We start from the raw sequence: 72,089 nt of genomic DNA on the forward strand, positions 1-72,089 counted from the left end.
TAATTAGTTCAACCACTAATTCTTTTAATATATTTTTATAAAAACCCTGGAGATTTATATATTTTGGGGCCTTAGTTTATAAAATAAAGTTTTGGGTGAAAATCTCACGTTAAAATAATGAAAAACGGAGTTAAAACGAAGTCGTAGTCGAAAAACCGGTAAAAAAGGGCCGTCTGCGAGACCTCTCGGATGGGGGCCGAGACTTCGGACCCTCGCGTGCGAGGCTGCTGTCTGATGGCTTCGGATTCGGTCTCCTGAGAGGCTTCAGCTTCGGTCCTGATGAGAGGCTTCGGATCCGAGGCCTCGGATGAGAGGCTTCGGTCCTGAAGTTTCCGTTTTGGGTCCTTAAGGCTATTTTACCCGTTTTTACCCCGTTTCAAGTGGTTTTTGACCCGGTTAAGGGTCGGGATGACCCAATGATTCCAAAAAGTTATGGGAACTTTTGAGAGAGATTTGGGAGAGATTTCAAATAGAAAGAGATAGAGTGAAAACGATTTAGAGAGGTTTCGTTTGTGATTAATTTGAGTGTCCGGCTTCATAACGCAAGGTTCGTAAACCCCGTTAAACCGTGTTTTAGTGTCGTACACACTCCCAATGAGTGTGCAATAATGTTTTATCGTTTTGGTTCGTTGTTTAGCACTGTTAAGGCTAAGGAAAATCAAACACATGAACTTTCCAAATGATGATTTCTCATTAAAATAGCGAATTGTATAGTGATTACATAACGTAAACCCTAACATACAAGGGTTATTGGAGTTGACCGGTTTGACTTGTTGACTTTGTTTGACTTTGACTTGACCGAAATTTGACGGTTGTCACAGATGAACCATGTGAATTCCTACTCAACTGCGAATCTTGGAATTTCCTCAAATAATGCTTTTTCATCCTATATCTCTTCATCAATTCAAGGTTTTGTTGTTCAACAGGCTCAGAATCAAACATTTATCACTCCATCAGTTACACCATATGTTGGTCCAGCATCTGTTTCTCATCAACAAAGTCAATATTTCGTTGTTCCTCAAGTTGTTTCCTCCTCAAGTGCACCAATTATGGCTCCAGCTCCCCATTCCAAAGAAACTGATGAGAACTTAGCTCTTGCTACTGGACTCGTAAATTGCTACAATGCTTTTGTAGCTAGAGAGCTCCCACCTCAACTCTCATTTGCTGACCTGGATCAAATTCATCCAGAGGATGTGGAGGAAATGGACATTACTTGGCAAATTGCTATGGATGTGTTCAGGGCTAAGCAATTTGCTAAGAAAACAGGAAAGAATAACTGGGGAATGAATGCGGATAAGAAAGTAGGGTTTAACAAGGGAAAGTTGCGCTGCTACAACTGCCACGAGCCAGGTCATTTTGCTCGTGAGTGTCCCAAACCAGATAGAAGAGTAAACAGTGATCGAACAATGGTTCCAGTGGGAAATGGTCACGGAAATGCTACTATCAACAATGCGACTGCTAATTTAGCAGTGGTTGCTCAGTCCTTTGACTGGGAGGACCAAATTCAGTCACTGAATATTTCAGGACCTGAAAATGCTCACTTGGCTTTGGAGGGTTCTGAGATGGCTAGGGTTGTTGTTGCTGACGGGGTTCGGACCCCATGGTCAATGAGCCTTTGTGCCAATCGCTTGGCACTATCAAAGGTAGTGGGGTTGGAAGCTAGGACGTTCCCCTGAAATGGAGGTACCAGCCCCCAGATATACCTCTCCACCTTCTTTGCTTCAGAAGGGACCATTCCCGGATATAGCGCTACCAGATCGCTGAATCTGGCAGTGTAGGAGACTATGTCGGAGCCCTTCATGGTTAGGCTCCAGAGCTCCTGTTCTAACTTCTGAACTTCACCCCTCGGGCAGTATTCCTCGATCATAAGCTCCTTAAGAGCTTCCCAGCCGATGACATTTTCCACTATAAGAGATAGTGACTTGACATGGCTGTTCCACCACGTCAGAGCTCGGTCCGCGAAGGTGCAAGCGACAAATTTTACCTTGCTCCCTTCTGGACAGGAGCAGATCTCAAAGATCGACTCCGTCTTCTCGAACCATTGCGAGAGGGCAATGATTCCGCCAGTTCCATTGAAGGCCCTGGGTTTGCAGCTGGTGAAGTTTTTGTACACTTTTAGAATATGTAAAATGATAGTAAAAATACAAACTTTAAACTCATATGGTCAACAAATCTTTTTCTTTGATTTAATTTTTTGTTAAAAGTAAAAGTAAAACTGTAAAAGCTCTTAAAGATGTTCAAAAATTCGAACATATCTGTTATCAAAGAGCAAAAACACATTTAAACATCATTCCTATAACAAATTTTGTTACAATTCATTATTTGATTTTGCTTGTTAACAATCCAAAGAAACCCCCTTAGAGGTAGTAATTTGATTTATTTGTTCTAAAAAATGAAGATCTAGTTTATGGATATTATATAGTTATATCGCTCTATTTGACATTTATCACCTCGTCGTCCATAGGACCATAGCATTTTCTTTGAAGTTAGACTACTAAAATTGTTCCAAGTTTCAACACTATTCAATCCATTTTAAGTTTTTAACTAATATTATATCATTTCTTTTGTAAAAAAATTGTGTAAAATACTAAAATTCCATTTCTATAGGTGGCCAACAAGAGTTCCACTTGTTCAAAAAAATGCAACGCTCTTTTATTTTAACTAAAAATATAACTTTTTATGCTATTAAATTTGTCAACTAAATAACTAAATAACATTTGAAAATATCAAACCATGGGTAGTTATTTCAAGAAAGGAAGCACACCGTACACATCTTCGCCATGGAAGAACTTATTTCTTTCTTTTCAAAGAAAATTTCTTTCCAAAATTCAGATAATATTGAAAATTTCAAACCACGTTGCTATAACAAAGATGGAATAACTTTATTTGGTGTTTTGACTTGTTTAAATAAAGACTTCCTTTTTGTATTTATGTTTCTCAACTTTTATATGACCATCACATTATATACTTTGATACATCAAGTGGATAATACATTTTAGAGTTATTATACATTTTAGAGTTATTACCAGAGGCGGACGCAGAATTTCAATGTAAGGTTTGCACGGGAAAGTCAATGTTTGCACAATTAAAAATAATAATAATAATAATAATAATAATAATAATAATAATAATAATAACTCAAAATTTTTTGCACTGTGACCGTAAAAGTCAGGGATTACACAAACCACTGTGTGCCCTATACTAGAACCGCCCCTAGTTATTACTTGGAAACTAACATTTTTTTAATGTCTTAAATTTGCAATAATCGATTTTATATTTTAAAAGGGTAACCAACTCATATTTTTTGTATGATTATCTGTTATATCATGTTGAATAGGTCACCATTTCTTCAAATTTTATATTTTGGCACATATTTTAAATTTTATTACAAAATTTTCCGTATTTAAAATTTTGTTACGAGTTCGTCCAAAATTTAGTGTTTTTTTTTTTTTTTTTTTTTTTTTACAAAATTGTATTTCTAATGTATATAAGGCAATGCAAAATTGGAAGAAGAAAAAAGTTAAGAAAATATTGTAAAAGACTTTTTAAAAAAAGTTAAAATGAAAACTTCTTATAAACCATTATAAAAAAAATCTTGAAAAGTTACAGAAAAATAAAATTTTAATTAACTAATTTATCATATATTTGTGAAATCCTTTGTAATACCCTCGTCTAATTGTTATTTATAAACAATGTAATGTTTGTTAAAAGAAAAGGTACTTTAAAATAACATTAAATAAAATCATTATTTTACAATACACGAAATTGGAATAAGTAGCATTAAATCTAGAGTTTATATTTTGTTTTTATCTCGTCAAACAACATTTGATGATACATTTTGAAGATTTAGAACATATGACTTATAAATTTTATATTTGATATCGAAATTAATGTGAAACAAATTATGAAATTAGTCAGTAAAAAAAAAATAATAAAGCTTTAAAAGTTAAGCGTAAAAAGGAACATTGGTTAATAAAAAAAGAGTTAAATGTATAAAAGCACAACTTAAAAAAATCATTTAACATACTTAAAATATAAAAACCGTTGATATATTTGTACCATAAAAATGCCAACTTCAATGATAAATAACACTTTATACATTTGATTTTATACAATAGACATCTAAAAAACCTACATAGGAGATGACCAATCATGTATACACAATAAAAACATGCAAGGGCAATTCATGTTTACACAATGTAAAGACAAATCATGTTAACACACTAATCACTTGTAAATACAAATCATGTTTACACATTATTCATCATATATAACCACATGATATGTAAATCGCTTGTAAAAACAAATCATGTTTACACATTATTCATCATATACAACCACATGACATGTATATATATATATATATATATATATATATATATATATATATATATATATATATATATATATATATATATTGTAAGTTGTTATTTCCTTCTATGCTTCCATTAACGAAAATACTAACAAAAGTTGTAAAAGTTAAAAATCATATTGGGAGCATGTGTTTCTCCTATCTATTGTTTGTTACGACAATAACAATGTTCAACCCAAGAAAAGTCAAGCCTTCATCCACACCCCCTAACGATATCAGGATTATATGTTTCTCACTAATCACTAGAACCTTTGGCATATACTTTTGTCAATAAGTATTAAATTGTGAATATGAAAGAAAGGAAGCTTAATTCTTATAATTACATAAGTAGCCAATAGGCCATGATTACAATAATACAAATATAACATTTACAGAAATTACAACAAATAACATTATTTTCTTAGCATAAACCATCGAATGCGGAGGATACAAACGTAATTTCCCTTTCTCCGGTTTTAATACAGTGAATCTTTCGATAATATGCACAAAGGGCTGAACCAGCAACTTTCCATGCAAACCCACATTTTGCAACATCTTTTCTTCTTATTGCATATTCATAACTCACATGGTAGATTGCAACAGCTTCTTCATAAATATCATCAATGTTCCTAGTGCATTCTTTGAAATCCAAAGCACCATATAACAGCTGAATCATAATAATAATAATTAGTTGCTAAGTCTATGTAGAAAATTTTAATAAATAAATCGATATACACATACCTGTTTATACTTTTGTAATACGCTATTTGCTGCATCGTTTTTGGATAAATCGTTGTATTTCAATGCATTTGACATCTCTTGTCTATAACTTTCGTATCTTTCCTTCCAAATTTTCAAACATGAATCCGATACATTGATGTCAAAATAAGGTAACTTCCAGATCTCTGCATAAAATCCATGAAAAAAAGGGTATTATAAATATGAAAAATAAAACGATGCATTAGAAAAAAAAAAAGACTTACCTTGTACAGGTAGCTTTTCATTTTTACAACTCTGAAATTGATCATAAATTAATCCAAGGATAGAAGTAGAACGATATTCTGGTTTTCGACCCATATGATGCGGATATTGTGTTGCTTTTAACTCACGAGGAATCACAACCTGTTTCAACAACAAATTTATATATTATTTAAAAAAAGAAATTATTGATATATTTTCCAAAATGATAGAAAGAGAAAATAATGACCTTTTTGCCACTTTTGGATGCATCTAAAGCATCATAATATAAATCAATTAATTTCAACATCTTTTTCTCGATAAGGCGCTTCTCATCAGCATCATCTTCTTCTAACATCAGATACCGATCCATAAATGACATCCAACTATCAGCTGCAGTTCCAGCAGCCTCACTGGATTTTAAAAAAAAACAAAAACAAAAGTGTTAAAAAATATTCAAAATTTTATTATAGAGAAGTAAGTAAGAGAATTTACTTGTGTGTTTTTGTAGAAAAAAGCAGTTTAAAGAGTTGATGCTCTAATTCTTGATGTGAGAAATCACTTGGTTTTTTAAGTGATCCACTTGGTGTTGAGTAACAACGTGTCCATGGCTCACTTGATTGAAAGTAATGCAATAGCTGACAAGGGGGTAAAATGGGAACTTTCAACTTTATATAATCTTTAATCAACAATTATATAGTATGAAAAATGAAAATAATATTGTATAGAGCAAGAACCTGAGGGTTTCTTGAGACCCAATACATATCACCATCGAAATCTCCATTTGCAATTTCATTTGCCACTGATCTTCTTCCTTTTGTGGAAAAAAATATTGCAAATTTACCATTTCCTATAAAATCTTCCAATTCCTTTACATATCTGGCATTCAGAACATGAATGTCTCCAAAATGGAGACCTGGATTTCTATAGACTAAAACCTTCCCTGATATTTGACCATTTTCACTGCATATGTATATATAGAATTAGATATTTAAAGTCAAAGTAGAAAAAACAAAAACTAATTGAAAAAATGAAGAGTAAGAAGGTGATGCTTACAGAATAATGCAAACTTCATCAGGATTCAAGATTCCAGTAGGATCAGTTGTTCCCATGAGATAAAAGCTTTCAGTAATTGGGATTTTGCCTTCACCTAATCCTTTTCTCTCTTCTTTTGCAAGTTGAGATAATCGATACTGAAAGTAAGGTTCAATGAGAGGAATGCGGGCCCCAAACATTTCAATGGAGATTCCGGAATCATCTATATGTTGATAAATATTCGCCACTGAAACAGTAGTAATCAAAAAGTTAATTAATTGATTGATTGATTAAAAACACGTTTTGAATACCTCGAAATGCTGCACGTTGATCAAAGCAGACTTTTTGAGCATCTTTTAGTGTGCAATCTAGTAAACTCAAAAAGTATTCTTTTGGGACACCTCCAATTGTTAGAAGTGCAATCAAATGCTTTGAAAGTTTAGCTGCTTTTGGTTTATGGCTGCAAAAAGAAAACTATATAAATCCTTTCACTCATTTACAAATTAAGAACATCTGAACAAGTAATAATAAAGGGCTAAATGCAATGTACTTTCATTTATTTGTGTATTACAATTTACAAGATCTTACTTTAAAAAATATTATCGGCATAATACTTTGAAAAGTTTACCTAATTACAGCAGTGAAATTGTTTTTTATTTCAATGACAATGCTATAATTGGGTGTATTTTTAAAGTATAAAGTTGTAAATTGTAATAGGATGAGATGAAAATAGGATGCTATTATAAACAGATAAATGAAAGTATTTTGTTATTTATTGCATTGAACCTTGTACTAAAATATGATTAAAAAAAAACCCATTATCTGATAATGAGATAAAAGAAAAGAATTCATATAGAATGTACCTTACAGCAACTACTTCAAGAGAATTAAATGATTCTATATCTGACAATCTTGGATCTTTCTTCACCTTAATCATTGATGGTCTTACCTGAATTGTTCTTGGTTTAAGCTAAAAGAAACATATTCAAATAAAAAAAATGTTAATACCCAGATAAAAATACATTAATTGCTTATAAGATATAACAAGATCCTTTAGTAAGAAATATCACAAATTTTACCTTCTTATTGACAAGAAGAGTGCCTTTTACAGCAGAACCCTCATTAAACAAGCGACATTGGATCAACAAAGGCTGGAGAAATTATTAGGATAACAAATATTATTACATTTTATCAAATACTTTTAAAAAAATTCAGATAGATTATAATTTATAAAGCATGAATACTAGTTACCGGATCTTTAATTAGCACCTCTCTTCCTCCAAGACCCGATGATCCAATCTCAGGTTTGACCGAGTCAAACTTCTGCCAACTTGAAAAACAGTATCAGAACAAAGAACAAAAAGAAAAATATCCACAAACAAAAGTGAAAAGTCAATTATAACCTCATAACTTGTATCTTTCATATACTTTGCATCGTAAAAATCACATGGGATTAAAACAGCTAGATCTTCAGATATGAATCCAGTTCCATCTGTTTGTATTAGTGGTTCATCATCTTCATCATATACAATATCACCATTTTCATCCTGCAATTGTAAATAAAATTTTCCTTGCAATGTGTGAGGGAAATGGACCAAAAAGTACATTTCCAAGAGTGTTGAAGATAGTTGACTACTTGAAAGAAAGGGCAATCAAGTTATACAGTGCAAGGAATGTCATCGATTTCTTCTACTGATACTGAAGAAAGGTCAACTTGGAGCTTTATTGTTGTTGATAGAATAAGGGACATCCTGCATTACACATAACAAAGATATTGAGCATCTGTATATGATACTGTATAAGGAAGAGTTGATTTGTGATTGTGAATTAGACATCATTGATATGCTGACCTGGCAATGTACTTGGCCATGTTGGAGACCATATGTACATGCATGAAGAGACATCGGACATCATGGGTTGTTTTGCAGTTCTTCATGAAAGTGTCTGTATCATCCAAAGGAGTAAAAGATTCTCTTTTAACAAAATAACATTTGATACTCCCTGATGACCCACTTTTCTTGTCATCTTTTCCATTCTTCTGCCTTTCTCTGCCTCCATCTTTAAAGACTGAAAAATATCCCAATGAAGCCTAAGAATAAGATATCTCATATTCTCATATGTATATATATAATGGATATTTAGTAAAAGCATATAGTGAAATGATTTAAATTTACCAAAAAAATGATAACGTCTCACACCAACAAGAATCCCTGCTTCAACAATCTTTTCATAATTTCTAACAGCTATCATGTCGCCTTTTTCGGGCTCTGCAAATTTGACAATCAGTACATTTTCATCTCCTATTGCTCTTTGTAGGTGAGTCTTTTTAGTATCAAGATATGGACCCTAAAACATTAGAATGAAATAGAATAAGATATTGAACAAACAAGAAAGTAATGTAAGTTTGGATATTAGTTTGTGTGCAAACAAGGCAGTTTAATGATGTAAAAGGTAAATAATGAATCAGAGAGAGAGGAAAAGTAGAAACCTTGAACTTGTAACCTCCATCAGAACTTACATAACAAGTATATAGATATGTCTTTCCACAATCCCAATCAAGATACTGCAAATAGATAAATAAAGGAATATGCAAATATGTAATTATAATCTTCTCGAATCATTAGTCTATAACTGTAATACTTATTTCCAATAAGAGAAAACAGGAAAAGGGTTTAGTACCATTGATCTATCAGAGTGTTGACAGTATTGGCAGCCGAATTTGCTCCACATCCAATCCTCAAAATCAAACATTGACATGGTTTTCATTGAATCTATTTTGACTGCATCTTCAAGAGATACAGCATCCTCCAGCTTATGGCTGCATGCAAAAGTGGCAAAACAATTAAAAACAGATACAATAGCAGAAAACAGATCCATTGAAGCAAAAGAACACAGGGTAACCAACCTTCCAATATAACTATGTACCATGAATAATTTCCTGAATTCAAGCCCTGAAAGAATCATTGCCTGGTCGCTTATATAATAGCTTGAAGAATCAGTATGACAGGCATTTGCAGGGCCAGAATAGAGCTGGTTTATATTGTTAGGATTTGTGCCCTTTGAACTCGAAGTAGGAGAGGTAGTAACTTGATCTACAATTGGCCAATAGGTAGGAATTGCATCTTTCAAACTAGAACAAGAAAAGGGAGAAGTGCGTCCTTGAGCAGGACCTCCATGGCTGCCATTTGTAGGAGTACGATACTGGGTAACTACAGGACTAGCACTCTTACAAGAGCAAGGTGATTCGAGAAACTGCGTTGAAGATGGAGATTCGTAGTATGCACTTCCTGCATCAGAAAAAGGAAAATGAAATCTATCACTTCTGTATACGAACCCCTTTTGGGGATACAGTAAAGAAATTACTAATTCTGAAATAAGAAATCCTTAGAGAGTGAGTAAGCGGCGTACTTCGAGGAGTGGAAGAGACGGAAGAGGAAGGAGAAGACGGATATCGAGACGACAGACGAATGCTCTCAGCATCACCATGAGAAGAAGAAGAAGTAGAAGCGACTGATCTGTATTTGTTCACCATGAAAACAATGTATCCACTCAGATTATAAATCGGCGTTGTAGTCGAACGGACTCTTTTCAAAACATCGATTGCAGACTCTTCGGTGATCTTCGAAAGAGTCTTCCGAGCAGCAACATCCGGCATCGGTAGAAGCTTCTGGGCACATATCTCTTCAATCAACCGATTCAGGGGAAACGGAAGCGGAACTTCTTCTACACCGTCCATCATTACTTTCAAGATTAGTGTGATCAGGGTCGCCGGTAAGCGATACTTGCCGGGAAGCCGAGGAGGATGAAGGTTTACAGAGCTGCGTGTCAAACTTCCCGCTGTGAGTTCGCAATACGAGAATGGTTTCAAATAATTGCGTTTCATTTAAATTAAAATAAATTATAATTATATATTTAATCAAAATAGATAATATTTATATTTTTCTGTTATAATAATAAATTGTTCATACTTTTTTATATATTTAGCTTGCTGAAAAACTAATTAAAGTTTGAAAAATTAATTGGTAACTAAAAAACTAGCTGACTAATAAAAAAGAATGATGTTTGGTAGAAACAAACTGCTAAATGTAAAATGATTTATAATAGCAAGAAGAAAAATATGTTTATTATAATTAATAAATGTTATTTTTAGAAGATTTTAAAAAAAGCTCTATAAGTCACTTGAGTAGCTCCTGCTCGTTTCTAAAAAATAAACTAGCTTATAGGTTTTTCAAAAAATAGTTATAAGTTTATTTTTAAAAAACTCGAAAAATAAACTAGTTGTAACACGATGGAACATAAACTAAAATTGGGTGTTTCCACCGCTTTTAAAATCTGTGAGACGATTCTTAACGTGACAACTGGGGGTATATAAATATGAGTTTTTTCAAATAAAAACCTCCTTACAAAAAGTTAGGAGCTTTTAAAAAAGTTATTGTAAGAGTTCTTTAAACTCAATTTTTTCTAAAAAACGTGTTAATTAACAAATTTTTACTTAAAAAAAATAATTTTTTACAATTGCTTTTTTAATAAAAAGGAGAAACAATTATACCTAATTCGAAAATGCAATTTTGTTCATTCATGTATTTCGTTAAAAGTTGGTTCTTTCCTAATATCTTTTTAAGGAAATGTGGTAATTGGGTGAATATCTTTATTTTAATTTATAATTTAATTTAAACTTTAAATTTTAATATTAATTCATATATTAGTTTTTTTACTTAAATAATTATTTATTTAACATCAAGTGTCTGCACATTGTGTACATGTGAGACATTTACAGAGATGATGAGTGATTTTGTGTCTTTTACTTTTACACTTCATCTTCACCATCAAGTTTCTGTGTGTGTGTGTTTTCACTAAAATGACTGTCTTCACCAGTATTTATTCCGTAGAGACGCTTAAATTATTATTTTAAATTTGAATTATTTAAATTAAATATTATAAAATATCAAACGAATAAATTCGATGAATAATGATTCAGTTATTCATAATATATTTACCAAAAGTCCAACAATATCAAACAAATAGTAAGAATATATCTTTTGTACTATTTATCCATTAGCTTTCGCCTTGCATGTACCTTTTCTGAAACTATTTGATATCTAATCAAATCAACTTTTTGATTTGAAAACTTTATTATTTGTAAAGTTGAAACATTTCAAAATTTCTCCATATTTTATTATAAAAGAAATTGAATCACTTGGTTTAAACTTTAAAACTGAATTTGTAAGAGACGGTTATAAAAATAACCATTTTTTCTAATTATTTCTCATTAAATAGTTAAAAATTAGTTTTTAGTCAAAAATAGCCGATGAAACAATAGATAATTAAGGAAAACTAACAGTTTCATCAAGAAACATACGGTTTGGTCATAAAGAAGTTAAATGAACTACGATTTAAGGGCATTAAGCTACTGTTTCAGAGTCCGCCAACTATTTGAGGGTTCATTAGCTCATAATATATAAAGTTGAAATTTTCTATTTGGGTCATTTTCCATTCAATGAAGCTAGAGAAAACTCTCTCAATGAAGACTCCGAACAATCATGTATTTTCTCGTATTCTTTTGTTTTTTTTTCTTATTCTTGTTTGATATGAAATATATTAGATTTGGCTTTTTTTTTTTGAAAAAACAAAAACTAAATAGCGGAAACCGTAGGTTTCGTAAGTCGCCTACGGTGTACAACTTGTTAATGCACAAATTGTGCATTATCAGGTTGTACTCCATAGGTGACTTACAAAACCTACAATTTCCGTTAATTTTTTTCCATTGTTTTTCAAACTTGTATAGTGATATAGTTCTACGTAAATGTATGTATTTTGGGTTGATTTTGTAGTTTGATTGAAAAAAGAATTAAAAGCTAAGAACAAAAGAGTAGTTACTCATAGGATACACTAGTTTTTCAAAAGAAACAATAGTTTTTATCACATACGGTTTGAGAAACCGTAGTTTAGGGATGAGCTTTAGAACCGGACCGGTTCAGAACCGGAACCGGATTTGCTATATTATAGGAACCGGGAGTCGGATCGTCGGTGTCATGCCGGTTCCGGTTCCGGTCCCGGTTTTTTGGTTATTTTTCAAACTAGAAACGGTTGATATGTTATAGATGATATGTTGTCTTTCGAGGCATGTATATGATCTGATATTTAACGAAAATATGACTTTATACATTCTAAAATGATGTACAAACACTAAATTACATGTCGGAGAAAAATCAAGTAATTTCATCTTCATATGAGTGCGTTATGCGTATTTTAAAAAGTGAAACATTAAAAAAAATGTTGAAACGGAAAAATCACATCATTGATATGATGTCTTCAGGGGCCTATAGTTCATTCAATATCTAACAAAATATATGTATTTCTACAGTCTAAAATGAAGTACAAACACCAAATTACATGCTAAAAAAATCAAGTAATTTTGACTTCATATGAATGAGTTATGTGTATTTTAAAAAACGGGACAGATTCCAAAAAAAAAAACAAAACATTGAAACGGAAAAATCACAACATTGATATGTTGTTTTCCGGCGCCTATAGTTGATTCAATATCTAACAAAAATATGTATTTCTACAGTCTAAAATGAAATACAAACACCAAATTACATGCTAGAAAAAAAATCAGGTAATTCTGATTTCATATTAGTGAGTTATGCGTATTTTAAAAAGTCGGACAGATTCCAAAAAAAAAAACAAAATGCTGAAACGGAAAAATCAAAGCATTGATATGCTGTCTTCCGGGGCCTATAGTTGATTCAATATCTAACCAAAATATGTATTTTTTATAGTCTAAAATGAAGTACAAACACCAAATTGGATGTTGAAAAAAAATAAGTAACTCTGACTTCATATGAGTGAGTTATGTGAACTTCAATAAGCTAGACAAAATTTGGTCCGATTTTGGTTTTTTAGAACCGAATCGGTGTTAGAACTGGAACCGATTTTTATAAAAGTGGAGAACCAGTAACCGGACCTTATTACTAAATCCGGTCCGGTTCCGATTCGGTACCAGTCTGGTTCCGGTTTCGGTTCCGGCGGTTCTAATGTTCATCCCTACCGTAGGTGATTTTTCATCTACGATTTCATATGTGCAAATAATTTTTTTATATACTAAACCCTCAAACCATAGACCATGTATGAAACAATAGACGATTCAAAAACCTACGATTTCCTTGGCTATGTGAATTTCAATAAGCTAGACAAATTTTGGTTCGATTCCGGTTTTTTAGAACCGAACTGGTGTTAGAACTGTAACCGATTTTTATAAAAGTGGAGAACCAGTAACCGGACCTTATTACTAAATCCGGTCTGGTTCCGGTTCGGTACCGGTCCGGTTCTGATTTGGTACCGGTTCCGGTTCCGGTTCCGGTTCCGACGGTTTTAATGTTCATCCCTACCGTAGGTGATTTTTCATCTACGAATTCATATATGCAAATGATTTTTTTATATACTAAACCCTTAAACCATAGACCATGTATGAAACAATAGGCGATTCTAAGAACCTGCGATTTCCTTGGCTATGTAAAATTTTGGCTATTAAATAAGAAGTAATTAAGGAATTTGGCTAGATTTGTCATTGTCTCGATTTGTAATTTCATATATTTTGTCATTTTTTACACATTTAACCAATGAACTATAAAAAAGAAAAAAATATATATGACAAACAGTTAAACTAAAAGTTTTTCCGGTTTCCAACGACTTCTCGGACAACCAATAAACTTATAAACAAAAATTGACCGACAAACTATTTCAAATGTTTCAGAAATAACAATTTACACACTTTATTACATCAAGATGTAAAAAAACTTTGTAAAAAAATTTCGCAAGATGTCAAAAATTCACAAAAAGGGAAAAAAAAGAAAAAAAATTACGAAAAATGTAAATTCATAAAAAATAGTTGTAAAAAATAATTTTTGAAAATATAATAAGTACGATAAGGAATACATAAGATTATCAAAACCCTAAGGTCATCCATAAGATCATCCGTAATACCCACTACTAATCACTATAATGGTGTGTGTCACCTCATCATCACATCCTACCACTAAAACAATGAGATATCTACCACTAACACACCACTCCATATCATTTTTTTAAATAAATTTAATTCAAAAATACAATAAACACATATTTTTTTAAAACTAGGTTTATTAAATTAAAAAAAAACATTACATTAATTAAAAAAAAAGTGACAATTTAAAATAAAATATAAGAAAACATAAAAAATTCAAACACAAACAACTACCCTTAATCCTATTTTTTTTAACATGTTATTCCATTTTGGGAAATTCTTCAACTTTTGTCAAGCTTTGAGATGTGTATAATGTTTGTGGTTTGTGTTTTCATATTGATCCATGGTCACATTAATCGGATCGATATCGTCTTCCTATACATTGTTTATAACAAAGTTGTAAATTCCATCGAATTCACAACATGTTACCCTCATATCGCGCCACTTCGAACATATTTCGTCGAGATTTCGACTTGTAAAACCCATTAAACCATAGAAAATGCTTCGAACTTTTCACCAAAAATCTCTAGAGATTTGACTATCTTTGTCTTTCGAAACCGACACCCATGTTTGTGTTAACTTCTCTTCTTCCTCTTCCAACTAATTCATCATTTTGGGAGCTTTGTTTTTTTAAAGATCAAACAACACAAATGTGTGAATGTGTAACGACGTAAATTTTAAAACAATTTTTCATTTTTCAACATAATAAAAACTCATATAATATTCTCAAAATCTCATGTATCAAATGTCATCATAATAAAACATATCCCAGAATCTCAAAACATAATCCTCTGCCAGTGTGTACAAATCATGTCGGCGCCTTCCCGCGATCCTCGCTGGTACCTGAAACACATATCACATAACACGGTAAGCATAAATGCTTAGTGGGTTCCCCAAAATACCACATACAACACATAAGCCACTCGAGGCTATAACTCGGTAAGAACCCTCCGGTTAATGTGTCTCAGCGGGACCCTCCAGTCCCGTAGCTCGTTGGACCCTCCAGTCCGGTCTAGCTCGTTGGACCCTCTGGTTCGGTCTAAATCGTTGGACTCTCTGGTCCGGTCTAAATCGTAGGACCCTCCGGTCCGGTCTATATAACACATAACATACATATATCACAATACACATAAACTCAAACATACACATAACACAAAAGACCCTTCGGTCTGCACATAGTTACCACTCTAGGTAATGTATAATGAGAAGACTCACCTCGGGTAATATCGGAAAGTCTTGAACTCGAATCACTGATCTAGCCTCCGCCTAATCACATAAAGTAATTATCTCTAATTAATACGGCTCTCAAAGGCTAGACTAGTCCCTCCATATATTCTCTCAGAAGGGGAAAAGACCATTTTACCCCTCCAATGGTCCAATGTCCAAATGTTGACCAAACCCTAAAAGTCAACTCCAGTCAACGGTCCAAGTTTGACCAGACTCGTCGAGTGCACTCGGGTGACTCGGCGAGTCCATGCGTGTCCTCTGAATCCTCCTAAGGCCTCACTCGACTCGTCGAGTTAACCTTTCTCTCGACGGGTTACTACTGATCACGAATCGTGGTGCAACACGATCCGACTCGTCGAGTCCTCTCATGGACTCGACGAGTTTCTTCCATGAGAATGCTCAAACGACTTTCTGAGGTCAGATCTGTTTCTCTAACCTATAGAGATGACCTTCTAACACCCAAAAGTCACGTAAAGGTCTGAACTTTACGTTCATGCATCGCACATATAGCTCTATTTGATGAAATAGCTCTAAAAATGGAGTCATAGGCTCAATACTCTCATGTAACATCATAAAGCTTGGTTGTTGGGACACTCTGGACCTCTCAAGGTCCAGATCTAAAGTCTATTCCTCAATGGGATTTCACAAGCTCCATATTCCCACAAAAGAAAGGGTAAAGAAACCCTAGATTTAATGGATTCATACCTCAAACAGAAGCCTTTGATGAAATGGAAGAAGTTCTGAGCCCCCTCTAAGCAGCCTAGCTTGAATCTTCCTTCCTTGCAAGAATGCACTATGGTGGTGAAATTAGTCCTCTCTCTCTCTCTCTCTCTCTCTCTCTCTCTCTAAGCTCTCTGGCTCGCTAGGGTTTCTCAAGGGGTATGAGTGGCCGCAAATGAAGGCCATAAGGACCCTTAAATAGGGCACAGGCCCAAAGATTTAGGGTTTCTGTCCACAGCGCGGACTCGTCGAGTCGAGTCGTCGAGTTCATTCATTAATCCTAGTCAGCAGTCGCGATCCTACTCGACGAGTTTAGGCGTCAACTCGTCGACTCCCTCTTCTTGACTCAAAAATGAATACTCAATTTATGATACCTGGAAATCCGGATGTTACAGAATGTGAATAAAATGAGAGAAGAATTGTATGAAATATAAGAAGGTGTGTGGTGATATTTATAAGTAAATATTAGGCAAAAAAATATTCAAACTAGCCGTTAACATGGTCAAGGGAAGAGAACGAGTTTCATTGGCCATTGTAAGTCGTTTTGGGCTTCACAAATCACCACGACCACGACCCACGACGACACACCAGGATGGTGTGCTCGGTCGTAGTTCGTGACCACCTACACCACTAACCATTATAGTAGTGGGTGTCATCACCACATCCTACCACTAAAACCATGAGATACCCATCACTAACAGACCATTCTACATCATTTTTTAATTAAATTTAATTCAAAAATACAACAAAAACAATTTTTTTAGACTAGTTTTCATTCAATAAAAAAGACGTTACATTAATAAAAAAAAAAGCGACAATTTAAAATAAAACAGAATAAAACATAAAAAATCCAAACACAAACAACTACCCTTAAACCTATTTTTTTAAAACAATGTTTTGCCCTTTGAGGAATTTTTCAACTTTAGCCAAACTTTGAGATGTGTAAAAGGTTTATGGGTTGTGTTTTCATATCGATCCATGACCACATTAACCGAATTGATATCGTCTTCGTGTACATTGTTTATAACAAAATTGTAAATTTCATCGAACTCTTCGAATTTCCCCCCCAAAATCTCTAGACATTTGACTATCTTCTTCTTCCAAAACCAACACTCATGTTTGTACTAACTTCTATTTTTCTTCTTCTTCTGACCAATTCATCCTTTTGGGAGCCAAAGTTTTTGAATTTTAGAACAACAAAAATGTGTGAATGTGAATAAAATGAGAGAAGAATTGTATGAAATATAAGGAAGTTTGTATTGGTATTTATATAGATAAAATAATAATAATAATAATAATAATAATAATAATAATAATAATAAAACCACAAATAGCCGTTAGAATGGTTAAGGCATGAGTCAAAGAACATTGTGGTTTGATTGACCGTTGTAGTTCATGGTTGGCACCACAATACACATGACCATGCTCCACCACGAAGGTGCGGACTGGTGTTCACAAACCACGATCGTGACCTCATAGACCACGACCCAATTCGTGGTATGGATTACAGATGCTCTAACTGTAGCTGCTGCTTCTTCTTGCCAAGGAGATTGTTTGGGAACGTATGGGACACGATGACCATGAGGGTTACAACAATGTATAAATTAGGTTTATAGACTAAAGAATAACGATGACCTTTTTACATGTGGATTTGTATCCACAATAAATGTAAACAGATGAAAATGGCAACTAGATAGCCATCGTCAGCTTCGAAACCAACTTACCCCCTCACTCTTGGAAGAATGGCTTCGTTAACAGTTTTTTATAGGTTATTTGTTTGGGCTATACAATGAAATGGCATTGGTCAAAAGGAATATAGGTTTGGGCTTAGCCCTTAATGAAATAAGATGTAGAATAAAATCATATACCAAATATAGGATTAGAATCAAAATTCATTTCCAAATCCCTGAAACCGAAATCTACCCCAATGTGTTGTAACTGTTGTCTAAAATATCATTTTTATTATCTATCAGTATCAATCAAAGAAATATTTATGTAACAATCTTACAAATAGCTTCTTTTATAATCAAGAAATGGAAATGTTTGTAACTATGATATTCATCATCCATTTCCCTTTAGAATTATGATCAAGAAAAGAGATATCATCATTTCAAACGGAGTTTACTTTACAGACGAAAGAAGAAAGAACTGAACACTCACTTTCACTTAAACCACAATTTTAAACTTAAGCGAGGGCAGAGGCAGGGGATAATATGATAAGATATCCAGTTACTGCCCTTGTCTTGTAAAACTAAAATTATGTTGAGATATGCTTTATGGTAACAACGTATGATTGCCAAGTCCCATTGATTCAGCAAATTCTCTTGAAGACAAGGTGTCGGCTTGCTCCTGTTATTTATTGATTTAAGAATATATTTAATAAAATAAAAAGTCATGTCAATTGTTAATTGTTGATTTAAGAAAAGAAATTACCTGAAGCCGATGCAAGAGATACATCATAAACAGGTGCACAAATACCTGCATACAATTACAATTTAATAATATTCACAAGAAAAAAAAAATGTTGGAATTTAGATGAAGAATAGTGTTACCATGTAAAAGAGTAGTATAAGTCTAGCAACAGGATATCGCCAAAGAAACCTCATTGCCCGAACAGCACCTGTATCTAAAATCTTTGCAGCCTTCTGCACCTGCATTTGTATTCATGACCAATAAATATATCATTCATCATTCATATCATATAAACCCACCAGCCACCAATAAGAGAATGCCACATTACCTACCTGTATGCTTGCTCCAACTAAATGTCGATGATGAAAGGGCAGAGGCCTGAAATCAAATTACATAACTCAATTAAATGTGCCTTTATATTATTAAACTAACAAAAATAGCATAGCAGAGCTTACTCTAGGGCTTTCATGTCAGTGTCTTCATCCCAACTTGATGATGCACGACGAGGGAATCTGCTCTTTTCTACTTCCACCTGCTCACTCACTCACTCACACAATAATCAGTAAATAAACCCTAAACACAGCAAGTGAAGTAAGTAGCTAATAATAATAATAATAATAATATAATGAACCTGAGCTTCTTGAATACGTTTCATCTCCTTCTCTAATTGGAATTCTGCTGCAGCTTTTTCACTTGTCATTGCTTCCAATTGTGTTTGCTTGTAATACTGTCATATCACAATTCACAATTCAACTCCACTCATAAGTCACTAATTAATTAATTAATTAATTATTACAGGTGGTGTTGACGTACCAATAAATCTGTAAGTTCCCTGTATCGTTTCTCCAGCTCCATATGCTCCTACTCGATACCAAAAAAATAAATTAATTAATATTTTGTTTTCTTTTATTACATACAGCATTCTACTTTATAAAAGCTACCTTATAGTTATCCCATTGCTATAAAAGATTTCCATTTTTATACTACAGCATTCTACTTTTATATTATTTCTTATTGTGCGTGAGTTGGAGAATCTACCTATTCTATTATAGCAATAGGGTACCAGATATATTTTTCCTTAAGAAATACTGTATTTTTTAGTACAATCTGTAAAAATGCTACAACAAATTATTATTAGGAATAAGAATAACCTCATAAGCGAAAAGTAAAAGGTAATACCTGGCGTGAATAATGCTCAGCATCCCTCTTCATGGCAGCCATTTCCACTCTCATTTTTTGAACTTCAGCCTGCAATGCCATAATCATTGGTTCTTCATTTTTGAAAGATGGGCATGAGTGACATAATAGAATAGATTGTACTGTATTTAAATTTTGTATCCCATCCAAAAAGACATATATGCCCTCCTCATGGAAGAGAGCTTGTAACCCAAGAAATGGAGAAAGAAAGAAACCATTAAAACTTGCCTCCATAGAAGACAGCTTTCTCTCAGCATCTCTCTGCCCTTGACGTGCACGCTCTACTTCTTCTTGCCAAGCTTGCATCTAAAAAGAAAAAGTTAAATATAAATATAAATATATATATATATATATATATATTTTATTTATTTAATTTTATCCTTCCTAATCCTACCTGAATCAGTTGATTGGCATCTTCTGGAGACTTCTTGTTGCCTCGACGAGCACGAGCTTCAGTATCTTGCAGTTCTTGAGTTAAACTAGAACACTCAACCTGATGATGCCAACTGTTCTTAGAACTTAATAAATAAATATATATACATATTTTTTAGAAAATAAACTCAGCTTAAAGCTTTTATGTATTGTAGTTTTACCTCAAGTAGTGCCACCTTCTGCTCAAGCTCCACTGCTTTTGCAGTCCTCTCATCAGCTGCTCTCTAATACACACACACATCACAATTACAAAATTATTACCCATTAATCATCATTTTTATAAATCAATTTGTATATTCCACGTTTTAAAGGGTTTGCAAATATAAGGTATGATACAGAAGAAAAATACATCTTGAGAATACCTGGATCTTGGCTAAGGCTGTGGATGCATCAAGAGCTCGGTGTTCCAGTTCTACTTCCCTTTCCATTGCAGCCTATTAAATATTAATTAATTATACAAATCATCATCACTTTATTTAAAAAATTAAAGAAAAATAAAAGAAAAGTGGAATAAGACCAGACCATCTTGGTAGCATTGTGTGCAGCATGCTCTTCTTCTGCTCTTCGTTCTGCAGATGCAAGCTCTTCCTTTAAAGCCTGCATGCATAATCACATTTCCAATAATGCCCCCAATGTCAAAAAAACAGGACACTTACTTCCATCATTTTATATTTTCCTTACTTGCATCATTCTTGTTTCCGTTAGTTCCCTACTCCTCATTATAGACTCCATTTTTACCTAGTAAAAAGTAAAACATGTATATTATTAAAAGAACTATTACTATTTTTTCATCAACTAATTACACCTCTCAATTTCATGTGTCGAATGGGTTAATAAGAATCAATCAGAAAAGTACACAAGATTAGATCATCATATTTATACCAACTCCAGAAACAAAACCATAATAGGTAGCATAGCAAGAGTAAGATGTCGTAAAACTTGCATTAAATCCATAAGAGTGTATAATATATAAACCTGCAATGATGCCAAATTTCCTTCAGATAAAGCAGCTTGTTTTTTAACCATCTCCATGGAATTCACAAGTGCTTCAATCTCAGCATTCTTTGTAGCCAAGGCCTCCAACATGCTTGACTCCACTCTGTTCACCTCCTCTTTTGATAAAGACAACTCTTTTTGCAATTCTTTTATGCGTGTCTCGTATGATTTACTTAGATCTCTCTGTTAAAGTCAAAATAAGCTGTAAACAAGCATTTCTTTAATATATACAAATATTGCATCTAAATTCTAAACCATAACAAATGCATTCAGAATGTACCTCTGCTACTAGAAGCTCCTCTAATTGTGCATTTTCTGATTTGTATTCTTGAAGCCGTGATGAAAGCCCAGCACAAACCTAAAGAAATAAATAACTTTTATTTATATCATCTTCTATAAACACTAATGTTCTAGAAAAATTCAAAACATCAATTAAATTAATTTTTTATTTTCCAATTATAACTATAAGTATATTTCTATTTTAAGATTTCATGGTGTATAATTTTATTTTTTGGTAAACAAATTTTTCAAAGGATGAATCCTATATAAACCATGAAGCATTAATTACCATAATTATAAAAATGAAACTAAACTTTTGTAGACTTACCCGAGCCAATCTAGCCTCTTTTGACTGACCAGTGGTTTTTGAACTTTCAAGCAGCCCTTGTGCCTATTAAATACAAAAGAAATAATTCCACAAAACCTCTTTTGAGCATATTAATAAAACATAAATCAAACAAACAATCCAAAAACATGATGCCACTTAACTATAAATTTACCTCCTCAAGCTGATCTTGTACTTTCTTTGTGGAACCAGACTGATCTTGTACTTTCTTTGGGGAAGCAGGCTCATCTTGTATTTTCTTTGGGAAATCAAGCTGATCTTGTACTTTTCTTGGGCTAGTTACAGTTTTATGTTCTTGAGTCTTCTTTTCATCTATCTGAGGTTCAATTTTGAGGTTGTGATCTTTTAAAGATTGAGATCCCTCTTTGTTGATCACAATTTCACTTCCTTGATCTTTCGGCAAGACATCTTGACCATCATCAGAGGGATGATTTTTTACAGATTCATTCTCTTCCAAAGTTACTGATGCTGATGAGATTTCCTCACTAGATTTGGAAGAAGACCCATTGGCAATATCACCATTAACAATTGATGAAACAACTTCTCCATTTGATGTGTCTTCATTGTACAAAGACACGGGAACATCTGATTTGGGAACATCATTTTTAACTTTGTGTTGTTCATTGTCTTCGGTTGTTGAAGAAGAATGAACATGAATAATCTCATCATTATCAGTTGATAAATCTATATCAGATGAAGCTTTAGATAAGGATGCACGCGAGCTGGTTTTCTTTATGGAAGTATCAACTATAGATGTTTCATCTGAAGGTTTTTCCTTTTTAGGCTGCAAATTGTGTATGTAGTTTTGGATTATTTGAGGGTAAGAATACTCACATTGATTTTATAAATACCAAAATAAACCTTTATATTACCTTTGCTTTTGACTTTTTATTCTTTGCACGAGATCCTTGTCCATTGGAAGCTAAAGGTGCTGAATGTGAAAATCATGAACAAGAAAGAAATTAGTCAAATAGATAACTGTTGTATAATACTGAAACCATAGATGCATAACATCCGTTGTATAATATCAACTCTTAATAACAAATATATCCAGATTTGGTGCTAATATAAGAAAAATGGATTTGCAAACATTATGTTTAAAAGTCAAAGCATAATGCAGATTGAAGCTTACTAACCTGGTGACTGTGAAGAATTTGGTAACTCATCTCCAACTACAAGTTTTGCCCTTCGATCTACAACTTCAAATAAATCTGTGAAACACATACCATAAGCTTTGTGAGTCTTCAAGAAATATCAAGTTCATGGATTCATGTATGTGACAAGTAGTCATGTATGTTGTCTACCATACTGCCCTACTATAATGTAATTATATGTGTATGTGTCCTCAAATAATAAAAAACAAACACCGGTAAAATGTACATTTATATGTTGCTGACCAAAAAGCTAATGTCAAAAACAATACGCAATAGATTTGAATCATTTGATAACAGCAGCATACAACATATGTCATGCATTGAATGCATAAAAGTTGAATTGCCTGATAGAAGAGTTCAGAAGATAAAGAAAGTCAAAGGAATCAATAGAAAAACAGATCCTAGTAATAAAGACATGTCAAAGCTTTCATTTAACATTGTAGTGGACTTCAAGACTCGGTTGACATCATACTAGTGCAAAATGATAAACAAGTGCCATGTGAATTTTACAGGAGACAAAAACCGAATTTACTAAAGGTGTTATGATTGGCCCTTCATCATGTCATGAAGGACAAGTCACATTAGACAGGAAAATAATCTCATACTGTAAAAGGAGAGATGAGATCTTCCCCAGTTCCCCTGATCCTATTATAGAGCATTAAAACAGAATATATATATATAAAATTACTTAGTTTTCTTTAAAGCTTTTTTCTAATAAATTGCATCAATAGTTTTCTTTAGCATTTGCTTTGCCAGGTGTCAAGTTTGTGTGGCAAATTAACCCCATTAATTGTTATTTTCATTATCACGACCCAATAGGAAATTACATGAAATCGCTTGGACAATAGAAGTAGCAAAAAATTAAGCATATATGATGCTTATGCTTTAGACTACATAAGCATCTTATTTTGTACAATATGTAGTTAACCTTACAGCACATACCACGTTAATGCAAGAAAACCTTTCGAAGCCACATGCACATTGATGATTTTATAGAAGATGTGCTACCTCACAACTCTACTTATCATGCCAAATAAAGCTTCAGGTGCACTTCACATACTAACTTCAAGGATTCAGATCCCATATATTCAACTTAAGTACCTAACGCCTATTTCCCTAACCACATAGGTTAAGCTTTCAAATCACAATGAACAATCGCATAATAATCTCATATAGCATCAATACCTCCATTATCAGTTAGAAACCAACATTCCCTAACTTACATCTAGATTGAGTACAACGGGAAAAAAACGAATTTCCCGTATTTCGAACCTAATACAATCTCGTTTTTTTTTCTTTCAATTTAAGCTTCAATTACTTGAGGAATTGAACTAGGGCAAGGAAAAAGTGAATCATACCTTCAGCAGCTTTGAGCCAATGAGCCATCGCAATGATCAATGCAAAATAACTAATGCCATCAGAATGAACTCAAATTGAATGATTGATTCCCACAAGTTATAAATTGTTAGGCGAAATACGATCTCAAATGCGTTTCTACACCAAATATTTGTTTTCGATTTGATGCGAACAGTTGAAGAACAGCGACGTCACAGCGAGAGAAATTGATCAAGGCAGTCGTCAAAAGGGTTGTCTGTTGAAAGTTATTCGATGAGTTTGGGGTTATTTAGTATGTTGTGAGGTCCATGATACTATGAAAGGGCATCACAATCATAGCCGTCCAAAAACAACATAAATCACATGTAATACATATTTTAGGCCGTTTCTTTTAGGATATATGGCCGTTAGTCATTGATACGTAGCAAACAAAATAGTTCGAATGCTTGGAATTATTTTACCTCAATCATATATTAATATTATATTATATTGTTAATAATTGATGGATAACTCTCTCCTCTATATGGTCTCCTAGTGTTTATCTCTACATAAGATAGATTTTCTCTCAAGCGAGAGATCCAATTTATCTCTTGTACACGATCTTCATATGTCACTATTGAGACACATTTTCAAATGATCCAAAAGGTCGTCTCTTTTCATAAATGTTAATAGATCTTAAGTCGGGAACGAACCCATCTTGCTTTAAATGTTAATAGATCTTAAGTCAGGAACGAACCCATCTTGCTTTATACGTCTTAAAGTTGTTTAATAGTTGTTGATTGAGTCAAAGCCCAACTTCCTACCAAACTCTGTAAGAAGCATATTAGGACTACATGAATGAATCAAAATTTTCTAATTGTGGTATCAAATAGTCTGAATCTGACCGAGTAAGGCCCCGTTTGATACGCATCTTTCCAGGTCTAAACAGATCTTTCTGGCTGAATGGACCGGAAAGACTGTTTGATTTGCACAAAAAAAGGTCTTTCCCGGTAAGATATGTATTTCCCAGAAAGCCCCAAAATCATATCTTTCTGGCTGAATGGGCTGGAAAGACAATTATGCACCAAACTCCGCCTCTTTCTTTCTTTCTTGGATTATTAATTTTTTTTAAATAACTTTTTTTAAAATTATTTTTTATTGAATTGTTACTTTTTTTTCATCATTCAGCACAGTCAATCAGATGTATAATCAAACAACATGGTTTCTTTTCCAGTCAGAAAACTTTCCCAGACAGCACTTTACCAGACAACACTTTCCCAGACAGAAACTATCAAATGGGACCTAAGACCAACCTCTTACCCAACCCAGTAAGATGCATATCAATCAACCCCTTAGATCAAAACTTATCACCAGTGGACAATAGTTTATGACAATATCATTTGACATCATCTAGGAACACTTGCTATTTTCGACTCATACATCACTTGCATTCTCATCGATCAACTTTTATTTCTTCTTGAATTAAATGAAAAATATCTTTACGGGTTTAGGGTTTAGGGTTTATGGGTTTGTAGTTTTCAAAAACTATTTCTATTTCGAAGTTCCTTTTATAAGAATACTTGCATCTCTAAAGAATAGTTTATAGTACCTTATGTAAATTTTGAAACTCTAATGTACAAAAGAATTATAAAAACATTGTTTAAGAAGAAATAGCACCGACACTAATACATAGTTAAACATCAATTTAAATATAAAGTAAATTTTAGTTCTTATGTTCTGAATAAGTATGTGTAAATATGTTCCAAGTATATATAGATAAAAATGTTCAATTATAATTTTTTTTTTCCATATTATTACGATATTTTGATGTAATACTAGATAACTCTTTTGTAATAAATGAAACTGCTAGATATCTAAACATCTAAAGATATAATAATATAAATCAACTTATAAATAAGAGATAAACATAATTGATTAATAAGTTTGTATTAATTATTTTCTAATTTCTATTATCATATGTATTCGTCGTATATTATGTTTTATCATATATAGGACACTAAATTCGAACATACAAAACTTCAGGGGCTTTTGTGAAACATATCCAAAGTTGAGGCAGGAGCTACGGGGTTTTTCCGTTTTTGCATAAACCCTATAAATTCCTTTTTCAAGACATTTCTACGTGAACGTGGAAGCCCTGTCTCCGATCAAATGAGTACTCACTGTTCTTAATTGCAGAAAGCTGCAGTTAACTCGTTGTTTTTATTTCTTTTTAAGTGATTCTGAAATGCAGCTCTTTTTTTTGAATTTGTAGGAGCTTGTGCATTCGTTTCAGAGATATGCAGGAAGAAACAAGTGAATTTGAGTATATTGAGGTGCTATGGAGAATCTCGCCATCTTCATTCCAGCTATCGTTTCGTTCAATTGCCGTTTAACGCGAGTCAGGTAATTCATTGATTGTAACCGTGTTTGTATGAAATTTGAGTTTTGTATGCCGATCGAATCACAAGATTTCCATTGTTGCTTGTTACAGGTGGTAACAAGCCAAACATCTGTGTTCCACAATTCTCTTATTGCTTCTTCTATTCAACAGTGTAAATTTTTCTCATTTGCATCTTCTCAAACTAATGAAAATGAGACTGCTCAACCTGCGGATAAGCCAGAAGCTACTATGGAGACAAATAACGCTTCTCAAACAGAACATCCTGACAAGAAAGTGGATTCGGGTGCCACTGATATATCCCAATCTGTCAAAAAAAGGAGAAGAGGTACTAAAAGAACTAAATTTTCTGATTCAGATTCAGATTCTGAAAACAACTTATCCAGGGACGAATTAGTAACTCTTCTAGCAAAAAAGAAAGAACTTCTTAAGAAAAAGCGCAGGGAAATGGAGATTATGCAAGAGAAATTCCTGATGAGTTATGCTGAAAATAATAATATTATTGAAAGGACAAAACGGGAAGCAGAAAATTCAAAAAAGTTCGCCATACAGGTGTTTATCGATCTTCCTGTGTGTTTCTTCTAAAAATAATTCTAGTTTTTTTAGTGTTGTTTAATTTGATTACAATTTACATGTTGCAGTCATTTGCAAAGAGCTTGCTGGATGTTGCAGATAATCTTGGTAGGGCCTCAATGATTGTGAAAGACAAATTTACAAAGTTGGACACAAGTGAAGACCCTACTGGAGCTCTATCACTTTTAAAAACATTGCTGGAAGGTGTTGAAATGACAGAAAAACAGCTAGCAGAGGTAACTATTTCCTTAAACTAAAATGGTAACCACTATGATTAATTTACATATAAACATATCAGTTTAGCCACATAACTATTTTTCTAATCACTACGAACAATAGTTAAGTGGTTAAATTGATAAAATGGTGTATAAGTTGTGTTTTTTCTGTATTTAACAGGTATTCAAGAAGTTTGGAGTAGAAAAATATGATCCTGTGAATGAAGAATTTGATCCAAATAGACATAATGCAGTTTTTCAAGTGCAGGATCCTTCCAAGCCTCCAAATACTGTTGCGGTTGTAATGAAGGTATTCTGGCTTAACTTTAATTAAAAATTGTTATGTTTGACTTAATATGTAGTTTATATTAATGCTTGACAATTAATTAAATAATTAGAATGTGCTAACAAAATGTGGAAATCTTGCAAAGTGATTATTAAATGTTAAGTAATAATTAGGTAATTTTGGCATACATATTTGTCAAAGGGCAAAATACAGAAAAGCACAATGTATTATGCTATTTTACATTTGTCATCTAGCTTATCTGTTAATTTTTACCTAACGTTAGTACTTTATCAGCTATCAACTAGCTTTTCAGCTAGTCTGTCACACACAAACACAACCTAAGTCAAACAATTATAATGGTTTAATAGAAAAAGATATCCTAAATATCAGATAACAATATTGCCATATCCACATTCACACGCATTCTATATGGATACATATCAAAATATAGGGACTTTTTTGTAAATTTTGCAGGCGGGATACATGTTGCATGAACGAATCATACGGCCAGCTGAAGTTGGTGTAACGGGTGGCATGGGTATGGACAAGAAAGAGAGAGAAACTAGGGATTGAGATTTGATAACACAAACCTCCTTTTACCAAACATTGTATATAATTGTGTTTATTTTTTAGGTTAAGTGATAAGAAGATGCATTTATCCATTAAGAGCACTTTTTTATATAGGCTACATTTTCTCTCTTTTTAAACCTATTTCAATTGAAAGATCATTTTCTATTTAGCATATGGCATTATATATTAAAATATGTATTTTAAATTCAACATGTGGCAATTTTCTTTCTTTGATGAAATTGTATGAGATACTAACATTGATTTGATAAATTTTGGTATTATATTAAAAGTTTCGAAAGTTTTAGTTTTTATTTGTTGTTAGTTTGTATGTTTTCTTTTTTAATTATAGTACGTATACGGTACGTAATATTGTTACTTTTTTCATTGAGAATTATTTATGATATCTTAAATACATTTATTTTTAAAAAATCACATAAAAAACCTATAACCACCCACTTTCGGTTTGCTTCAAATACTTTTGTTTTTCCATTTGCTATAACATTTAGAACTACGTTTGTTTAAAAAATAAGTATGTAAGTTATATGAAAGTGTGAAAAAATTGAAAATTTGAAAGAAAAAAAAAAACTTTAGAAAATGTTGTAAAATATTGTAAAAAAGTTTTTAAAATCTTAAAAATGTTGTAAAATTGTAAATTTGTGAAAACAATAAATTTAAAAGGAATCCGTAAAATAAAAAAAATAGGAGAATATATGTCACAAAGTTTAAAGTTTGGATCAAATTAAAAAAAAGATGGTAGGAGTGGGTGTGAGTGTGTGACTAGGTATGGGTATAGGGTATGTGTATATGTTTGAAGGGGTGGGGGGTAGATATAGAAGGGTTGGGGTGGGTGTGGGGTTGGGTGTGGAGGGTAGATATGTGTGAGTGTTCAAATATGTTCAATATTGTATTAATTAAAATAATAAAAATTAGAAAATAAAACCAATAAAAGAATACATATCAAAGCATGTTTTCTAATTTTTTAAAACAACAAATAAAAACTCAATCAGCTTTAACTAAATATGTATGCAAATTTTCTATTGAAACCTGAGAATATATGCTCACTTTATTTTTCTAAAGATAAAAAACGTAGACAGATTTTCGTAACTAAACGGAGCCTGACCATTTCAAATGATAAAACTAACTAATACATTTTTTATGGATTGCAATAATTATAAAAAATAAATATATAAAACCACATGGAGTGACTAAAAGATATATATATATATATATATATATATATATATATATATATATATATATATATATATATATATATATATATATATATATATATATATATATATATATATATATATACTGTTTTAAATTCATCAAATATAATATAACCAATGATCATACCATGTAGAGAATATGTATATGTGATAAAAGGGTCAATATGATTATAGTCACAACGGATTTTTAATTAAGATATAACATCCTGCTATTTTGCCATAAGTTTTGGTTTTGTGAGAAAAAAAGAAAAAGAAAATTTTAATATTTTATTTCTTTTTATAAGTTAAAATAATTCAAAATTAAAGAAAACAGTATTTGGAAGATAAAGCCTTGAATAAAAATATTTATATAATTATTTGAAGGATTTAAGGGATAAAAACAAATATGTTGCTTAAATTGTGAAATTAACTAGAGTGCGTCTATTTAACCAACTTATTTAACAAGAAAGGATTTGAAATGTTATAACGAGGGGGTGAGTTTAATATGAAAAATATTAGGTGGTTGGTGGAGTTGTTAGTGAAGAGATAACTAAATAAGATAGGGACTATAATTGCATAAGTGCCCATAGTTTGGTCTATTTGAAGCTCCTTCCATTTTCTTCTCAATCACAAAATTCAACCATTAAAGCTCCTTTGGGGGTGATTTTCTTGTAGCGGCGACGTGGTGATGGAGTCCCACGGCGTGGCCAAGGCCAAAGTTTCACGGGCACTAAGCTAGCGTCACGACGTAGCCACTGTTTAATGACAAACCCTAATCCGAGGTTTGAGCCCCTATTTAAGGGAATGTGATGGCTAGGGTTGCCCACCCTCATCCTCAATCACTCTCCCTCAACCTCCAAGAGAAAACCCTAGCCTCCATTCAACTCTCCCTATCCCTTGGGCTTTGTTTTGAAGAAGAAGAAGGAACCATTTGGCCTTGTTTTAGCATTTAACTCTCCCTGTCCCTTTTGTATACGTTTCTGGACTCTTGTAAGTCCTCAAGATCCAATCTTTATGATACTTGTCTCTAGATCTGACCTTTTTGTCCCTTAATCTTCATGGTGTGAGAAATTGGAAGGTTGGATCTCATAAAGTGTTGGATTAGTGTCTAAGCCCGTAACTATATTTGGTATGTACTTGACCCGGTTATGCATGGTCCTTTTGGGTTGCCTTCACCAAAACAACTTGACAAGGTAATTTAAGGAAAGAGAGAGGATATTATGGTTTATTAATATATTATAAGAATAATATATTAAAGGAGAAATCATATTTATTTAATTAGTATTAGTCATAAATTAATTAGGAATTAATTTGGTGACTAAAAGAGATTAATTAAATAAAGGGGCATAAACTGTCAAATATGTGATAGTTGAGTTTTGGGTTGGGAAACCTAATGGACTAAGGGGGAACGAAATTATGATGAGGGGTCATCATATTTTCGTCCAAGGGCCCTATTCCAGAAGGTTCCTTGGGCTACTTGGTGGCTAAGGTATCCATTAGGGTTTAGACTGAAACCCTAGCAGCCTATAGTATAAATAGAGACCCTAGCATGCAATTTTCGGCCACTGATTCCCAAGAGAAACCCTAGGGCCGATTTTAGCATTGTCTCTCCTCTCTCATAATTGCCTTCTTGCTTGTGTGGAGTTTGTGATCCATTAGAGGAATTACAATTGTGATTCTAAGCTCAAGAGAAGAAGATTCAAGCTACTATTGGAAGAGGTAAACATCTAGATCTGATGTTACATACTAATTTTGATATTATGTATGCTAGATTAGGGTTTGTATGTCTTAGATTCAATGCATGTACAATAGAGAAACCTAGATCCAAGCATTAGGGTTTGTATGAGCACATAGGATTGTTCTTATGCATAAAACCCATCATAAAGTTGGCAACTTTATGGTTCCATGTGGTCATTTTAGTGTTATATGTTCCAGATCTGAGGATCTATGGAGTTTTTGGTCCCATAATCAAGCTTGAGTTCCTTATTGCCATGTTTTTTTTTATCTAAAATGGAAAGGACATGCATTGGACATGCATGTCCATAAAGCTACAATTTTTATGGCTTATTAGGTGTAGGAAACCCTTCTGGAAACTTTGGGTGAACAACTCTAAAGATTGGGTGCTTAATGAGTGTCTTTATGCATTTAGTCACCTTTAAGGAATTAGGGTTTGTGATCTTGACTTATTGAGGTGTCTTAATGGATAAAGTTGGAAACTTTATCCATCAAGACCATGGGAGGGACCAGATCTGAGATTTGGAGCTCTTGGAGTTGTAGGAAAATAGTTTAATGGATTAAGCTGTCCAGAACAATCCCCACGACATGGCCTTAGGTTGCCACGACGTGGCGACTGGGTAGGAACCCGTCTGCTTTGTTGTTTAGCGGCCACGACGTAACGACTAGCTGAAGGTTGATCTTTGACTTTGACCAAGTTTGACTTTAGGTCATTTGTGGTATTTTGAGTAGTAGGTTGAGGCTTGGTCCCTATGTGTTGTATAGGTGACCCATAGAGCCAGTGTTTGGAGTAGTGATCAGTTCAACTATCGTTCAGATTGTAATGTGATTTTTCCTCACTGTACTCGTGGAACGAATGCACCAATATGGACCCTCTAGTTTATGTATCCTAGTATTTAGGATGATGCTATGTTGGTTATATGTTAAACTGGTAGATCTGTATGATTACATGTACTTGCTGGCCATTGATTATAGTTGTATATGTCGACATGTTATTGTGTTGTGGGGTTGAGGCGGTCCTGCTTTGTGTTGAAGGCAAGATACCTGGGCGGTCCAGTTGATACTGTAGGCCCAAAGGAGTGATCCAACTTATGTTGTAGGCTCGGGAGCGGTCCAGCTAGTAGCTGAAGGTTCAGTGGCGGTCACTAAGCTTTGGCTTACAATTAGATTTTATGGTTTCAGGTACATCAAAGGATAGGGGCAAGGCGAAGGCGTGATTGTGCATATCATTCTGGATTTTTGTTGACTTATGATTTTGGGATACTTTGATTCATGATTTTGGTTTTGGAAACTATGTTTTGGTGTAATTTATAGATTTTGGAATGGTTTTAAAAACAAAAATTTTGTCTTGATTTTTGGGATGTTACGGATATGAGCTTGTTTTCTTCACAATTTGGGCATGGAAACTCCCTATAAAATAATGAAACGGTTAGAACCAGACCAAGGAGGATGTTTGGGCGTGTTTTCTTCATATATTATTTGTGTAAACGCCCTAGAATGAAGTAGGACGGTTAAAGGAGGAAGTCGGACTTGATTTGGGACGCCAAAAATGAATTACTTCTTCATTTTAGTGTGCGTAAAAACCAATAAGTTGTAAACACTATCCAAACTCATAAATAAAATAATTTATGTTATAATGAGATTATTTTAAGCTTTTGGTGGTATATAGTTGTTTAGTAAATAAATAAATTTAACTATAAAATAGCATGAATAATTTAAAAATTAAATGATATTGTAACAAAGTTTATTTAAATAAAATATTAAGATGGTGAAAAATAATCAGAAGAAATCTTATCTGCCTAGATCTCTAAATGTTTAATTTTTATATTGGAGCTAACATGTAAATTTCATATAGTGGTAAGATCACGAAATTATGCCCCAAATGTGGAATGAGATTATATGGAACAAAATGTGGTTAAACAACATGAGACAACAAACAATGATGACCAAAATGATGACTAAGAAAGAAGAGAAGATGATTGAGAAATTTAAATATGTGATTACCAGAATACATAAGAAGTTAGAAAGGAAATCAAAGAAGAGGTAATGAATTAGATATAATAAAATTCACATGTTATCATGCATGAACTCAGAGGAAGGAGTCAAAGTGTTTCACTTGCAAATAGGGCTGTAAACGAACCGAACGAATATGAACAAGGACTTGTTCATGTTCGTTCGTTAAAGTTAGCCGAACAAACGAACGAAGACGAATGGATAAACGAACAAGTTTTCTTGTTCATGTTTGTTTGTTTAACAAATTACCTTGTTCATGTTCATTCGTTTATGTTCGTGAACATGTTAAATGAACATAAACGGACAAAGATAAACAAACACAATTGAATGTATATGAACATAAACGAACATATAATATAGTAATATAATATAAAAAATTAAACATAAATAAATATAAATAAATTTAAACGAACGAACATAAATGAACATCATAAACGAACGTTCACGAACATAAATAAACGAACAAGACCATTGTTCACGTTCGTTCGTTTAACTAAACAAACGAAAAATTTTGTTCGTGTTCGGTCATTTATTAAATAAATGAACTTCTCGCCGAACGGTTCACAAACGGTTCGCCGAACGTTCAGTTCGTTTACAACCCTACTTGCAAGTGTAGGAGGCAATACTCCCTCAAAAATCCTGACGAAGAAGAAGTTTTGAAGAGAAAGTGCAACTACAAAGACTTTGGTATGCGTAAACCTCCAACTTACATTGGAACTCTAGACCCGGTTATGATTCACAATTTGATTATTGAAATGGAGATGTGCTTTTATGCTTGTCAATGCTTCGATGATCAAAGAGTGAACTTTGCAATAACCACGTTTAAAGAGGACACGCTTGACTTGTGGCTATAACTCAAGGAAAGTGTGATCAAGAGAATGACTTGGGAAAAATTCTTTGAAAGAAAGAAAGATTTTGCAAAAGAGAAAATACATGATCTTGACAGAAACTTCATGGATTTGAAGAAAGAAAAGATGACTATAACGGAGTACAATGCAAAATTCCGAAAGCTTTTGAGTTTAGCTATGAGGTTGGCGCCCAATGAGGCAACAAAGGTTGATCAATACGTAAATGGTCTAATGGTCTACCATGCTGCTTTTTGTACCTTGTAACTTTTAGGTGTTAAGAAAAAACTTAAAAAAGAAAAAATATTTGTTCAGCACTAGGAGATTCTAGTTTTTAGATAAAACAAAAAGCTTCAAATCCAAAAGCTACTTAGCGTTAACAAAAAACACTCTTTTATAATTTTACAAACTGAATTAATTATCATTTTTAAAAAAAATCAATGACATGTTTTAGTAGGGGTGAGCATGTTAACCGAAAAACCAAACCATAATCAAATTAACCGATATAACCGAACAATTTTAACCGATTCATTACTAAAAGATACGGTGCGCTTTATAATTTGACTAACTGAATACATATGGTTCGGTTAAGGTTTTCATCTAAAAACGAATCACTATAAACCGAACCGAACCAATAATATTAATAAATGTTTTTAATATAATATAATATTAAATATATGGTATGTAATTAAATTAGGAATTGAAAATTTAAATGATAGTTATTTAGAATTAGATAAGATATGTAATCTTCAATCAATACAATTATATATACACAATCATTCATTTTTTATAAGAATGAACTTTATGTTTTTCAATTTTTATGGAAAAAATATTTTTATTTTTATGTCATATTTGACCATTATAGTTAACCGATATTAACCACTAACCATAACCATTAACTGACTAAAACCATTAACCAAAACCAATATTAACCGCTACCCAGTAGTTATCGAAATACATTAACCAATTGTAATGGTTATGGTTCGGTTTTAACCAATAACCGAATCAAACCGCCCCATACACACCTTTATGTTTTAGATAAGTTATTTTATATGATTTACATGTTTTAAAGGTATTTAGCTATATTTGTCTAACAATTATATACAAATAAAAGTTATAACTTCCAGCTTATTTTTTTTTTCAAAACGTTTATAAAATGATCCCATTTGAAAAATTAATTTTGAATACATTTTTCCACTGTATTTTGACTTCTTATTAATTGTTTTAGGTTACCTTTTATTCCCTAACATAGTCAACTTAATATATCATTAAGTTACCTTTTGAAATATTTAATTGTTTTTATCCCATAATTTTGATGGTTGTGTAAAGAAATAAAAAAAAAATGACATTTCGGATTAATTCAGTAAAATTAGATGCATGTGCAAAATAAAAAAAAAATCTTTTTATTAAGTGTTTCCTTTTCAAGTGTTTGTATTTGGGTCAAATTGCTTTTAGTCTTGGTATAAATAAGTCATCGTAGGCTAATTGTAGGCTTTATCAAGAGAAAGCCTTTGGCGCCAAGTAACTGCTCTCTGTTTCTTTTCCTCTGTTCTGTTCTTACCTCTCCCCTGTTCTCGTTCTGCTTCTTATCCACCACCCATCAATACTTTCTCTCGCTAACCGATCGATGGATATGATACCGACGACTTCTTGAAGATCGATGATGGAGTCGCCTACAGTCTTCTGATTTCTAGGTTATCGACTTCGACGAATCTCATTGGGAATAAAACCTTAGGTTTGAATTCAATCAAACGTAATCTCAGATTTGTGCGCGGATACCTTCAAAATACACTTCAGGTAGGTTTTTTGACATGGTTTTCCTAGATATCCATTTGATGAATAGGATTTTTAGGCAATTTATATCAAAGTGAGAGTAAATTTTTACTTTCCCTTCCCCTGTTCGATAGAAACAGAGAGAGTAAATCCTCGTTTGGTTTATATTTGCAGAAGACTTGTTTAATTTGTTTATTTGGTTTTCTTCATAGGTTGGTTTCTTTAATTCATGGCGGCTTTGAAGGAGTTTTTTCCACCTGCAAAATCATCTTCTTCCTCCTTCTATGATCATTCAAGCGATCCATGGTTCAAGCAAAGATACAGTACCCCAACAGAGAATGAACATGCTGAAATCATCAAAAGCAAAAACAACTCTGTCCCATTATACAACACATCTGAGCGTTTAAAGTATCGGCCATTGAAACCACATGACTTTGGTGATGGTGGAGCTTTTCCCGAGATACACTATGCACAGTACCCTCTTGATCTTGGTAGGAAAAAATATTCATCTTCAGGCCCAAAAACCCTACCCGTAACAGTCGATAGACATGGTAATCTAACATTTGATGCGATCGTGAAGCAAAACGAAAACGCATCAAAGATTGTACATTCACAGCACAAAGATCTTGTACCCAAGATTCTAAAGGATGAAGAAGATGAAAAGGAAGCAGAGAAACAGAAAAAGATTGAAGAAACCACCCTTCAAACAAAAGCAGCTCTCGAAAGGATTGTGAATGTAAGACTTAAGTGCAGCACAACCCAAACACGTTACCACACAATCTCAAGATTCAAAGTTTATCAAATACAAACCCTCACAACAATCATCCGCATTTAACTCAGGGGCAAAAGAGAGGATCGTTAGAATGGTGGAAATGTCAGTTGACCCATTAGACCCACCAAAGTTCAAACACAAAAGAGTCCCAAAAGCTAACAGGTCGCCACCTGTCCCTGTCATGCACTCCCCTCCTAGACCCGTAACAGTAAAAGACCAACAGGTTTGGAAGATCCCTCCGTGTATTTCAAACTGGAAGAATCAAAAAGGGTACACAATTCCTCTTCATAAACGTGTAGCAGCCGATGGAAGAGGGCTTCAAGAGGTACAAATCAACGATAATTTTGCCAAAGTTTCAGAAGCTTTATATGTAGCTCAACAAACATCAAGAGAAGCTGTCTCCATGAGGTCAAAACTCCAAAAGGAAACGATGATGCAAGAAAAAGAAAGAAAAGAACAAGAACTTCGCGCGTTAGCTCAAAAAGCAAGATCCGAAAGAACCGGGACCGCAACCGGACCACCTCCCGCCGCCCCACCGCCGCCATCCTCCGGGAAGACCATGATGGATGTTGACGAGAGAGAACCAAGAGAAACAAGAGAGACAAGGGAGGAGAGAGAGGAGAGGATTCAGAGAGAGAAGATTCGGGAAGAGAGGAGGAGAGAGAGGGAGAGAGAAAGACGATTGGAAGCGAAAGATGCAGCCATGGGGAAAAAGAGTAAGATAACACGAGACAGAGACCGTGACATCAGCGAGAAGGTGGCGCTTGGGATGGCGTCGGGAGGGGCGGCGCGTGGTGGTGAAGTGATGTATGATCAGCGGTTGTTTAATCAAGAGAAAGGGATGGATTCAGGGTTTGGGACAGAGGATCAATACAATGTTTATGACAAAGGATTGTTTACAGCTCAGCCTACTCTCTCCACCTTATACCGCCCTAAGAAGGATGCTGATGGTGAGATGTATGGTGGGGCGGATGAACAGATTGAGAAGATTAGGAAAACGGATCGATTTAAACCGGATAAAGGGTTCACGGGTGCCAACGAGAAAGCGGGTCCCAGGGATAGACCCGTGGAGTTTGAAAAAGAAGTTGCTGAAGAAGCGGATCCATTTGGTTTGGATCAGTTTTTGACCCAAGTCAAAGGAGGGAAGAAGGCGATGGATAAAGTTGGAAGCAGTGGGACCATGAAAGCAAGTGGTGGGGCTTCTATGCGTGAAGGGTATGAAGGTTCTGGAAGGAGTCGAATTGGGTTTGAAAGAGGACGATAGAGAGAGTAAGGTATGGATTAATGATGATCATAAACTCACTTTATATTTTAATTCTTGTGTTTTTGGTTAAAGGATATCTCTTTATCAAGTGTTAAAACTTGTACTTGGCTTTGTGATTTCGGTATTTGAAAAAGAGAAATTAAATATCCTCCTATTTTTTTCCTAAATATCCTTCTATCCAATTAAATGGTCACATATGTAACATTTAATACTCATTTAATGAAATTTAATGATATTTTAGGATACTAATATGACAGATGTCATCATTTAAATTGTAGGAGGATTGGTAGGAACAAAAAGCTTTGAAAAACTATTACGTTTGTTTACTATTTTTTTTATTATTATTAGTTTATAACTCGTGAGAACCACGGTTATAAAATTAATTAAAATTTCATAGTAAAAACTTCAAATTTTTAATCAATTATTTCAAATAAATTATTTTAAATAAATTATTTTAAATAAATTATTAATTAAGAGATATTTTTTTAGTTATATAAAATTATAATCATTGATTTAAATAAATACATGAAATTATATCACCTTATAATATATATTTATTTTATTTTTTATTCTAATGTTATTAATTTGATGTAATTAGAGTATGAAATTTAAAATGAAAAATGAAAAATCAATTATTAATTTTAATGTAATTAGAGTGAGAAATTTAAAATTTAAAATTTAAAATGGATAATTAATAGGTTGACATTAATGAGGATTTTTAATACTGTGACGAGAATAAACTTATTTATTTATTAGAATAGAGATTTCAGTATGAAAAGATGACTACCCTTGTTTATGAAACTATTTTCATCTGGAAGCGAGATAAAGGGGTTGGTAAAGTATCTCTTTAAATCAAAGAAAAAAAATATATATTTGACCTGGTTATTTGTTAAATGCATATGTTCTTTCATTTTCTTATAATTAGAATCATTTGGAGCTAATAATTTGAACTAATTTTAGATGAAGACTAAATTTCATAAAATTTTGCATCCTGAATGATAGATGACAATATTGAGGACTAAACTCATCAGATTGCAGAAATGATTGGCTTAGAAAAATAATGGTATATCACGAGCACTATATTCTATATTTATGTTCTTTTTATTATTTAAGCATTGTACTTTGAAAGTAAAATGCTATAATACAAGAAATACTGTATGTCTCGTGTTGGCTATTATATGAGTTTGATCATTCCTCTCCTCTTCTTGGTGTTCCAATATATACTTTTTACAGATTGACAGAGAACCATGCATGACATACATACGGTTAATTAATACTGTTTGTTTACTTTGTAATGTTTAATTAAATAAATATGTGATATCTAATTTATTGATTATTTTTTTTTCTAGGAAAGGGATAATGACTTAAAAGGGTAATATATTTTTCGATTTGTACACATTTGGTCACTGAGTTTTCGTTCACATTTACCCCTTCAACTTGTTAAACTGTATACATTCAGTCCTTATGACCGGCTACTCCAGGTTACCCGGTAAAAATGACTTAATAGGGTAATATATTTCTCACTTTGTACACATTTAGTCCTTAATATTTTTGTACACATTTAGTCCTTTTTTTTTGCAAAATAAGTCATTTTTTTGTACTCATTCAGTACTTATGAATGATTTTTTAGTTTTTTCTCAAGAAATCTTACGTGGGACATTCATTAATGAGGTGTATGGGGCTTGTGATGCTTATATACATCGCGATCTCGACTACTTGGTTGCTTAGGTCATGTGTTCTGAACGTCATAACTTCTTCATATGATCTCGGATTTTAACGATCATTATATCCATGCGTTCGTATTTTAGTCTACTACAACTTTCATTTAGATTACTCCCATTAAAAAATAATATATTTTTACTTACGATTTTTATATCCATACGCGGTGGTGGATTTAGTATGGTCCCGGTGTTGCACCGACAACACTTGTTTTTTCTGTTCGCAGTGGAAAATTTTTCATTTTTTTTTACGTTTATACCTATTTTCCATGTATCGGCAACACCTATTTCATCTCGGCAACACGTACTATGTATTACTGCGTCTTCCCCTGTCCATACGTTTTTATGAATGCATGTATGTATGTTTTTTTTATAAAATCGTTAGTAAAAATATATTACATTTTAACGGGAGTAATCTTAATGAAAGTTGTAGTAGACTCAAAAAATGAACACGTGGATAAAGATCCTTAAAATCTGATATCGTATGAAGAAGTTACGATGTTCAAAATACAAGACCTAAGCCAAACCACAAGACTTACGCAACCAAGCAGTCGAGATCGCATTGGACATAAGCATCAACAACCCCAAACACCTCATCAATGATTGTCTCACGTAAGATGTAGTGAAAAAAACCTAAAGAAATCATTCATAAGTACTGAATGAGTACAAAAAAAGGACTTATTTTGAAACAAAAAAAAATGTTAAGGACTAAATATGTACAAAAATATTAAGGACTAAATGTGTACAAAATGAAAAATATATTACCCTATCAAGTCATTTTTCCCGGCTAACCTGGAGTAACAGGTCATAAGGACTAAATGTGTACAGTTTAACAAGTTTAAGGGGTAAATGTGGACGAAAAAAAAAAACTCAGAGACCAAATGTGTACAAATTGAATAATATGTTACCCTTTTAAGTCATTATCCCTCTAGAAAATGAAGCGGTTTTTTATATAGAAAATGGCAAACAACAATTATTTCGTGAATTGTTATATTCAATGTGAGTGTTTAGTCTATTAATATTTGAATTTATACAAAAATTAAGTATATTCCATGCACACAGTGTTCATATAGTAGAGCATGTTTGTCATTTTAAGCTATTCCATAACAATCGATAGTCGATACCCTCATTCTTCAAGGTGATCCATAACAGCATAATTTTAATGTCACTAATTGTTATTATTACATAAATTATGAAAGGCTGATTGTTTTTGTTGTGTTTTGATTTATTATGAGTGCTTAAGTTGCATGCCATTCTTCGTCCATCACTATGGCAGTGGCAGGTCAAGCAATCACGATGGTGCCATTCTTCGTCCATCACTATGGCAGTGGCAGGTCAAGCAATCACGATGGTGTAATAAGGTTTGACGCTTTTTTAACAAATCAAATAACAGATTACAGAAAATAGAGTAAATTACATTTTTGATCCTTGAGTATACTGATTCTTTCAATTTTGGTCCCAACAAATATTTATTTGCAGTTTTGGACCTTATCCGAGTTTTTCTGTAACGTTTTTGTCCATGTTTCAAGAAAATATCTTTTTTTTGGGACCAAAACCGTTACAAGAACCTCAATTAAGGACTAAAACTGAAAAAAGGTATACCCAAGGATCAAGAATGTAAATTAGTCTAAAAGATAAGTAAACTTATATGATATGTTTGATGCAGAGATGGTTGGAAATAGATGTGTTGGCTATAATCTGATCTTTTTGTGATTGCAACGGAGTGGAAACCAACGATCAATAAGTGTTTGGGTCATTGGGTGGGTTAGTGCACTACAAGGATAATACCATATACCGACGACATTTTCTACCCTATGCCGACGATAAGTCGTTGGTAAAGCCTATATCAATGACTTGTCGACTGTAAAAAGTCGTCGATATAGCCTCGTCGGTAGAAGTGGAAAATATCATCGGGATAGATGTCGTTGGTATAGGTCAACCAATTTTGACAACTAATGGTCGGAAAATGGTCGCCGGAAGTGATTTTCGAGAAAAAAAAGTTGTATTATATACATTAACAAACGATTTGCCGTCGGTATAGAGGCAATCTATACCGAGGAGTTGTGTCGGGAGAGGTTAAACAATTCATACAACTTATCGTCGGGAAAAGATGGTAACCGTTGTTTCCGTTTTAGCTATGTGGACAACATGTCGTCGGTAAAGGTCAAGTTTTATAGTTAAGACTTGTACCGACAAAGTGCCGTCACAGATTTTGTTATATATATACCAATCCTGTTTTTTAAAACAAATACAAGCATTATATATTCAGAATAATGTCAAACACTAAATAAACATAACAAACCATCAAAGTTCGAATTCAAGATCTACTACATACCAAAAAAAAGTCTTCAACAAACATCATTCAAAATAACATAAAAGATCAATCACTATCTTCCTCGGCCCCCTCGTTCTCCTCAGTCTCGTTGGTTGGTCCGGGGGTATTTTGTGGATCAAATTGAAATTGTGGCATTGGTGGTGGTTGGAAGTTAGGAATTACGGACACCAATGAGTTATTATACACTTGTTGCACTTGATGTGTTGTTGTATTTGTTGGGTTAATGCAACAACTTGGGAATTATTTTTTAGTGTATAGCGCATCATGTATAGCTCATTGTGATTAGCCTTGTATAGCCCAATGTATTTGTGTGTATATTTAATGATGTAATGCTTTATGAAATCAACTGAGATCATTTGATAATATGGTATCATAGCTAAATTAGATACCTTCCATTCTTATCTTCTTCTTTCCATCCTCTCCTTATGCCTTCTATCAACGACTGTTCATGCTCTCCACATCAACCCTAATTTCGCCTCTCCTCTTATCATGCCATGACATGCGATTTTTCCACCCCTAATCCTCACAAAGTCTTATGTGTTTCCAAGATAAAATCTCACATTCCTCTTGTTCTTGATCTTGAACAATCAAACTATGACCCTTGGAGAAACATGTTCATGAATCACCATGATGCCTATAATGCTATTGAGAACATAGATGAAATGTAACGACCCAAAAATCACAGGGTAAAAATTCCATTTTTATTTCAATATATAAACACCCTTTATTCTTATCAACCATTCAAAACATGTCAAATTGAAAATAGTTATCAGAGTACACTTCGAAAATCATAAGTGTGGAAACATGGGTGGATGTGCTGCGATCAAACCAGGCTCTACCCTTTTGAACCGGAAGTACCTGAAACCATAAACATAAACCGTAATCACAAAGCTTAGTGAGTTCCCCAAAATACCACATGCCATACATATCATACATAATCGGGCCCCGCCCGGAATCCATCAGGCCCCCGCCCGACATCGGGCCTTGCCTGGTATTCATCGGGCCCCGTCCGGTACAGATCTGTCAGTAACATGCGATGGGCCCCACCTAACACATTCATCAGGCCCCGCCTGGCATCGGGCCCTACCCGGTATACATACAAACACATACAGCACATGCAAGAGTCATACAGACAACTAGCATACAAATAACAATAATCCATTAGCCGACATTGGTGCCTTCGACCCGCCAAACACTCGGAGGAGACTCACCTCACAGTCAGACGAAATAGCTGCAACCACATACTGCTCCAAATACCAACTCTACCGATCACCTTTACAATAAATAATGACTAAAATCAGACAAAAGCTCAACATACCCAAAATACCCGTAGGTCAACTTAGTCAAAATCATGGTCAAGTCGAAAGTCAAAAAGTCGAAAGTCAAAAAGTCGAAAGTCAAAAAGTCAAAAGGTCAAAAGTCAGTCAAGTTGACTCAACTAAGTACACCCAACGTACTCAACTTGTACGCTTGGCGTACTCAAGATCCACAATCGGGCCTCTCATTTCGTACGCGTGGCGTACGCCAATGTACGCCCAACGTACGTTGGCTAACTTCACTTCTTCTTTTTAAGAGCTTATTCCATTAAGTCTTTTCGACCAAAAGCAAATCTAGTCCCGAAATAACATCTTAAGTCATAAAGTTTCCAACTTTATGACTTTGCATGGCTAAGAAGTGCTCAATACCAAAAACCCTAACTTCTTAACTCATTAAGACATCCTAGAACATGCATGGAGGAAAACTAAGGACCAAGATTACATTTTTATGGTTCCTAATAACTTCATAATGGATAAAGTTTCCAATTTTATCCATTAGAATGGTCCAAACAACCAAGATCTAGTCTTTAAGTCTCAAAGAGACCAAAAGTGTATCTTTTTTAACTTAATCCATTAAGTCCAAGTCTCAAACCTTTAGATCTGAATCAATATGATTTTTAGATGGATAAAGTTTCCAACTTTATCCATAGCAAGGTCACAAACTTTCAAGATCTAAACTTTATGCACTAAAATGACCAAAAGCTCATAACACCCGAGATTAGCTAGATCTAACAAATGCATCATCAAAATTCAAGCTTTATACCTCTAGAAGAAAGATCAAGGTGAAAAACGTCTGGATCTACAAGATCCAATGCAACTATAACATCTTGTAACATCCCAATTTTCAAGACCAAAATTTTTGTTTTTAATTAAGTAACTTATAAAATTGTTTACTGAAAAACATCATCGAATAATATCAATTCATAAAACCATAGTCACATGTCTCAAAAATCCTATCATAAAATAGTAACAATATCAGAATACAATCCCAAGAATCTCATAATGCGGAAATCCTGTGTGTGTGTGATGTGCTGCTACCGTGCCGGCTCCTTCCCTTTCGAAGAAGAGGTACCTGAAAACAAAACTGAAACTGTAAGCACAAAGCTTAGTGAGTTCCCCCATCATACCACATACCATAACATATACTGCCTATCCCTCGGTATCTTTCAACCGGTAACCGGGGACTATTTCACCCCTACCACTACCATATAATAACATATCATGAACATACTGCTAGGCATGCATGGGCACTGTCTACCCCTTCGGTATCTTTCAACCGGTAACCGGGGACTATTTCACCCCTACTAATACTAACATATACATCATAGCATCCTAGCACATAAAGCATATCAGATAGTGGCATACCAGACAATTATCACAAATACAATCTTCTAACAAAGAACTCCTACTAATGGGCTGGCATTGTGGCAGTAGACCCACTTCTACTAGAAGGTAACTCACCTCAATGACGTGAAGTGTCTGAACTGTCCTCGATGTTGGGATCAACTCCTCTCAAACTCCTACACATAACAACTTTCCTTAATTACCATTTCATACTCTTAACCCTTTCAAGGGTCAACTCAGATCAAAGTCAAAGTCAAGGTCGACACCCTGGTCAAAGTCAACTTTTGGTCAAAGTCAACATCTGGTTGACTCAACTCGCCGAGTTGGTCCACCAACTCGTCGAGTTTAATAATACACAAAATACTGGAACTTCGATCATACTCGTCGAGTCTTTCAAGAACTCGTCGAGTTCTCCTTCATACAAAATCGGGACCTTTTGCCAATGACTCGCCCAGTTCGTCCTTGAACTCGTCGATTCCTTCTTCATGCAAGTTGGAATGTTAGTCCTTGACTCGCCGAGTCTTTCCTTGACTCGTCGAGTTCTTCTTCATATACATTGGGACATTGCCTTGAACACGCCGAGTTCATCCTTGAACTCGTCGAGTTCTTTGATCTTCAAGTCCATATTCACGTCCATCTTGTTGAGTCCTCTTCTAGACTCAACCAGATCGATCAGAAACAGAAAAGGTTGGGGAACCATAACCCGACTCGCCGAGTCCTATGAGCGACTCGCCGAGTCCCCCAAAGTCCAAGTCTACCAAGTCAATTTCAATCGGGCTTAATGCATCCAGAACATAGATCTGACCTCCTATGATCGATATAGCACATAAAGTTACAAACTTTACGTGCATGTATGAGTTAACTAGCTCATAAGAACCTAAAATGAAGTCTACAAGATGCATGGGACTCCCATGACCATAAAGTTGGCACCTTCATGCCATGGGAACTCTTAAAGGTTTAAGACCTGAAGTGAAACTCCATGGATGCTCACAATCTCGAATATGGCTTCACTAAGACTTAGAAAAGGTAGAAAATAGCCCTAAATGGAGATCTAAGAAATAATTAGTCAAGGTATCAGCTTAATACCTCAAATGAGCTGGGAATGTGCCAAAACCTCTGGATCTACTTGTTTTCTCTTGATCTCCCAAGCTTCCTTCTTCTTCTCAAGCTTCAAATACACACAAATGGCACAAAAAGCTCAAGAACACTCAATATTCTATTAGGGTTTCGTGAAGAGAGTCTGAGGGTGATGGAGGCTGGAGTGGAGACCCTATAAGTTGTTTAAATAGTGTGCAAACCATCAATTTTAGGGTTTCATCCAGACAGGCCTACTCGTCGAGTCGGGGCTTCCGACTCGGCGAGTAGACTTTTCCACCCGCGTCCAATCATGTAACGTCCGTGTTTCTAGGCTAGGAATTAATATTGACGTAATAGTCTAGGTTAACCTTTGTAACTCATTTTGAAGTAATAAAGAATAATTATGTGCATATTATGTGAATTATGTGCTTATCTGCTTAATTATTATGATTAATGAATTAAGAATAAAAATAAGCATCGAAAATAAATATTAGATAAAGCCGATATCTATTAAGAAAGTTGTAGTGGCCGAAACAAGGATTCCGGAGATATAAAGAATACCGAAATCCGAGTTATAACGAAGAAGTTATGACCTGTCAAAGTTTCACGACAGAACCAGTACGCCACTGAGTGACGTAAATAGTGAATTTACGATAGAACAATTTTTAGCCTTAGCGATCTAAATAAAAGTCGTAGTACTCGTTAAACCGAGAATTTTCATAAAAAGAACGTCCAAATCTGACTTCGTATGAGGAAGTTATGATTTTTCTAAGTTTCAGCTTAACAGTAGACAACTAAAAACTCGAATTTTAGATCGAGTGATTTTTATCCGACACAACCTAAACGAGAATCGAATGTATCGTCAATAGTAGTACAACGGTAAAAAGACAGACGAAAACGGACGTCGGATGAAGAAGTTATGAATTTTTAACGAATTTTCCTGTCCTGGTCTGTTAAAAACAATAATATTAAAAATAAAGTCAAAATTAGACGACGGAGTCTAAACAAAAGTTGTAGAGCATAATTTTACCTACGCGTGCATATAAAGAACGTCGAAAACGGAGCTCGTATGCGAAAGTTATGGATTTTAGAAGTTCGGGACACAAAATTCGAGAAAAATGCTAAAACCGAGGAATTTCGCATGGCTGGGGTTCGGCCACGTCACCTCGCATGCGAGGCCGCCTCGTGTCCGCCACGTGCTCGTTGCTGATTCGACCGAAGGTGCGGCCCAGTAAGAACTCGACGCGCCTCGCACCGGTTGTAGATCTGAAGCGAGCCACGTGCCTCACCCTCGCATCCGACGCGTGTCGATGACTCCCCTCGCATCCGAGCCTCGCTGCTGCTGCCGCGTGTCCCTTCCTTCGGCCGGAGCTCCGAACCTCGCACCTATATAAAGGGGGTGCGAGACCTCCTGGGTAACTTTAGAAAATTCACATCTTTCACCCCTAAATTCATATTTTTACCATTCCAACTTCCCCCGAAGCCCCAGAATCATACCCAACACCCGAAACACGTTCTGTAGTGCCCGAAGAGCCGAGAAATTTATCTTTTCGGTTTTGAAGCTCAACCTTCGCAAGACCCGGTTTTTCATTAAAGCTCCCGGTTTCATCAGAAATGATCGTTTTAGGAAACGAAGTGCTGCCCGATTATCGTTAAATCAAGTGAGTGTGTAGTCGCTTTAATCTTACACATAGATATGAAGTATTTTCTATAAAATACGTGCTATGTGTAATTATATTGTTTGTTTATTTGAGATGAATGTTGAATAAATGTTTTATACAGGTTTTAAAATGTATATGTATTTTTATCTACAAAAATGTTGGGTAAAACATGGGTAGATAGTTGATGTGTGATGAAATAAAATGATGAGAGGCCTCAATGTTATTGTGATCCAGTCATCTAGTGGAGTATGGATGACGACCACAGACTTTTCTAGATAGTCCTGTGGAACGCAGGCAGGCTTGCAACCTGTAGGTGTTAATGAGCTTGGGTGTTCATTTGCTGTACTTCATCCCCCACATGGTTGCCTTATTTGACATAAATTGCTGGGAAACCCCCAAAGCAGTGTTGTCGCCCCGATGAAAATCCTTAGACTAGGTCCCTTGTGATGAAATTAATAAATTTATTTATTGTGGGTTGAAAACCCTATATGCTCACCAGGCTCCCAAGCCTGACCCACTCAGTTTTCATTGTATTACAGGTAGTGGCGCGAGAGAATAAGTTGAACGACTTATCAAGATATTTTGATTATAGGCCTGTAGTGTATATAACTGTTGTAAGGCTTATAATGTGCCGTTTATGCTTTTGATCTGTATCGGAACATGACATCCCGAGTTTTGTTATATAATGATAATACATTTCTTTAAGAAATGCTTTGGTAAATCTTATTTTATCATATTTCGTTTTGGGAACAAATTCTGCAACTCTTTTAATCAAAAGATTACTCTGAAATTATTTTAAAAGCATAAATTAAACCCGTCTTTTCTGGCCGTGAATTTGGGGATTGCACAAATCACTCGCACCTACTCGACGTGTTGGGCCTCCAACTCGTCGAGTCCCTGTGTAAATATGCAAAAACTTGTAATAAAAATAAGTACCGGGAACCGGGCGTTATAAATCTCCCCAACTTATTTTAGACTTCGTCCCCGAAGTCAGCTACTGCAGAGTCGTCTACCAGGAACTTCCGTAGCTGGGAGACGTGAAAGATACTATGAATCTGGCTAAGCTCGACTGGCAGATCCAACCTATACGTCACCTTGCCCACCCGGGTTGCAACCCTGAAAGGACCGATGTACCTGGGGCCTAACTTGCCCTGTTTCCTGAACCGGATGACACCTTTCCAAGGTGACACCTTCAGGAGAACCATATCCCCGACCTGGAATTCCAGGTCCGAACGGCGCTTTTCGACATAACTTTTCTGCCGACTTTGAGCAGTCTGAAGTTGCTCCGGACCTCCTGGATTTCTCTGTCGTCTTGAGTACCACTTCGATACTCCCCATGACTCTCTGCCCAACCTCACCCCAACAAATCGGGGTCCTGCACTTCTTCCCGTACAACATCTCAAAAGGATGACGCGTTGGATAAGGTGTCTAACTCCATAACTATATTTGGTATGTACTTGACCCGATTTAGCATGGTCCATTTGGGTTGCACTTCACCGGAACAAATTGGATTTTGAGAAGAGGATAATTATGATTTATTAATATATTATAAGTTCTAATATATTAATATGAAATCATATTATTTAATTAGTATTGATCAAGAATTAATTTTGAAATAATTTTGTGATCAGAGACTAATTAAATATACAGGGAATGATTGTGTAAATCATTCATTCTTATAAAGTGGGCTAATGATCCATGATTCCTTAAGTTGGGCTAAATCCATGTGGTGACCCATGGATACTCCATGGAGGTTAAACTCATGGATCATGAGGGATGTGGAAAGTCATGCTCATTTGGGTTTACATGGTGTAACCCTAATGTAACTATAGCACCTGGCTCTTGGTACGTATTCTTTTATTTAAATCTTTGAGTATTTCGCATGTTTGGCCTTGGACTCGGCGAGTCAAAGGCTTGACTCGCCGAGTAGGAGCGGGAAGGGGCACGGGGTTTAAGTCGCGGACTCGCCGAGTCGGGTCCCGGACTCGGCGAGTAGCCTCTGTCTGGACAAAAACCCTAATCTGAGGGTTTGCACCCTATTTAAACAACCTTATGCAGCCCCCATCGCCCCTTTATGCTTCCAGAAACCCCTCATATCAAACCCTAGCCGTTTTTTAGAAGATCTAAGACTTTTTGAGTGATTCTTGTGAGTTTTGACCTCAAGGAAGAAGGAAGAGCATAGAAGGATCAAGAGGGGACTGAAGGATTCGAGTTTGGTTCATCATTTGCAGTCTTTGGAAGGTATAAAGTCTGAACCTTGCTCATTCATTTGTTAGATCCCTCTTTGAGGTGATTTAGGGCTTTTATAAGCCATTTTTGGTGGCCAACCATGTTTGCAAACATGGTTGGGGGTTTGGGCTTCTGTATCATGTCGTTTTATGAGACACAAGTCAGATCTAGGTTGCTTTTGCACCCAAGGAAGGCCCCATGCAACAAAAGAACCATTTTAGAGCCTTTTAAGCTCTAATGTCCCATGCATGCACGTAAAGTTTGTAACTTTACGTGCTAGATCGAGTCCAGGGGTTGGGATCTATCATTTGGTCAAGTGTTGTTCATCTGAAATCGAAGTTTTAGTGAGGGGATGAGACCGACTCGGCGAGTCCATTCTTGGACTCGGCGAGTCTAAGGGTTTTGCCCTTTCTGTTGAGGGTCAAAAGAACCCAGTTGAGTGTGGAAAGGTTTTAAGGAGGTCCCAGGGAGTGACCCAACGTTCTGGACTAAGCCATTGTGCTGGAAGTTCATGGGACTCGGCGAGTGCATGAACGGACTCGGCGAGTCCAAGGCAATCTCCTTAGAACTCGGCGAGTTGTTCATCAACTCGGCGAGTTGAGGACAGATCTGGTTCATCAGATAAAGGCCAACTTTACGAGTTGTTCATCAACTCGGCGAGTCGGATGAGTTTTCATGGGGCGTTCGAAGGAGAGAAGAACTCGTCGAGTTGACGGCCCAACTCGACGAGTAGGGTCACGGATGAGGACGAGTAGAGAGTGAGGGACTCGGCGAGTTGACGGCCCAACTTGGCGAGTCGGGTCAACTGGAAGTTGACTTTGACTTTGACTTGACTTGGTTGGGGGTAAATGGTCATTTTACCCTAAGTATAGAGATCAGTTTCTAACTGAGTGTTTATGGGGTTTGTAGCCGGAGGATTTCCGGAGCAGCAGCGGACGGAGGTTTCCCCCACAGATTATCAGTAGCCACTTGTACGAGGTGAGTTACCTTCCAGTAGCGGTGGGTCTACGGCCACAATGCCGGCCCACCAGTTGGAGTTGCATGATAGATGATTGTCTCTGTGATATTCATCTAGGGTTGTTAATACCTGTGATATGTTATGTGCTAAAATGATATGATGCTATGTACTAGTGACGGTAGGGGAGATAGTCCCCAGATTACCGGCCGATAGGGTCGAAGGGGCGGTCGTGCCCAAACATGCTAGATAGATTATGTGATAAATGTGTTATGTGGTAGTAGTAAGGGGGTGAAATAGTCCCCAGTACCCGGTCGAGAGGACCGAAGGGGAGACCAGCACCCAGATATGCTAGTCAGTACCCGGTCGAGAGGACCGAAGGGGAGGCCAGCTCCCAGATATGCTAGACAGTATCCGGTCGGGAGGACCGAAGGGGTAGGTCGGGCACCCAGATATGCCGGACAATATATGTATGTTATGTAACTGTATGGTATGTGGTATGATGGGGGAACTCACTAAGCTTTGTGCTTACAATTTATAGTTTCGTTTTCAGGTACCTCTTCGTCGAAGGGGAAGGAGCTGGCGCGGTAACGGCACATCATACACACACATTGATTTTCGCATCATGGGTTATTCTGGGATTTGCACTCTGACATTATTATGTTTTTATAAAATGGTTTCCGGACACGCGACATTTTTATGAAATGATATGATCAGTGAATGTTTATTTCTAAGGTTTTGCTAAGAATATGTTTCAAAAATGAATTTTTTTTTTTTAATTTTTGGGCTTGAATTTTGGGATGTTACAGTAACCACACTATATAAGAAGCCCTTTGGTTCAAGAAATTGGCACCTAGAGTTTTGCAAGAGTGTGGTCGATTTTGTGAAGCTAGAGAGTCCTCTTCCAAGTTTCCAAGTGTTAGTGGTGATTTGTGATTCCACTTGAGGCATTCACATTATTGGTGCTAGGCTCTTGAATCTCCAAGCAACAAGCTACAACAAAAGGTATGTTATCTAACTTGTTTTATTACCCAAGTATCAAAGTTTTGTATGCTAGTTAGGGTAATACATTGGAAAATGAAAGTTTGCATGTATAATAGAGAAACACATAGATCCAAGGTATTTAGGGTTGCATGTACACCTTAGGAGTGTAAGAATGCTCAAAACCCATCAATGGTATCATAACCTAGGCTTGTTTTCAATTATACTTGATGCTACTTGCTTGAAAATGCTTTAAAAATAAAAAATCTGTTGTCTGGACAGTGGACTTGCCGAGTCCCCTCACAAAACTGTTGGGTTATGAGCATTCTAACACTCCTAAGTGTACATGCAACCCTAAATACCTTGGATCTATGTTTTCTCTATTATACATACAATTATGAACATCCAAGGTATTATCCTAATCTAGCATACAAAATAATAAATATAACAAGATAGAATACATACCTCTTTGATGTAGAATGTCTTCATGAAGCTTGAGTGCCGAGTGCCCCAAGTGTGACACCTCAAATGGTTCACACAACACCAAATACACTTGGAATAACTTGAGAGAAACTTGAACACTCCTTGAAATCATCTAGCCCTCACATTCACACATTAGTGCACGATTTCTTGAGCCATGGGATTCTTTTATATGGTGGCTATTAGGGTTACACCATGTAACTCATAACTTTTCCCATTCCTTATGCTCCATGGATTTTAACCTCCATGGAGTATCCATGGGTCACCCCATGGACTTAGTCCAACATAAGGAATCTTGGATCACAAGCCCACATATATAAGAATGAATGATTTACACAATCAACCCATATATTTAATTAGTCTCCTTTGGATCACTTAATTAATTCCAAATTAATTCTTGATCAATACTAATTAAATAACCTTATTAATATATTAGAACTTATAATATATTAACCAACTTTAAGTGTTATTTCTCTCATTATAGTCTATCCAAATGCATGATGCCATGCAACCCAAATGGACCATGCCGGGTCGGGTCAAGTCTTACCAACTATAGTTATGGACTTAGACATTAATCCAACAAAAACAGCCCAACTCGCCGAGTTTGTTCATACACTCGACGAGTCGGAGCCCCTGAGTGCATATTTTCGAGTTTTAAGACTGGAATTGGACTAGGATCATTACCCTTAACTGTTTTTGAACTTATAAACCTGTTTTTGATGTGGTAATTCTCATGTTTATCCAATTCAAAAGATAATTGTCAAAATTTCATGTTTTGTATTAGTTTATATGATTAGTCTAATTACATGGAATTTGTTTGATTTGAATTATCTTGTTCATATGAGTTTAATCAAGAACTTGAACATGCTTGTTAGTTTAATTGATGATCTTGATGATTTTGATGGACTCCATAACTTGTCCTCAAGTTATGGAATTCCAAAAGTTTTTCATTTAAATGATTCATTAAAAGTCATAGGTTATAGAAAAATGAAAAGTCTCATTTTAAAAGACCATTAAACTCATATGTTATGAAGTTGAAATGTTTTGAAGAGTTTCAAAACTTGCCCTCAAGTTTTGGAATTTGTAAAGTCACACATTAATACTTTAATTCCAAACCCTAGAATTTTAAAAGTTTAAAATTCAACCCTTATACTATTATAATATTATAGGTTTAATATTTATATATATGTATAAGACAGGTCGGTTTTACCGTTAGTAGGCCTCATTCACGAAGCCGGTCTATAAGGGGGGTAAAAGGTTACTGCCTATAAAATGGCAGTTTAATGGGTGTCCATTCTCACTCACCGCTTCCTTGACTGGTGGATGGTCGTTAGCCGAACGGGTAGGACAAAGACTATAATTCTCATTAAAAGTATAATGATAGTAATAAAGTGTCACAACTAGCATTTTCAACTAGGAAATTCTATTTTCCATGTAAACATCAGCTACTGTAAAAACTTGTACTCTAAGTGAATATTATGTAATATGCTAACATGAAATCATCCATTTGAATCTAAACTCTTGATTGAAGTTCAAAACCTAATACAATACATCTCATATGTTCAACTATGGATTGAAAACCCTAAAAATCCCGGTTCAAGTTTATTATGGACTAGGATCCTCTTATTGGGCCTAATGGACCAATAAACTTCCAATTTGACTACCTTGGGCCTAGGAACCCTATTTAGGCTCTAATTGGACCCACATTCATGAAATTAAGGTATTTTGGGTCATATGGGCCTAGAATGATCCATCTTATTTCTAATGGGCCATGATGGGCCATAACTAGTTTCATAAGCCCTAATGGGCCGTAAACTACATCCTTGGGCTTCATTGGGCCGTGAACCCTCATAACGGCCCAATAGGCCGAAAAATATTCATGTTGGGCCTCATAAAATCGAACTAAGTCGAGGGAGGGCCCAAACCATCTCATTTCCTTTTTCCTTGCCCCTCTCTCGGCCCAACAACAAAAAAAAGAGAAAAAACCCAATTTAATCAAACCTTGCTACCTCATTAATATCTAATGGATATCCATGCAAGAGTGCATGTATCCAAGCATGCATCAAATCACCCTCTACTTAAGTCAACTCCCCTTTATCTCTTTTGTTTCTCACTCTATCTCTCGGCCTCTCTCTCACTCTCCAACCTCTCTCTCATTTCAAACCCAACCATTATTCTCTCAACCATCCAACACTTCTCCACTCTTCTTCTCTCAAGAAAATTATGAGCATAAGGAAGATCTTCAAGAGAATCACTTCAAGCTTCACCTTGTGGTAAGATCTTACAAACCCAAGTGGTATACTTCATCTTTAAACTCATTCACTCCTCTTACACCCATGTTTTCATGAATCAAGCTTCTTAGAACCATCTAAGTTCGAAAATCCTTCTCAAGAAGCTTGCTAGGTCCGAGATCTACTCATCTCATCACCAACCGAAAACATCAAATCAATATGAGTTCATACCCCTTGTTTTTCGGTTTTACTATGTTTTGGGGGAGGATACAAGTTGCTATGTGCTAGATCTATGTATTTGTGCATGTTTATGTGTGTTTTCTAAGTTATATGTTGTGATTATGTGAAGAACTTCATAGATCTCGACAATATATGTAAACTAAAACACTTTATACAACTAACCATGAAGATGAAAGCGTTAAACATGTTAAGAAGTTTGAAAAACTAAACAAAATCTTGTAAAGGGACCATTTTTGACAAATAAACAAAAAGAATAGAGTTTTATGAAACTTACGGTTTTACATGGACTAAAAGAGTCATATATACATAAAAATGGTTCTTTATGATAATCATAGCTTTAAAAAGGGCCAAAAGTGTAAAATTTTGTATAATGAGCCTTAATGTGGGCCTTCACGGTTTCATTGGGCCAAATTGTAAATTATGATTTTTGTGGATTAAATTGTCATTTTACACAAACTTGAGCCAAAAATGTAAATTTACGGTTTTATGGGCTGAAAACGTCACTTTATTTGGATTTGGGCCTAAAATGCTATTTTTACAAAACTTGGGCCGAAAATGACATTTTTATCTAAATTGGGCTAAAAACGTAAATTATATATATAACTAGGCCGAAAATGTAAATGTTTATAATAATGGGCCGAAAACATCAAATTATATATATATGGGCCGAATATGACAATTCTTATGATAATGGGACAAAAATGTTATTTTAACCAAAGTGGACTAAAAATGTCATTTTATTTGAAATAAGCCCATAAATGTAAATTTTTGGTCATAAGGGACCTAAAGTGTCAGTTTTATCAAAATATGTCTAAATGGTAAATTTTCGGCTTGGTGGGCCAACAATGTCATCATTACAAAAAGTGGGCCTCTTATTGTCATTTTAGAAAACAATCGAGCTAAAACAAACAATGTAATAACAAACGAACTAAATACATCGATTACATGTTTATTGGGCTTAGTATTTACTTTTCCTGTATTGGGCCTTAGTGGTTCATTTACATGCTTATTGGGCCCATATTATATATTACATGTTTGTTGGGCCTTAGTGGTCCATTTACATGCTTATTGATCCTAGATTATATATTACATGTTTGTTGGGCCTTAGTGGTCCATTTACATGCTTATTGGGCCTGAACTATACATTACATGTTTATTGGGCCTTAGTGGTCCTTCTACATGTCTGTTGGGCCTCGTACATTCATGTACATACTCGTTGCACTTTTCAAACATAAAACGTACTCGAAAACATTATACATATAACATAATACAATATTCGTGTAAACTCAGTTAAGGATGCTAATGAGACGTGTCGGTTGACACCTATTGACTGTACGATCGTAGCCTATAGTTATAATCAGAGTCTCTTGGAGGGAGAGCGGGGTTTTGTGTATAGATCTATACGGGGATGACACCCCACACCTGAGCTGTTCGCTACAGTTAGACTACATCAATCTAGGGTGACGATAACCTTATTCTATTTTCCGTCGGCGTTCAACAACGCCATGACAGGCGAATTTGTCATTATTAGCATGATTATAACGACTCACTTAGAGGAATTAACGTTATGAAATTTACGGGAGACCATTCTCTTTTCTCTTGGATTACTCGGGAACATACACACACTGGTACTCAACCTCGGGGGTTAGTATGGCAACATTCTCTTTTACAGACAACATAGGGTTGTCTGGGGACATTCTCCTTACATTCTCTTCACTTACTTTTGGGATTCTACTAAACAAAAACACACGTGCATTAATACCAGATCGGACACAAACACGCTAAAGTATTTTAAGAAAATACAGGATTTTCTTGTGATTACAAAGTTATACAAATCATTTTCTCAAAACATGCTTATGAACTCACCAACATTTTTATGTTGACCTTTTTCAAATTAACTTGTATTCTCAGGAAACCGCTAAAGCAGGTTGAGCTGAACAATTTAATGGATGTTTCGTTATATTTTGTTCCATCATACTTTTATATTTCTGGCATGTAATATTAAAACAAAATACTCGATGTAAACAATGTACGTTGTTATATTATATGTGTGATAATGATGATGTTATGTTTCAGTTATATACTATGTGATGATACTACAAGGATGAAGTCACGCGCAAGCTCCAGGACGTTTCCGCTGTCTGGTTTGGGGGTGTGACATAAAGTAACTAAACATTTTATAAATTCTCATTCTTAGTTACTTTAGGAAAATGTGAAATTGATGCTAATTCATGAAATTACACTTTGCACCTTACCAAGTCGTTGATGGAGCGTGTGTGGTTAACCGACACATTAACTTGGACTAGTAAGGGTGGCAAAGGGTAGCTTAATGTTTATCATAAGGTCAATGGAGCGTGTGTGGTTAACCATCACATTGATTAAGGTGATAATTGACATTAAGAGTACCAAGTACATTTGCATGGTTATTCACACATTGTTTGTCATCCTCGGTATCCCAATCACAAACCTGAAGGGCATAATCGAGATTTAAACATGCCATTGAATTGTTCAATGAATCTCAAAGGATCTAGGAATTTCAAATCCAATTAAAACTTAATTAATAAATTTCGTTTTCATGGTGAAAATTGGTAAATCGTCATTTACCTACCTTCAAATATTTTGCAAGATGGATTACGACATCCCTCTTCCAAATTGTAAAATATTTTGTTGGGTCCTAGCCTTAATATTTCATTTTGGGTGTTATATTAAGGATTCTTTATATCTAATCTAAACTTTGTCTTTCTTTCTTTTCAGATGTCTTCCAACACTGCTTCGGGATCAAACCCTACCGACTCCTTTTCTCTCATGAAACTTTGTGGGAGAGTCATCTTTGATGGGACTAATTTCAATGATTGGATTAGGAACATCAGGATGGTCACTCGCTACGAGGACAAGGAATATGTCCTCGATAAGGAGCTTAAGGAAATCGATGAGTCTGCTGCTACTCCTCAGGAGATTGCTGATTTTAGGGCACATGAGAAAGATGCCACCAAGGTAGCTTGTATCATGCTTTCCACCATGTCTCTTGAACTCCAAAATTCCTATGAGGACTTCTACCCTTTTGAGATGCACCAGGACTTGATGGAAAGATACCATCAGAGTTCTCGTCAAGAGCGGTTTGAAATCATCTGCTCCATGATTACAACAAAGATGAAGGATGGAGAACCCATCCTGGGCCACTTGCAGAAAATGCAAAGGTTTGTGGACCGTCTGCTCAAACTGAATGTGAACTTTGACGAGGAGTTGGATATAGATATTATCCTACACTCCCTACCTCCGTGTTATGATCAGTTCCACATGACATATCTTATGAACTAGGAGGAAGTCACTTTGAGCAAACTTCAGGGCCTTCTGAGGACTGCCGAAAGTGATCGCAAAGGTAAAAATGTTGTAACCACTCCTACTGCTAATGCCCCTGTTCTGGCAATCGGTCAAGGCAAGGGAAAGAAGAGGAAGACCCCTTCCAAGGGTCACAAGGGAAAGTCTCTTGATGGGTCCTCTTCTAGCAAGACTAAAGTCGGTTCTGCTACTCCCTCCTCCAACCCAAAAGAAGCAGAGTGTTTCTATTGTCATGGTAAGGGGCACTGGAAGCGAAGCTGCCCCCAAGTACTTGCAGGATGTTAAGGATGGGAAGGTTAAACCCACCCATGCAGGTATTTATACTATTCTATCTAAAACTCATCGCATTCTAACTCTTGGGTTCTTGACACAGGTTGTGGAATTCACATTTGTTCTGATGTGTAGGGACTAAAAAGAAGTAAGGATGTGGAGCACGGGAAGATAACTTGATCATGGGGAATAGGAAGGTTTCACCTATCACCAAGATTGGAGTTTAATCTTTCTTTCTTAGTAGTGGGTTAGAAATAGATTTGAATAATTGTTGCTACTCGTCTGAAATGACGAGAAATGTTATTTCTTTTCATAGTTTGTACAAACAAGGTTTCACATTTTCGTTTGATAATGAAATTGGTGCAATAAATGCTTATTATAATGGTATTTTTTATTTTAAAGCATTACCTTGCAATGGTGTATATGAAACTATGATGGTTGTAGACAACTTAGGAAATAATGTGTTACATATCGATTCTTCTAATGATTTGGATAAGGCATCCTTGTGGCATTGTCGTCTTGGACATGTCAACAAGAAGCACATAGACCAACTCCAGAAGTCTGGAGTCTTGGAGTCATTCGAATTAAGTTCGGATGACACTTGCGAGTCTTGTTTGCTTGGAAAAATGACTAAGTCACCCTTCACTGGTTCTTGTGAAAGGGGTGAGGCTTTGTTGGATCTCATACACACCGATGTGTGTGGGCCCTTCAGAACCGCCACAAGGGATGCTAACCGCTTCTATGTGACTTTTACTGATGAGTACAGTAGATATGGCTATATCTACTTAATCAAGCATAAGTCAGAAACCTTTGAGAAATTCAAAGAGTTTAAGCAAGAAGTGGAGAATTAGTTGGGCAGGAAGATAAAGATGCTCTGATCTGATCGAGGTGGTGAGTATCTTAGTATCGAATTCCTGGACTATCTTAAGGAGTGTGGAATTGTTTCACAGTTGACGCCACCTAGGACACCACAACTTAATGGTGTGGCTGAGAGGCGCAACCGAACCTTGTTAGACATGGTTCGTTCCATGATGAGTCGAGCTTCGTTACCAATCTCATTCTGGGGGTATGCCTAGGAGACTGCCACCCATATCCTTAATAGATTCCCAACTAAAAAGGTTGTCAAAACACCTCACTAGATATGGACAGGGAAGGCTCCCTCGTTAGCACACATCAAGGTTTGGGGTTGCGAGGCTTTCGTGAGGCGTGAGACTCACGACAAGCTCGAACCTCGAAGTGAGCGGTGTATTTTCATCGGCTACCCGCAAAAGTCCTTTGGTTATCTCTTCTACACACCGAGTGACAATGTTGTCTTTGTTGCGAGGAGAGGGGTTTTCCGGGAGAGGGAACTCGTATTCCAAGGGGACAGTGGGAGGCAAATTGATCTTGAAGAACTTTAAGAGTCAAGCGGTGAAGGAACCTCAAACACTAGCGATCAACCTGAAGAGGAAACTCCTGTCGATCCGATTGACGAATCCGTATCTCTGAGGCGTTCCAGTAGAGTTAGTGTTCCACCTGTGTTATATGGTTTTCATATAACATATGAGGGTGATACATTTATCAGTGATAGCACATTGATAAATTTAGATGAACCTAACAACTACAGGGAAGCCATGGCAGGCCCCGCGTCTGCTAAATGGAAAGAGGCGATGGACATCAAGATTCAGTCCATGTATGACAATCAAGTTTGGAACTTGGTTGACAATATATCGGGTCGTAAGACAGTCGGGTGCAAGTGGATCTTCAAGAAGAAGATTGACATGGATGGGAAGGTACACACTTATAACGCGCGACTGGTTGCGAAGGGCTTTACTCAAACTCCGGAAGTTGACTATGATGAGACCTTCTCACCAGTAGCGAAGATTAAATCTATTAGAGTTATGCTATCCATTGCTGCATTTCATGATTATGATATATGGCAAATGGATGTCAAAACCGCTTTCCTTAATGGAAAGTTGGCTGAGGATGTTTACATGAATCAGCCAGAGGGTTTTTTCGATGCAAAGCACCCTAATAGAGTGTGTAAGCTTGAGAAATCCATTTATGGATTGAAACAAGCATCTCGCAGATGGAATATTTGTTTCGATGAGAAAGTCAAAGAGTTTGGCTTTTTGAGAAGCGAGGATGAGTCTTGTGTATATGTCAGAGCTAGTGGGAGTATAGTTACCTTTTTGGTACTGTATGTGGATGACATACTACTCATAGGAAATGACATCCCAACTTTGCAGGAGGTAAAATCCTGGCTTGGGAAGTGTTTCGCTATGAAGGACCTTGGAGAAGCTGCCTATATCCTTGGGATAAGGATATTGAGAGATAGGAGTAAGAGACTAATTGGACTTAGTCAAAGTACCTACTTGGACAAGGTGTTGAAGAGGTTCAACATGCATAATTCCAAGAAAGGTGACTTACTAATCCAGAGGAATGCCAAACTGAGCAAGGCTCAGAGTCCGATTAGAGAGGATGAAATAGCTGAGATGAGTCGATTACCATATGCTTCCGCTGTTGGCTCGATCATGTATCCTATGACTTGTACACACCCTGATGTGGCCTTTGCTTTAAGCATGGTCAGCAGATATCAACAGAATCCTGGTAAGGCTCACTGGACTGCGGTGAAAAACATTCTCAAGTACATGCGGAGGACTAAGGACTAGGTCCTTACACTTGGTGGGAGTGATGACTTGAGAGTGGTGTGGTATAGTGACGCCAGCTTTCAGACCGACAGGGATAATTTCCGTTCTCAGTCGGGCTGGGTCTTTACCCTGAATGGAGGAGTAATAACTTGGAAAAGTTCCAAGCAGGAGATTGTAGCTGATTCAACGTGCGAATAAGAGTATATAGCAGCAAGCGAAGCGACGAAGGAGACGATATGGCTGAAGAACTTCATCGGAGACCTTGGAGTTGTACCAGCTATAAAGGAGCCTGTGGAGATTTTCTGTGACAACGATAGTGCGGTTGCCTTAGCCAATGAACCAAGAGATCATGACAGGTCCAGACACATCGATAGAAAATATCACTTCATAAGACACAAGATAGAAGGACTCCTCGTGGCAAAGAGGGTATCATCAGATGAGAACCCAACAGATCCCCTCACGAAGGGACTGAGTAGGTTTAAGCATTTACAGCATGCGAGGCGCATTGGGCTGAGGGATGATATTAGTTTTAATGATTAGATAGATGTTTCGAAACTTGTAATAGATAAACTGTAATTGACGTTTGATGCTTAAATAAAAGGTGTTTTTTTATTTACTAGTATAGTATTGTCTCATGTCAATTGTTTATTATTGTTTCATTTTGCATGTTTTGACTTCCGGAATAATTGTATTATTCAAACCATCCACAGTCGATCATACTTTGGAAGTAGGTATTGAATTAAGACTGTCATGAATTTGGCTTGTAGATTGTCAGAAATGGTTAGACATTTCTATGACATTCATGAGTGCTCATAAGGTCTGAGTATTGGATTCAACCCACGCTCACTTGTATCACTTCATGGAATTTATCTCGAGTGATCGTGAGACGATAATATCATATAATCTTCAAACCTAGATATATGAGTTGTTGACTATGAGTTGGTCGTACATTGATAGTACGAAAACGCATCGGTAACTCGATGTTATAAAACGTGTTATTGTGTATGGTTCAATGAATAGTTGGTACAAGCATATACTGTCAAAGTTTATCTGTTTCTTTTAATCCTTGGAGGATTAAAAGCGATATCTTGGGCCCCTCGGTGATTTTGTTTTGACTTATGTGTCGGGCCCGGTCAGAACTAAATTGATGTGTTCGATTAAGATCTATGTTAAACAAATCAGAAATCGGGAAACAAACTGTTGGACAAGAAGGTTGACTATGTTCCATGGGTTTGTCTGGCTGATATCTTGAGAACAAAGGATTCTATGATCACTTGTCTGAAATGGTACGTCTAAGTTCGACAAAGGCATTCAAGAGCCACGATTGCTGGTCGGATCCTGAGGTCATACTTGCAACTATAGTTACTAGACTTATCCAAGTGGAAGACTGTTGGATAAGGTTTCTAAGTCCATAACTATATTTGGTATGTACTTGACCCGATTTAGCATGGTCCATTTGGGTTGCACTTCACCGGAACAAATTGGATTTTGAGAAGAGGATAGTTATGATTTATTAATATATTATAAGTTCTAATATATTAATATGAAATCATATTATTTAATTAGTATTGATCAAGAATTAATTTGGAATTAACTTTGTGATCAAAAGAGACTAATTAAATATATAGGGATTGATTGTGTAAATCATTCATTCTTATAAAGTGGGCTAATGATCCATGATTCCTTAAGTTGGGCTAAACCCATGTGGTGACCCATGGATACTCCATGGAGGTTAAAACCCATGGATCACGAGGAATGTGGAAAGTCATGCACATTAGGGTTTACATGGTGTAACCCTAATGTAACCACACTATATAAGAAGCCCTTTGGTTCAAGAAATTGGCACCTAGAGTTTTTGCAAGAGTGTGGCCGATTTTGTGAAGCTGGAGAGTCCTCTTCCAAGTTTCCAAGTGTTAGTGGTGATTTGTAATTCCACTTGAGGCATTCACATTATTGGTGTTAGGCTCTTGAATCTCCAAGCAACAAGCTACAACACAAGGTATGTTATCTAACTTGTTTTATTACCCAAGTATCAAAGTTTTGTATGCTAGTTAGGGTAATACCTTGGAAAATGAAAGTTTGCATGTATAATAGAGAAAACAGAGATCCAAAGTATTTAGGGTTGCATGTACACCTTAGGAGTGTTAGAATGCTCAAAACCCATCAGGACGGTCAATGCTCGCGTAGTAGCTATTATTGTAGGAAAACTCTGCCATGGGAAGGTAGGTATCCCAGATACCACCGAAGTCTAAAACACATGCTCGCAGCATATCCTCCAAAGTCTGGATGGTCCGCTCGCTCTAACCATCCGTTTGCGGGTGAAAAGAGGTGCTAAAGTGCAGACGAGTACCCAACTTGTCATGAAACTTCTTCCAGAATCTGGAAGTGAACCGCACGTCTCTGTCAGAAATCATGGAGACTGACACTCCGTGTCGAGCTACTACCTCTTGGATGTAGATATCGGCCAACTTCTTGGCCGAGATGCTCTCCTGGATCGGTATGAAATGGGCACTCTTGGTCAATCGATCCACGATGACCCAAATCAAATCCACCCCTGGTGCGGCCCTGGGAAGCTTTGTGATGAAATCCATAGTAATATCTTCCCATTTCCACATACGGATATCCAACGGCTGTGTCTTGTCATGAGCCCTCTGGTGCTCGGCCTTGACCTTCCTGCAGGTCAGGCATCTCTCGACGTACCAGGATACATCCCGCTTCATGCAGGGCCACCAGTAATAAGGACGAAGATTTCTGTACATCTTCGTCGACCCGGGTTGAATGGAAAATCGGGATTTGTGTGCCTCCTCCATCAGAACATGGCACACACCTCCATGATATGGAACCCACACCCTGTGGTGTAGTGTCAAACCCTTGGCTATCATAGTCGAAGGAGGAAACCTGACCCACAATATGCTCGCTCTTCCGATGTTCCTCCTTCATAGCCTCCTTCTGAGCCTCTCGGATCTGCTCCAGAAGCGGAGTCACTACTGTCATCTGCAGGCAGATATATCTGATCGGGGCCGCCTTGCGGCTAAGAGCATCGGCCACCACATTGGCCTTTCCTGGGTGGTAAAGGATCTCACACTCGTAATCCTTCACCACATCTCGCCACCGACGCTGTCTCATGTTCATATTCGGCTGATCAAGGAGGTACCTCAGACTCTTGTGATCCGTGTAAATGGTACAACAGACCCCATAGAGGTAATGTCGCCAAATATTGAGGGCGAAGACGACCACCCCTAACTCCAAATCATGTGTCGGGTAGTTCTCCTCATGAGGCTTCAGCTGCCTCGAGGCGTAGGCGATGACGTGCCCTCTCTGCATCAGTACTGCACCCAAACCCGAAATGGACGCATCGCAGTATACTACAAAATCCTCCACGCCCTCTAGCAGGGCAAGGATCGGCGCCTCGCATAGTATCTGCCTCAATGTCTCAAACGTTGCCTGCTGCTCAGGCCCCCAACGAAATACAACGACTTTCTTCGTCAGCTGGGTCAAGGGTACGACTATCTTGGATAAATCGTGAATGAATCTTCGGTAATAGCCTGCCAATCCCAGGAAACTCCGAATCTCAGATGGAGACTTCGGAACCTTCCATCTCATCACGACCTCCACTTTGGCCGGGTCAACCAAAATATTGTTCTGGTTCACAAGGTGCCCAAGAAACTGCACCTCGTGAAACCAGAACTCACACTTGGAGAACTTGGCGTACAAGCTCTCCCTCCTCAAGGTATCCAGCACCTCTCGCAAGTGCTCCTCGTGCTGCTCCTGCGTCTTGGAATAAACCAATATGTCATCAATGAAAACTATCACAGACCGATCCAACATCGTTCTGCATACGGGATTCATGAGATCCATGAACGCGGCAGGAGCATTAGTGAGCCCGAAGGGCATCACAACGAACTCGTAGTGGCCATAGCGAGCCCATAACACAATATTCTATACATCCTCATCTCTGACCCTCATCTGATGGTAGCCTGAACGTAAATCTATCTTAGAAAACCAAGATGCCCCTATAGCTAGTCGAATAGATCATCAATCCTCGGGAGTGGGTAACGGTTCTTCACCGTTACCTTGTTCAGCTCCCAGTAATCTATACACATCCGATGCGACACGTTCTTCTTCTTCTTCACAAATAGGATCGGGGCTCCCCAGGGCGAACTGCTCGACCTGATAAATCCCTTGTCTAACAGCTCCTGCAGCTGTGTAGACAACTCCTACATCTCAGGAGGAGCCAACCGATATGGTGCCTTGGCTATCGGATCCGCACCGGGGACTAGGTCGATCCAGAACTCCACCTGCCTCTCTAGAGGTATCCCAGGCAGCTCCTATGGAAATACGTTCGGGTACTCTCGCACCACTGGCACATCACTCACGGTTGCCTTACCCGCGTCCCGGGTATCCATAACGTAGGTGACGTACCCTGCACAACCCTGCTGAAGGTAGCGCCTAGCCCTCGATGCTGAGCACAAAGCTGGTCCTCGTTGTGACCTCTCGCCATGAATCACCAGCTCTCCCCCACTTAGGGTCCTGATACACACCAGCTGTTGCGCACAGTCGATCACCACCCCCATTAGGGCTTAACCAGTCCATGCCTATGATTACCGTGTTCCCACGTAACGGAATGGGAACCAAATCTACGAGGTAACGCTCGCCGTATAACCTCAACACGCAGTCTCTGAAAACCTCTGATGCTCGGACAGATCGGTCGTCAGCAATCTCAACCTCTAAAGGATAGTCTAACATGCCTGAAGACTCAGAAAACCTCTTGCTAAGAGCAAGAGAGACAAATGATCGGGTAGCCCCCGAGTCGAATAACACTTGAACCGGGATGTCGTTCACATGGAACGATCCTAAATATATCACATAAACACAGCACATAAGTATCATAATTGACATGAAATAAGAGTTAGGGAGAAGAAAACATACCCGTCACCACATCAGGTGCGGCACGCGCCTCCTCGGCGGTCAGCTGGAAGGATTGGCTCCTCACCACCGAAGCATCTATCTTGCCCTGTCGGCCATTCGTAATCCGCATGTTCGCTGGAGCTGGCGCCGCCACTTGCGCTGTAGCTGTCAATCTTAGGCAGTTGGCCTTTTTACGGCCCTTCTGATTGCAATGAAAACAACTCAGGTCTGATGTTTGAAAGGTGGGCTTAGGGGCAGTACAATCCATACCAAAGTGCCCAGTGTTGCCGCACTTATAGCAGCCTGATCCCCCAGTCCGGCAAACTCCCTCATGTGACCTGCCGCATTTCCCACAGCGGCTCCGACCCTGCTAGCCCTTCGACCTAGAGTCGACTCCCTTGGGTGTCTTCCCTGAAACCCCAATACCCTGCTCAGTCTCTGCCTTCCTCTTCCGGAGGTGCTCAATGTTGGGCATGCCGAGTAGCTGACATGTTTCCGAATGTGAGCTCTCAACATGTCATGGTAGCGGGTCTTCTGCATCTCCTCATCCTCTGCATACTGAGGTACCAGTAAGGCCCTCTCCCTGAACTTGGCGGTAATCTCCGCCACTGTCTCTGTCGTCTGTCTCATGTCAAGAAACTCTCTGGCCAGCTGTTAAATCTCCACATTCGATGCGAACTCGGCCCTAAACTTGGTCACAAAATCTGACCAAGTGATAGTCTCAATAGCCGAGGCTCCCAGCGAGTCACCAACTGCCTCCCACCAATCCATAGCTCTGTCCCTCAAACACCCTGCATCATACCGGACCTTCGACCCCTTAGGGAAAAAGCTCGTCAACTGGGCAGACTCCATGTCTGTAATCCACCTCTTGGCAACAATGGGGTCCTTCACCCCGTGGAAGTCTCGCGCACTACATCCCCTGAAATCCTTGAAGGATAGTGCGCGTGTCCCTGACTGAGTGGCCGCCATGTCACTCCGGAATGCCCTGAGGTGATCCTTCATCAACTCAATAATCCCTTCCTTGATCGACCCAAAAATCACAGGGGTCAACTCAAGGATGTCTCTCGTGATCTCAGAAGCAATGAACTCATGTAGGCTCTCATCAACTGGCTCGGAACCCGATCCCGAGCCTGATCCTGAACCTGATCGTGACTCTGAACCTCCCCCTCCGTGTCGCGTAATCACCACCATTCTGAAACAAAACACATAATTGTTAGGGTCACACATAACCTCGAGAGGTCTCACATACTACAAGTTTCCTGGTTCTATCTCAGCCCTCCTTGACTCGAGTATGGATCCTCTGCTTTGAGTAGTACGGGCCCATACTACCTTCCACATCTATCCGTACTTTCCTCAAGGATTTCCTTGACTTCACCAAGTCCCTTCTACTACTACTTCTCGCTGCACTATTCTCATCCTAGGCTTGCCCTAGGGTAACTCTCTGACCTACTCTCCGACCGGGAGCTGACCTCCCCTTCAGTATCTTTCAACCGGTAACCGGGGACTATTTCACCCCTACCACTACCATATAATAACATATCATGAACATACTGCTAGGCATGCATGGGCACTGTCTACCCTTTCGGTGTCTTTCAACCGGTAACCGGGGACTATTTCACCCCTACTAATACTAACACATATATCATAGCATCCTAACACATAAAGCATATCAGATAGTGGCATACCAGGAAATTATCACAAAGACAATCTTCTAACAAAGAAATCCTACTAATTGGCCGGCATTGTGGCCATAGACCCACTTCTACTGGAAGGTAACTCACCTCAATGACGTGAAGTGTCTGAACTGTCCTCGATGCTGGGATCAACTCCTCTCAAACTCCTACACATAACAACTTTCCTTAATTACCATTTCATACTCTTAACCCTTTCAAGGGTCAACTCAGCTCAAATTCAAAGTCAAGGTCGACACCCTGGTCAAAGTCAACTTTTGGTCAAAGTCAACATCTGGTTGACTCAACTCGCCGAGTTGGTCCACCAACTCGTCGAGTTTCATAATCCACAAAATACTGGAACTTCGATCATACTCTTCGAGTCTTTCAAGAACTCGTCGAGTTCTCCTTCATACAGAATCGGGACCTTTTGCCAATGACTCGCCGAGTTCGTCCTTGAACTTGTCGATTCCTTCTTCATGCAAGTTGGAATGTTAGTCCTTGACTCGCCGAGTCTTTCCTTGACTCGTACAGTTCTTCTTCATATACATTGGGACATTTCCTTGAACTCGCCGAGTTCTTTGATCTTAAAGTCCATATTTGCGTCCATCTTGTTGAGTCCTCTTCTAGACTCAACCAGATCGATCAGAAACAGAAAAGGTTGGGGAACCATAACCCGACTCGCCGAGTCCTATGAGCGACTCACCGAGTCCCCCAAAGTCCAAGTATACCAAGTCGATTTCAGTCGGGCTTAATGCATCCAGAACATAGATCTGACCTCTTATGATCGATATAGCACGTAAAGTTACAAACTTTATGCGCATGCATGGGTTAACTAGCTCATAAGAACCTAAAATGAAGTCTACAATATGCATGGGGCTCCCATGGCTATAAAGTTGGCACCTTCATGCCATGGGAACCCTAAAAGGTTCAAGATCTGAAGTGCAACTCCATGGACGCTCACAATCTCGAATATGGATTCACTAAGACTTAGAAAAGGTAGAAAATATCCCTAAATGGAGATCTAAGAAATAAATAGTCAAGGTATCAGCTTTATACCTCAAATGAGCTGGGAATGTGCCAAAACCTCTGGATCTACTTGTTTTCTCTTGATCTCCCAAGCTTCCTTCTTCTTCTTAAGCTTCAAATACACACAAATGGCACAAAAAGCTCAATAACACTCAATATTCGATTAGGGTTTCATGAAGAGAGTCTGAGGGCGATGGAGGCTGGAGTGGAGACCCTATAAGTTGTTTAAATAGTGTGCAAACCCTCAATTTTAGGGTTTCATCTAGACATGCCTACTCGTCGAGTCGGGGCTTCCGACTCGGCGAGTAGACTTTTCCACCCGCGTCCAATCACTCGCACCTACTCGACGTGTTGGGCCTCCAACTCGCCGAGTCCCTGTATAAATATGCAAAAACTTGTAATAAAAATACGTACTGGGAACCGGGCGTTACACATCTGGAACCCTAAGGTACTAAATTCATTCATTTTTTCATTATGAGGGTCGTCACGATGTGAGATCTTGGGGGTCACGTCGTGAGTGCCCATTGACCCATTGACCTGTATTTTGGAGTCTCACAATGTGAGACATAAGGTCTCACGACGTGAGTGTGGCTTAATGACCCCAAACCATAATTTTTGGGTATTTAAGGGAATGAGAGGCTAGGGTTACCCATCCTCAGCCTCTCTCACCCTCTAAGCCTCTGGAAACCCTATATTTCATGTGACCTTGAGTTATTGACTATTTTGATTGTGGAAAGGAAGGAAAAGGAGAGACAAAGAAGCATCTTGGGAAGGAAGTTGCTTGGGATCATCATCATCATTAACTCTCATCTTTCTTGGACCATTGTAAGTATCAAGACTCAAGCTTTACTCCATTTCATGCCTAGATCTAGGATTTTGGCCCATTTTCTTATGTGTTGTCTTGTTTAGAGTGGAGGAGACCCATAAATTTAACAACTTTTATGGATTCAAATGGTCCTTTGAGTCTTATATCATTCAGATCTGGGATTTGGTGGAGTATTAGAGCTTGCATGGGGACTTGAGGCTATATTTGCATTTTTTGGCCTTAAATAGGGAAGGGACATGCATGATGCATGCATGTCCATAAAGCAATCATTTTTATGGACCATTAGGGTCCCCTTTAACTTCTGGAGGGAGTGAAATTAAGGGCTGAATGGATTAAGAACGTTGAAAAGTCGACTTTGGTTTCAGACCGTTCTCACGACATGAGACATAAGGTCTCACGACGTGAGCATGAGTCACCGTACCCACTGAGTCGTTTGAGTTAGGAGTGAGTCACGGATTTGGATCGAACACGTCTCACGAAGTGACCAAGGATTAGTCACGACGCGAGGCGCTGTTTGGGGCTTTTGGGCCTTAATGGGACACTAGGTTCTGAATTTGGGCCTTACTATGCTTGGGCCCATTTGGAGCCTTGGGTGTCATTTAGGGATTTTGGGCCTTCTTTGATTAGACCCATGATGGGTTTTGGTCCCATTTAGGAAAATGGGCCACTATTGGGCTTTTTGGTGTTAATCTAAGTTACTTGCCCAATATTCAGGGTCTTTTACCCTGAATATTGGGCAAGTAACTTAGATTCTTGATTATGGGTTGAGACCCAAATATTAATTGGATATTTATTTGATGATGTTAGCGTAGGGATTTTCCGGACCAGCAAACTGAGATTTTATCTGAGTGATTCTGCAGCTTGAGGTGAGTTTCCTCGCTATGTTAGCGGGTCGAAGGCACCAATGCCGGCCCATGGTTTATTATGATTAGGATTTTCTTTTTCTGCGTGACTCTTTGATATGTGTATTTTTATATATATTTTTATACATTATATCTTAATATTTTAGCCTTTATTATTCTCTTTTAGAACTAAAAGGTACTTATAATGCTTTAAATTATGATTTGCACCTATTAGTGTTCGATAGAGCGGAAAAGAAAAGACTGGAGCGGAAATCGGGTTTAGAAGCTAAAAGAACAAAAAAATGCTGAAAACTGTAATTACGCCAAGCGTAATGGCGAAACACGGACTACGCCCAACGTAGTTAAAGTTACGCCCAACGTACTGGGTGTTTATCAAGACTTCCCAATCGCGATACAATTCTTGCTACGCCCAGCGTAAACCGACTTACGCCCAACGTACGTAAGTCGGTCCCAAAGGTTATAAATAGCGATTATTGGCCAGCCAGGAGGGGGGATTCGACTTCTAACCTAATTTAGTCGATAATTAACTTCTGTTAAGCCGTTTTGAGGGTCTAGAAGGCGGCCGGAAGGCCGTTAAGCTAACGGGAGCGGAGATCGGAAGGATTAGAGAGCGAATACGTGTCGGTAATCATGTGGTTTGTTAACGTGACCATGTTTAGCATTCCACTTTGATACTATTATGTGTTTACTTTCTGATTTAGGTGTAAAAACCTTTTACTATGTGTTTATGATTGGATGAAACCTTGATCTATAGATTAATTGCTAGATTAGATTGTTTGTTTATGTTTAATTTATCTTGCCAAGCTTGTTAAAAGATCCTTACGTGTTAATGATAATTATTTGTTGTTAATTGTCAAGTAAATTGAGTTGTATGAACATCTGCTTGATTGCTTGTCTCTTATGATTTTGATGACCATCAAGATTATATGACTAGGAATAGCGAATGTGAAACTAGGATTAACTCGGAAATAAGTAAGTTAATGTGTGAGCCTTGTGTGATAAACCATCAACAAGAGGTTAAATTGAATTAGTAATTTGATTAACTATTATTACAAGTCTTGCTTGATACGAACTGAACACTAGGAAACATGTTAGTTTAATCAACTGATCATTGTTTGAATTGACTTGTTTGCTAAAGGATTAGTAATAGTGAACGCGAATCTAATCATTTTAGGAATCGGTGAACATGAATAAATGAATTTGTGTATGCAATTGTCTATGCTTTTAAGGTGTAATTTATCTAAACCAAAGTACATGAAGAGATTTGTTTTCCTGTTAGTTTATCAAGATTTGTTAATTAATTGTTCGGTTGAGATTTAATAAACATTTCTTTATTCCTTTCGTGTGTTTTGTAACCTATAATCAAATATTTTAAATTAATTCACTACCGTTCCCCTTGTGTTCGACACCCTTGCTTATCAAAGCTATACTATACTCGATTGGGTTCACTACCTGTAAGGTGTGGTTTAGATGCAATAAAATAGGAATTATAAATAAAAAACCAGTGCATTAAAAATTCACATCAAGTTTTTGGCGCCGTTGCCGGGGAACGGTTTTCAATTAATTTAGTTTGCTTGATTATTCGTTATTTGTTTTTAATTTTTAGTTTTATATTATGTTTATTTTTATTTTCGTTGATATCATGTCACTTGTCGGGAAGGTTTTTGTTTTTATTTGCAGAAATTCGTGATCATACACATTGCTTGGTTTTACTTTTTGCATGGGTGATCATGTCACTTGTCGGGAAGGTTTTTGTTTTACTTTTTGCAGAAATTTGTTGATATCATGTCACTTGACTTGTTTAGTCTACTACTTTGGTGATTTGTCCGACTCAATCCATGGGGCGTAGTATATCAAGGCGTATTGTGGTGGTTAAGTAGAAGACCGAGCTCTTGCTGTTCTTGACTA

General features: G+C 36.6%; 3 protein-coding genes and 1 pseudogene across 4 annotated transcripts; 2 read left to right on the forward strand and 2 right to left on the reverse strand.

Moving 5' to 3' along the window:
- Window positions 1-4,663: 4,663 nt before the first annotated feature.
- On the reverse strand, window positions 4,664-10,181 carry LOC145134294 (putative RNA-dependent RNA polymerase 5). Its single transcript, XM_079069159.1, has 19 exons — window positions 9,752-10,181; window positions 9,249-9,630; window positions 9,023-9,161; window positions 8,832-8,906; window positions 8,518-8,689; window positions 8,194-8,410; window positions 8,007-8,094; window positions 7,747-7,890; window positions 7,595-7,666; window positions 7,423-7,494; window positions 7,207-7,313; window positions 6,655-6,803; window positions 6,365-6,590; window positions 6,046-6,271; window positions 5,804-5,946; window positions 5,559-5,721; window positions 5,335-5,473; window positions 5,093-5,256; window positions 4,664-5,018 (listed from the first exon to the last, which is right to left on the reverse strand). The coding sequence occupies exons 1-19, from the start codon at window positions 10,080-10,082 to the stop codon at window positions 4,773-4,775; spliced, it is 3,255 nt and encodes a 1,084-aa protein (XP_078925285.1). The 5' UTR covers window positions 10,083-10,181; the 3' UTR covers window positions 4,664-4,772.
- An 8,118-nt stretch (window positions 10,182-18,299) lies between these two features.
- GC1 (golgin Putative 1) lies at window positions 18,300-24,722 on the reverse strand. 2 transcript variants are annotated; one of them, XR_013718207.1, is made up of 21 exons: window positions 24,470-24,722; window positions 23,094-23,168; window positions 22,830-22,888; window positions 22,112-22,741; window positions 21,940-22,002; window positions 21,613-21,690; window positions 21,312-21,515; window positions 21,018-21,074; window positions 20,859-20,933; window positions 20,699-20,770; window positions 20,498-20,560; window positions 20,299-20,397; window positions 20,133-20,210; window positions 19,887-19,955; window positions 19,521-19,568; window positions 19,339-19,434; window positions 19,163-19,239; window positions 19,036-19,085; window positions 18,848-18,946; window positions 18,729-18,773; window positions 18,300-18,644 (listed from the first exon to the last, which is right to left on the reverse strand). XR_013718207.1 is itself a non-coding variant. In XM_079067602.1 (21 exons), the coding sequence occupies exons 1-21, from the start codon at window positions 24,495-24,497 to the stop codon at window positions 18,570-18,572; spliced, it is 2,136 nt and encodes a 711-aa protein (XP_078923728.1). In that variant the 5' UTR covers window positions 24,498-24,720; the 3' UTR covers window positions 18,300-18,569. The 2 variants fall into 2 exon arrangements, 1 of the variants encoding a protein (XP_078923728.1); XM_079067602.1 differs by having other exon boundaries at window positions 19,040-19,085; window positions 24,470-24,720.
- Window positions 24,723-26,507: 1,785 nt separating this feature from the next.
- On the forward strand, window positions 26,508-28,664 carry LOC145132950 (grpE protein homolog 2, mitochondrial-like). Its single transcript, XM_079067902.1, has 6 exons — window positions 26,508-26,598; window positions 26,698-26,828; window positions 26,917-27,375; window positions 27,465-27,632; window positions 27,793-27,921; window positions 28,372-28,664. The coding sequence occupies exons 1-6, from the start codon at window positions 26,595-26,597 to the stop codon at window positions 28,468-28,470; spliced, it is 990 nt and encodes a 329-aa protein (XP_078924028.1). The 5' UTR covers window positions 26,508-26,594; the 3' UTR covers window positions 28,471-28,664.
- Window positions 28,665-36,257: 7,593 nt separating this feature from the next.
- On the forward strand, window positions 36,258-38,133 carry LOC145132451 (SNW/SKI-interacting protein A pseudogene; annotated as a pseudogene).
- Window positions 38,134-72,089: the final 33,956 nt, after the last annotated feature.

This window comes from Lactuca virosa, chromosome 8 (genome assembly GCF_052849685.1).
Source record: "Lactuca virosa cultivar CGN04683 chromosome 8, Lactuca_virosa_CGN04683_v6, whole genome shotgun sequence".
Classification (NCBI taxonomy): domain Eukaryota; kingdom Viridiplantae; phylum Streptophyta; class Magnoliopsida; order Asterales; family Asteraceae; genus Lactuca; species Lactuca virosa.

Bases quoted from the DNA above. Each gene is read 5' to 3' on its own strand.
- LOC145134294 (XM_079069159.1), bottom strand. From the start codon at position 10,082: ATGATGGACGGTGTAGAAGAAGTTCCGCTTCCGTTTCCCCTGAATCGG. The intron at 8,095-8,193 runs GTCAGCATATCA...TGTGTAATGCAG, and splicing joins ATGGCCAAGTACATTGCCAG to GATGTCCCTTATTCTATCAA. The intron at 5,019-5,092 runs GTATGTGTATAT...ATTATGATTCAG, and splicing joins TATTACAAAAGTATAAACAG to CTGTTATATGGTGCTTTGGA.
- GC1 (XM_079067602.1), bottom strand. From the start codon at position 24,497: ATGGCTCATTGGCTCAAAGCTGCTGAAG. The intron at 22,003-22,111 runs GTAAATTTATAG...TGTATTTAATAG, and splicing joins TACAAGATCAGCTTGAGGAG to GCACAAGGGCTGCTTGAAAG. The intron at 19,569-19,886 runs GTATTACCTTTT...GGTATCGAGTAG, and splicing joins CTGAGCATTATTCACGCCAG to GAGCATATGGAGCTGGAGAA.
- LOC145132950 (XM_079067902.1), top strand. The intron at 26,829-26,916 runs GTAATTCATTGA...TGCTTGTTACAG, and splicing joins TGCCGTTTAACGCGAGTCAG to GTGGTAACAAGCCAAACATC. The intron at 27,376-27,464 runs GTGTTTATCGAT...TACATGTTGCAG, and splicing joins CAAAAAAGTTCGCCATACAG to TCATTTGCAAAGAGCTTGCT.